Here is a 71651-nt window from a genome sequence, read left to right as displayed (position 1 = left end):
AGTAGAGTCCTGGAACCCACAAGCAAGGGGAGAGAAGGCACCCAAGATGCCCTGGAGATGCAATCCTATCCAGGTGAGTAGCAGTGCAACAGAGAAGAGGACCCTCCCCAAACATCAACTATTCCCATTCTCTTGCCCAGAGAGGGAAGAAGAGTGGTGGGTGTTTCAGCAAATGGTGAGGTTAATATGGGCCTGTGGGAAGCTCCATGAAGTTCTGGTTGGTAGACGGGGCATGGGGCACTCTGCTAGGCATCAGGAGTGTTTTTATCAGTGAACCCAACATGCTCAGCACTTTGAGGGTGCAACAATTCTTTTATGGTTTGGAATCTGCCTGCCTGAGAGGGCCTGTTCCAGCCTGCAGGGCCTCCACCCCAACAGGTTTTGCAAAAACAGCTCTGCTGTGTTGAGGGCGAAATACAATGGGAGGATTTGGCCCAATGTTATAATGGAATGCCAGTTCTAGGTGAGGGAGTAGGGTCTGCCAGATAAAGGATGTTACAGGTGATTGTTTGTGTACTTTATATATTTATGTTGCATATCCTTGTTGCTAGATTCCTCTGTCTTCATCTCCTGAATTCTTATGTGTTGAGAAATTACTGATTCATAGCTGGATCTGCCCTTGGTCCTTCTCCAAAATAAAATAGACGCTACAAACAAAAACTGTGTATAACATTTAAGAAAAGCCATTTAATGGACAATTGCTGAGCAACATTTCTGTGGGGAGGGTGCCTAAACACACTTTTACCACTTGCTGATGACCGGTATCAGGGCCGGCTCCAGGGTTTTTGCCGCCCCAAGCGGCGCAAAAAAAAAAAAAAAAAAGCCGCTATCGCGATCTGCGGCGGCAATTCAGCGAGAGGTCCTTCGCTCCGAGCGGGAGTGAGGGACCGTCCGCCGAATTGCCGCCGAATAGCTGGACGTGCCGCCCCTCTCCGGAGTGGCCGCCCCAAGCACCTGCTTGGCAAGCTGGTGCCTGGAGCCGGCCCTGACTGGTATAGTTACAACAAGACATGAGCCCTTACATTTTCAAAGTCATTGGCATTGTAAGAATCACACAGAGCTAAGTCCTCAGGCACCACTAAAATGTTTTCACTTAATAATAGCTTGTTCTTATACAGCACTTTTCATCAGTAGATCACAAAGGGCTTTACAAATAACTATCTTCATTTTACAGATGGGAAACTGAGGCACGGAGAAGTGAAGTGACTAATGCAAGGTCACCCAGCAGGCCAGTAGCAGAATAGGAAATAGAACCAAGGTCTGCTGAGTCCCTGTCCAGTACTCGCTCCATTAAGCAACATTATCAGGACCAATTCAACATTGAGACTAAGTACAACTTACAACCTGTCTCCTTTGGACTCAGTAGGGCAAATTCAAAAGTGACATGTGAGGCGGTGTAAGTTACATGTCAGTAATCGAGTGTGAGTCTGTTGGTCTAACATGTATGCTGTTTGGGGCAGGAATTAGGTGTAAATTATATCTATCAGCATGGACACCCCATGCCTGCTGACAGCAGGTGGGGGGGAGCACAATGCCAGAACAGCTTCAGTTACCGCTCCCCCCACAATCCCTCCCCTTCCAGAAAGCAATGGTCCCTCCTGCAGCTCCCAGCTGTTCCTCTGCTCCTGCCTCTGCCTCTCCCTACCCCGTGCAGCTTGCTGGCTCAGCTGCTCTGCAGGGAGGGGGCCTGGTCACACCATGTGACCAAGCAATCTGGGGGGGCATGTGACCCCGCATGCCCTCTCCAACACGCTTGAACATTGGCACACAGATGCGTAAAAAATAAAACATTGTGAACTCTAAATGCCACATGCTAGTGTGAACCATTGGAGTAAGACATTTATTAAATGTCACTTATTAAAACAGTATTTGAGCATTGGGATAAACCTCACTTGTCCACTTACTAACAAAAGGCTCCGTTCGATAAATCTCACTCACTTCTGAGAGTCCGGTGAAGTGAAGTAAGTTTTGTCCATTCCTTTATGTTATTTTTTGAACTTTGCTATTTACCTACTTGGAAACAAAATTAAAATCAATAGTTTTCTTTCAGTACAGTTGTCTCCGCATTTTGTTTTCCGAGGAAAAGAGGGTTCTGTGGCCTATCAGTGTTTGTTTTCTCTGCAGAGTGGAGGGTCTTGGAGCTAGATTTTCAAAAGAAGCAGATAGGGACCTATGCCCAGATCCTCAAAGGTTTTAACGTCCATTGATTTCCCCCCACCCCACCCATAGATTGATAGATTTCAAGGCCAGAAGGGACCATTGTGATCATCTAGTCTGACCTACTGTATAATGCAGGCTATAGAACTTCCTCAAAGTAATTCTTAGAGCAGATCCGTTAGAAAAAACATCCAATCTTGATTTAAAAATTGTCAAGAATGGAGAATCCACCATGAGCCTTGGTAAATGGTTCCAATGGTTACTCTCATTGTTAAAAATGTACACCTTATTTCCAGTCTGAATTTGTCTAGCTTCAGCATCCAGCCATTGAATCATGTTATACCTTTCTTTGCTAGATTAATGAGCCAGCCCATTATTAAATGCTTGTTCCCCGTGTAGGTACTTATAGACTGTAATCAGGTCACCCCTTAACCTTCTCTTTTTGAAGCTAAACAAATTGAGATCTTTGAATCCCTTGCTATAAGGCATAATTTCTAATCCTTTAATCATTGCCGTGGCTCTTCTTTGAACCCTCTCCAATCTATCAACATCTTTCTTGAATTGTGGACATGAGAACTGGACACAGTATTCCAGCAGTAGATGCACCAGTGCCAAATGTAAAGAGGTTATTTTACTACTCTTTCCATTCAAGATTCCCCTGTTTATGCATTCAAGGATTCCATTAGCTCTTTTAGCCAGTATTGCCCTGGGAGCTCATGTTCAGTTGATTATCCACCACAACCCCCTAGTCTTTTTAAAAGTCACTGCCTCCCAGGATAGAGTCCCCCATCCTATAAGTTTGGCCAACATTCTTTGTTCATAAATGTATTTTAAACACATTTTGTTTGCTTGTGTCCAGTTTACCAGGTGATCCAGACCACTCTGTATCAGTACCTGTCCTTTTCATTATTTACCACCCCCTCCATTTTTGTCCTCTGCAAACTATCAGTGATGATTTTATGTTTTCTTCCAAGTCATTAATAAATATGTTCAATAGCACAGAGCCAAGAACTGATCTCTGTGGGACCCCACTAGAAACACACCTATTCAATGATAATTCCTTGTTTACTATTACATTTTGAGACTTATCAGTTAGCCAGCTTTTATTCCACTGAGTGTGTCTTGTCAATTTTATGGCATTCTAGTTTTTAAATCAAAATGTTGTGTGGTACCCAGTAAAAAGCATCACAGCAATCCAAGTATATTACATCAACACTATTACCTTTTTCAACCAAACTTGTAATCTCACCAAAAAAAAAAAAAAAAATCCTGTCAAACTAACTTGATATATTTTCTGTAAACCCATGTTGATTGGCATTAATTATATTACCCTTCTTTAATTCTTTATTAATCGAGTCCCATATCAGCCACTCCATTATCTTGCCCAGGATCTATGTCACTTTGGCAGGCCTATAATCAGCCAGGTCATCCCATTTACTGTATTTAAATATTGGCACAACATTAGCTTTCTTCCAGTCTTCTGGAACTTCCCCAATGTTCCAAGACTTACTGAAAACATTAATTCTCCAGCAAGCTCATCTGCCAGGTCTTTTAAAACTCTGCGGTGAAAGATATTTGGACCTGGTGATTGGAAAAATATCTAACTTTACATGCTGCTGTTCAATATCCTTCTGAGATATTAGTATTTTTTTCCAGATGCAGAACAAAAATATGTATTGATTTCAATAGGGGGTAGGTGCCTCAAATTTATCACAGCTGCAAGAAGATGCCACCTAAAATGATGAGATCAAATCTTGCAATACAGCTGCCAAGGGTTGGCTAACTTTGTTACTGAAACAGACTGTAATTAGATATTGAAATTTTCTTGTAGTGTAAGATTTAGTAACAGTATATTTCCTCATCAATCAACTGTAAAAACTATCTATTACAGGATCCACCTATTGTTTTTTGGATATAATTAACTACTATTTCTGAAAAAGTTTCCCAATGGCAGCTGGGTGTAATTTTAGTTGAAGTTGCAGAGTGACAATAGAAAAAGTGTAACTGAACTAACACTATTCTATTTCCTGGTTTTATTAATTTATTTGCAAAATAAATTAAATATAATAAATCACTTTGAGTTCTCTTGCTCGTTTAAGTCATGGCAGCCCCGAAGGCATAGAAAGAAACTTATAGCAGAAAAACAATTAATAATAATTTGGACTTCCTGATCTCTGTTCCTCTTGGTCTAGGTTGTAACTTTAGTCTTTTTGGGTTGAAATTACTTAGCACCCAGCTCCCTATCTCACATGTAAAACACCTCTTTCAAATGAAATCCATAAAGATTCAACCAAAACTAGAAAAGAAAACCCTTAAAACTGCACAACAAAACTGCACATATTGCTGGCAATGCATCCATGAACTACAAAAAAGCATCATTCTCTCTTCTTGAATTCAACTATGACAACTATTCTACTCTTGCTGAATGTCTAATGTTTTTCTTGCACAGGTACATGAGAATTTGTAACCATATCAGTTAAAGTGTTTGAAAGTGAAGGAACCCACATTACCAAAGTGTATAATGAGATGCTGAAGTCCAGGCTGAAAAAACAGGTTTCCTTTTTTAAAAGCTAAAAAAAGTATGAAAAAACTGAATGTTTCTGACTAGGCAGTCATCCTCTCAGAAGTAACTAAAATGAGTTGTCAAACATATAGCCTGTAGGTATAATACAACCTGCAAGATATATCTGTGGTCTGCATGGCGTTTTCAGAATCTAAACTATTTTTTGAATGAAAGTTTCTATTTTTTACCTATTTATGGAACATAATTAAAAATGGAATTTGATCTTCTCCATACGAGTGTGAACTAAGTCCACCAAAGGAACCTACAGAAAATGGAAAAGTTCTGTGTGAATGTCACAGAGTTGGGTGCAGGGTGTAACCCGGACCAGTGAGGGATTGTGTCAACAATTGCCCTGTAACCCTGGGTGCTACACAATGCTTTGCTGCTGTAGCTCCCGACCTGGGCTGCTCACAACCAGCCTACCAGGATGAGTGTCGGAGTGCCAAACTAGGGTTGCCAAATGTCTAACCACACAAACCCAAACTACCTTGCCCTGCCCCCTGCCCTGTCCCTTCCCTTAGGCGCCGCCCCTTCTCCAAGGCCCCGCCCTGCTCACTCCATACCCCCTCCCTCCGTCACTTGCTCTCACCTACCCTCATTCACTTTCACCGGGCTGGGGCAGGGATGCAGGAGGGGGTGGGGGCTCTGGGCTGGGGCCAAGGGATTTGGAGTGTGAGAGGGGGCTCTGGGCTGAGCCTGGGGCAGAGCCTGCCTTAGCCCTACTGTGCTGCTGCCCGGGAGCCACCTGAGGTAAGTGGGGCCAGGAGGCTTTGCGCACTGCCCCGTCCACGCGCCACTCCCGGAAGCAGCCAGCATGTCCCTGCAGCCCCTGGGGTGGGGGGGCGAGGAGGAGCATGGGACTCTGCGTGCTGCCCCTGCCTGCAGGCACCACCCCTGCAGCTCCCACTGGCCGCAGTTCCCAGCCAATGGGAGCTGTGGAGTCGGCACTTGGGGAGTGCGCGGAGACCCGTGGTCCCCTCACAGGGGCATGCCACCCACTTCCGGGAATGGCGCGGGGCCAGGAGGACAGGCAGGCTTTACCTCCGCAGTGCTGCCGGACTTTTAGCAGCCTAAAATCTCCCGGTTTGGCATCAGTAGCCTCCGGGAGATAGAGCCCAATTCCAGGAGCCTCCTGGCAAAACCAGGAGGGTTGGCAACCCTATGCCAGACATTCCTAGTTCAGCAGCTCTGACCCCAGGAGCCTGTATACAGCCCAACTCTGGCTTAAAGGTATATAAATTCAGTAATATTGTATACAATCATTTATCAGTTGAGGTTCAGCCCTCCCCTGTCTTTTTAGACCAGGAAACCTTTGCAATGCATTATTTGAAAAGTAAAACCCACACCAAGCTTCTCTCTCCTGCTGGGTGTAGACGCCATGCTGTCTTTTCCTCCATGTGTTAGTTTGAGGTTTGCCTCGTCCCTTGTTAGCTTGATGGGTCTGTTTACATGATATGTAAATACATTCTCCTTGTCCTTCAAAATACTTTGGAAGCAATTCCTAGCTGGGGAAAACACATGTCTTTGTTTAGTGCAGACCTGTTTACCAGCTCCCCCTGACATACCTGGTTTACACACACTTCAGTCATAATTTCAGCATATTCCATAACTCGAGACCCACCATGTATGTACATCATGCAAAAATATTAATGATCAGTGAGTTGTTAGTTTTCAAATGATACCACACAAGGCACATTTTGTACAAATAGGGTAACCAGATGTCCCGTTTTTAAAGGGACAGTCCCATTTTTTGGGACTTTTTCTTATATAGGCGCCTATTACCCCCTGTCCCATTTTTTCACAGTTGCAGTCTGGTAACCGTATGTACAAAGATTATTACAACAGCACGTTGAGTGTGAATACAGGGGTGCTTAGTGTCACAGTGAGCTTTCACCTCAGTTGTTTTCAGTTCTTGGACTAAAGAAGCAGAAGATTGCATTTGGAAAAAATATTAGTGCAACAGCTAGGTGATATGCAATTTATGTGGGAAGCAGGGCCAGCTCCAGGGTTTTTGCCGCCCCAAGTGGCGCAAAAAAAAAAAAAAAAAAAAAAAAAAAAAAGCCACGATCGCGATCTGCGGCGGCAATTCGGCGGGAGGTCCTTCGCTCCGAGCGGGAGTGAGGGACCGTCCGCCGAATTGCCGCCGAATAGCTGGACGTGCCGCCCCTCTCCGGAGTGGCCGCCCCAAGCACCTGCTTGGCAAGCTGGTGCCTGGAGCCGGCCCTGGTGGGAAGAGTGGTATTACAAATTCTGAATCTTGCATGGATGTTTACCACTGATGCAAAAGTTGGGAGTCATTCTCTCTCTCTCTAGCCCAGGGGTCAGCAACCTTTCAGCAGTGGTGTGCCGAATCTTCATTTATACACTCTAATTTAAGGCTTCGCGTGCCGGTAATACATTTTAACGCTTTTTAGAAGGTCTCTCTATAAGTCTATAATATATAACCAAACTACTATTATATGTAAAGGGTGGCCTGCTGGGACTCCAGGCCCGAAAGCAGGATGAGCAAGGGCTGGAAACCAAGATTGGCAGCTGAGGTGAGTGGAGTAGGTGGCTGGTAGGCCTGAGCAGGGCTGGAAGCCTGGACCCTGTCTGCAAGAGAGTCTCCAACCGGAAGCAAGGTGAGTGGAGCTGCACGGTAGAGACCCCTGCTGGTGAGGGGCTGCAGGCTCCTGCCAGGTGGGATCTCAGCCCGCTGCCAGCCTGGGGGAAAGAACCCCAGGCCAGCAGCGGGTGCTGAGTTGGACCCGCGGGGACCCGGCTGGCAGGAGCCGGCAGCGGGAACTCCAGAGCGGGGTGGCCTGAGCGGCTCAGCCCGACCCCCGCTCTGGGGTTTCGGCTGCCGGCTCCTGCCAGCCGGGGTCTCAGCCCGCTGCCAGCCTGGGGTTCCTTCCCCCCCAGGCCAGCAGCGGGTGCTGAGTTGGACCCGCGGGGACCCCGGCTGGCAGGAGCCGGCAGCGGGAACTCCAGAGCGGGGTGGCCTGAGCGGCTCAGCCTGCCATGGCTGTGGGGTTTTCACCGGTGGCTCCTGCCAGCCGGGGTCTCAGCCCGCTGCCAGCCTGGGGTTCCTTCTCCTCTAGGCCAGCAGCGGGTGCTGAGTTGGACCCGCAGCGCGACCCCAGCTGGCAGGAGCCGGCAGCGGGAACTCCAGAGCGGGGCGGGCTGAGCAGCTCAGCCCGCCGTGGCTCGGGGGCTTTTCACCGGCGGCTTCTGCTAGCCGGGGTCTCAGCCCGCTGCCAGCCTGGGGTTCCTTCCCCCCAGGCCAGCAGCAGGTGCTGAGTTGGACCCGCGGCGGGTCCCGCAGGAGCTGGCAGCTGGCAGCGGGAACTCCAGAGTGGCGGCGGGGCTGAGCGGCTCAGCCCACGCCGCGTGCCAGGAAAAATCGGCTCGCGTGCCAACTTTGGCACGCGTGCCGTAGGTTGCCGACCCCTGCTCTAGTCTAATGATTATTTAAGTATTTATCCACAGTGGATCAGTCATTGGGAGAGAAAGTGACTCTGTAATCCATCAGAGAGTTTGGAGACCCAGAGTCCAGTCTCCCTGTTCCAATCACTCTTTCATTATATATCCAGAGTGCAACAGCTTCAACAGGAGGGACTGGGGGAACTCTGCATCAGAATATCCCATAGCTCAATGGTTAGACAGCACTTTTAAGTAGCACAGCAGGAGACTGCTGGTTCAAATCCTTTCACACCCTCAGGCAGAGAAGGGCGGAACTGAACTTGGGTTTCCCACATTCCCAGTAAATGCTCTAACTGCTGGGCTAAAAGTTATGGTATGTGCACCACCTCTTCCCCTCCACTCTAGTATTATGACTGGGTGCTGATCTGATAGGTGACCTCTAAGCATGTCAAATTGGGCCTTGCACGTGAATTAGGCAGCCAAATGCCTGTCTTCCCCCAGTTTGTGAATTACTTTGGGGCTTAGGCAGGGATGCCTAGAGGGAAGCAGCAGTACGCAGGCCCAGAGGCAAGAACATAAACACTTAGGGAACTTTTACTCTGAAAAACTTAGACTCTGACTATATTTAGACACCTACAGGGTTCGGCAGGAGTTCTGCGGATTGAAATGGGGATTTAGGTGCCTATAAGATTTAGGGCATTTAGGTGCCTAATGACCCTAATGTTAAACTCACAGAAATTATGCTTGGCACCTGTCTCCTCCCCCACCCACTGCTATTCCTCTCGCCTTTGGGAGTCCCTGGTCCATCCCTTCGCTAAGGAAGCCTGTGCCCCATCCATCTCCATGAGAACCTCCATCCATCCCCCTGCCTGCCACCTCCTGACCCTGTCCACCTTTATGTCTTTCCCCTTTTCCCCCATAGCAGCCTCTCTCCACCCAGGGCCCTGCTCTGGCACCCTAGAGCTTCCATAGCTCCCCTAACCCCCCAGGGGCGCGCCTCTCCCCTTAAAGTAACATGAGGCTCTGGTTTCCCTCTGCTGGGCCGAGACTCACTCCCGTTGCTAGGTAACATCCTCCTCTGTGCGCCAGGGACCCGCGCGGCCACACTACCCTCACCCGCAGTCGGCAGCACGCCTCCCATTGGTCAGCTGGGCCCTGCGCGGAGTTCCCACTGGGCGGCCTCTCCCTGAGCCGCGCTCCCATTGGCGAACAGCAATCTGCCCAGGCCGCGTCACGTTCTCACACCATGCGCCAGCACCACCCGCCTCCCCGTCCGCTGACTGGTTGGGAGTGGTGACAAAAGGGGACCCAGCGACGGAGGGACTCTGATTGGGCGGACGAGCTGCCGCTCACGTTTCAAGCGGCCGCTTGGGCGGCGGGGCTGGTTTAAAGGCGCCGCTCCTGCTGCCGTGCCCCATCCACTGGCTGAGGGAGAGAGAACGAAGGGGCTAGCGGGACCGGCGCATCACGCAGGTGAGAGCTGGGCAGAGGTGCATCCTCCGCCACCCCAGCCGCTCGCGGGGGGCGATACTGAGATCTCCGCCTCCGCTCGGGGCTGGGACCCGCGCAGGGGCTTGCTGGGGAGCTGCGACATCCGTGCCCCCGTCCCACTCCGTGCGGCGGGGCTGGCGGCTGCCTGGCGTTCAGTGAGACCAGCCCCCCGGCGGGCTGGGCAGGGGCCGAGGGGAGCGAGCGGCCCCGGAGCTGCGGTGGTGGGCTGGGTGCAGGCGCCTGGGTGCCATCCATCAGCGCCGTGTCACATCTCCTCGGTTGCGCGGAGTGCGCAAGGCTGGCCAGGGGCGCCCAGCTGCATCGCACAGGGGTGGGCGCTGCCCTGCGTTTGGCTGCGGGGTCCGTGGCTGGATTAAACGGGGACTCTCCGTGTCTGGCATGCCAAGGAGCTGGTAGCCCAGAATCGGGAGGCGCTCACCCCGCGGTGCGTGCCCAGCCCAGGTACCCAGATACTTGGACTTGTCAGTAAAAGGCATCCTTCGTAGATTTAGTCTGTGCCTCACTAGCGGAACAAGGCAGCTATAGAGAGATACTATGAAAATAAGGGCTATATGCCAACGAGGCTTTGGTGGTTGTTTTTGTGTATTCTAGTACTATACAAAATGTGCCAGGCTTGTACAGGCGTATAGGACAGCAGTCACTGCCCTAGTATCCGCAATGGCTATCACTTTAAGGTATAGGACAGTCTTTTACTGCATGGTGTTTGTGCAGCCAGAATCTCTGCAGAATGCTTTTCAGCTAATAAAACTCTAGAGACTGCCATACGCTATCTTTGATCCACCTGGGTGTGAATGTCACTGGGAATTTTGCCTGCACGTGTATCGGGCTTTTGGAGGCAGAAAATTGAAGGGATTTTGTATGTCTTAAAGAAGAAAAAGAAATAAATCAAAGGAGTCGGAGGCACTGTCCTACTGAAATTCAATCACACATTAAAACATGTAGCTTAACTATTTTTTCCCCTGAATGTCTTTTCTACACAAACTCTAAAAATGTATCTGGCTTCAGTGATTCAGGAACTGAACTGACCAGGTAACCAAAAGCAGGAATGAGTGCAAGGAACGACTTTAGTGGATAATGTCACTGCCTCTTCCTATCCTATTAGCCTTGTGTGTGCATTAAATACATTTGTTATTGCTCCACTTCATTGTGGTCAGAACTCCAGATCCCAAAACCATTTTTTTTTCATCTCCTTACTTCAGCCCTCTTTACCATTGATCATATAGTAGGCTTACTACTAAGTCTCTCTCCCTTGCTTTTCTTCTAACTCTGGCAAGTGCCCAGTACTTTGCAGGATCAAACCCAATCACAGAATTGAGCCTGTGCGTTACTATGCAAGCGGCTTTTTAATAACCAAAATCCTGTATTTGCTACATTAGCAATGTAAAACCTGATATGAGAAGAGAGAATATTTCTCTGAGATTTTCTTATTTCCTAATTACTTTCTGAGCTTCTTGAAAAGATGTGAAATTGTACATGCACTGCATTTCTTTTTATAAATGCATATTGCTGCCTAAAACCTTAGCTGTAACCAGAAGAGTGCTGCACCTCATGAACACTTCATGGTTTAGCAGCAGCCTTCTTAAAATCTTTGGATATCTGCAGATAACCTTTCTCATATGTTTGGTAGAAATATCAACTGGTGGTCTGTTCAGTGCTTAGTACATGCTGTATTCAATGCACACTGATTAAACATATTTTAAAATAAGTGGAGAAAGGAACTACATTAAGTTAAAGGGCATATTAACTGATTATCAAATTCATCATAGCAGTATTTCTTCAGAAATGAAAATAATAGTTTTTATTGAGTGTTTTATTTATGAAACATTTCAGGAATAAAAGGAAAAAAGTGAATGACCAATTGTGTTGCCTGCAAGAACCAAAGATATGAATTCTTATTCTGTTTTGTAGCTTTCAGCAGACTCTGTCTTGTGAAAGAAAGAAATTTAAAAAAAAAAATCTGAAAAGTCTAGAGAATGATCTCAAGCAAACTAGCAGCGCTCGCTCTAATTTAAAAAACAAAACAGTGTGTGCCACCATATGATGTCTCTCCCATTATGGAAAAACTGAGCTAGTAGCATTTTGCAACCAAGGCAAGGACTGCTGTAATTTGCACATTATGCCTCCGAGAGATTCTTTAAAAAAGGCTTCCCAGTAGTGTGAGGGAACATAACTAATTATCATCAATGCCACAAATTCCTTTTGATACTGATGGCATTAATCTTTCTAAAAACTCGTTTGGCTGCCTGTTTTAGAATTGTTCTAAGGGTTATTACATGCATCAGTTTTGGTGTCAGTTATGTCATCTTGTCTTCCTGGCCTATTAATACAAAAGTTAGTTAATTTAATATTGCTGTCACTGTGAATAAAGCTGGTTTGAAAGATGCTGAACATTCACTCATGAAGGCTGAAGTCTTTCTACCATAGAATAGGAACATTACAAGCAGCACTATAATCTTCCCAACCCTACCCATACTTGCCTGTTAATGGGCCTCATTCCATTCCTGAAGGGAATGCTTGTAGTAGGAGTTAGAGCAGGGACGGGCAAACTACGGCCCTCCAGACGTTTTAATCCGGCCCTCGAGCTCCCGCCGGGGAGCAGAGTCTGGGGCTTGCCCCGCTCTGGCGCTCCAGCCGGGGAGTGGGATAGAGAACTTGCCCCACTCCGTGCAGCCCCAGAAGCAGTGGCACGTCCCCCCTCTGGCTCCTACGTGTAGGGGCAGCCAGGGGGCTCTGCATGTTGCCCCCACCCCAAGAGCCGCTCCTGCAGTTCCCATTGGCCGGGAACTGTGACCAATGGGAGCTGCGGGGCGGCACCTGTGGACAGGGCAGCACGCAGAGTCGCCTGGCCGCGCCTCTGCATAGGAGCCGGAGGGGGGACATGCCGCTGCTTCTGGGGCTGCTTGAGGTAAGCGCTGCCCAGAGCCTGCACCCCTGATGCCCTGCGCCCCAACCCCCTGGCCCAGCCCTGATCCCCCTCCTACCCTCCGAACCCCTTGGTCCCAGCTCGGAGCACCCTCCGGCACCCCAAACCCCTCAGCCCCACCCCAGAGCCCTCACCTCCAGCCCTCCCGCCCCGCATCCAAACTCCCTGCCCCAGCCTGGAGCTCCCCCCTGCACCTTGAACTCATTTCTGGCCCCACCCCACAGCCCCAGCTGGAGCCCTCACCCCCTCCTGCACCTCAACCCCCAATTTTGTGAGGATTCCTGACCCGCCATACAATTTCCATACCCAGATGTGGCCCTTGGGCCAAAAGTTTGCCCACCCCTGAGTTAGAGGGTAGCTCAGTTTCCATAACTCCTACTTTGGCCTTTCTCAAGGGTTGACTGACTGGGTCATTGGCCAGGAAGCTATGCTACAAGTGCAGGTTACACTAGACATGATTTTTCACTGGTACAGATTTCCACTGGTCTCCCTCTATCTTATAAATGATTTTATTTTTCAATTGTGCCCATCCAGAGAAAAACACAGGCCACTTGCCAACCACCCTGGTTAGTCTACCTTATGTGATCTTTGCTGATATTATCAATAAGGGTACCAGTTGTGATGTGGAGATCGGTGCAACAGAAACTGGAAATGGACTGTTTTGCCAGTTCCTTCCACTGCAGACCTGTCAGATGGCAAAGACTTTTTGGTCACTATCAATGTATGTTGGATTTGAACAGAAGTGAAAGCTGGATTTATGACCTTTCAATCCTCTGAGATGTGCAGGCTTCTTGGAATTGTTATAGTGACAACTCTGGTATCAAAATTTTCTTGTCTTTGACATGAAACAGCGTTTTAGCTGAAGATAGTTTTTCTATCTTGATAACTTAAACTACAACAATGGGAGTAATTTGAGCTCCATCTTTTGTGTAATGTTTTGTCTTTAAATGCTCTTTATCCATGACCATACAACTTCAAGGCATGGACTCACTTCAGATGGAAGGACAGCAATACTGTTAATAGTCATTGCATTGCTTCTGATTCAGACAGTTTTGCAACTGAAATTTATTTTACCACTGACATTTCCTATTAAGGGAGTCTTGTTCCTACTCAGTGTTACAACTGAGGAAATGGCATTTTGTTATGTGGTAGGTTTCAATCAAACCAATGTTTATCCATCCTCAGTTGTCCCCATTGGGCTAGGACCAGTTTGCTTGTAAACTCTTGTCTATTCCAAATCTCTTCTGATAGAGGGCCTAATTAACCGTTAATTATTAATTTCAATCTGGGGTTTGTCAGATTAGATATACTACAAAGACAGTGATTTTTATTAGTGTATGCAACCTGCTTTTGCTTTGCATTCTTATAGCATAAACATGCCAATTAATATTTCAGACTAGGGGACACTCTTCTGACAATCTTTCACTGAGATGAAGCCAGTGTCCTATTTCACTTTGCTGGGACACCGAAATATAAATCTGAGTTTACTGCAGTACTAGCAAGCACTTCAAGGATAAGCTAAAGGAACAATATCTGAACTACTGACAAACTAATTTTAAACCTGTTGAATAAAACTTGAGTAATTTAGACTGATTAGAAACTTAAATAAAAGTAATAACTACATTATTTTAGTGCTCCCAAAATGCATGCCAAGCAAACTTAGCAGGTGGAAAACAACACTATTAAACAGTTGGTACTAGTTAGTATCACTTTAAAATAACTTTGCCCTGATGCACTTTCTTTTCCAGGTATCCTTATGCAGTTGCTTCTAATCATAAAGCCAACCAGTTGTTAAGTAACAATCCTCTGGCTTCATGTTTACAAAGTAATAAATGCATCTGAGTATTTATATCTGTCTTTTAGATAGCAACTAAATGGGCAAATTGAACGAGTATAACTTCTCTAAATCCCTCTGGCCACTCCTGTTTTGGTTTGAGTAGTTTTCTTTTGTTCGGTTTTGTGTTGTCATTTAACTCAACCTGGTCCCAGTCTATGTATAACAAAGCCACTCTAAACTAAAACTCTAATGCTGCAAACACATACTTCCAGTAGAACTATTGACTTAAAGGGGACTATTCAAATTAAGTAGTTAAATTAAGAACCTGTATAAATGGTTGCAGGATCATGGCCAAAGGCCATATCTACACTACAAAATTGTGTTGACCTAACTTATGTCGGCATACAGCCACCACAATTTATTAAATTGCTTGTGTGTGTGCATGCTTAGCTCTTTGTGTCCACGGGGCCAATGCATGCCCTCACCAGGAGTGCTTGTATCAATTGTATTGTCAGTGTGGGGATGGCTCCTGGAGGCCAGTAACAGTTGACATAAGCAATGTAGTGTCTACACTGGCATTGTGTAGACCTAATTACCTTGACTGTGATTCTGGGATGCTCAGAGAGGTGGTAAAAATAACAGGAGTACTTGTGGCACCTTAGAGACTAACAAATTTATTAGAGCATAAGCTTTCGTGGGCTACAACCCACTTCTTCGGACGCATCAGAGAGGTGGTGTTTCTAAAGCAGTGTAGAGAGGCACTTCCTTGGGCAGGAGCCAAATTTAAGTGAAGATACTTCCACATCTAGGTTAACATGAAGCAGCTTATGTCAATCTAACCATCTAATGTAAATTAGGCCTAAATGGGGCACTATAGGTTTAAATTAACAAATTGGATTCTATCCATGCAACTTTCTCATAAAGACAAGTCTGTGCCTTCCTTTTATGTAGTAACACCTACCTGTACTGTGTGATTAAATTCACTTCAGCTAAACAAAAAAAATCTTGTTGTAACCTGTTATACCTCAGCCTTTCCCCTCCCTGTTTATTCCTACTTGCCCTCTCTGTCTAATGGAGAGTGTCAGCACCTCACAGCAGGAACTACACCTTTTTTATTTAGGTGGTCAGGGACCTAGCCCATTGTTTCTCAACGTCTGGGCTATGGACCAACGCCAATCAGAGATCTCCCTGATACAGTTTAGGAAGGCAGCAAGCCAGTCCCTGGTATCAAAAAGCTTGAGAAACATAGACCTAGCCTACCTCTAACTTGTACTGTGCCTAATTACCTTGTCACAGCCTAGCCTGTTCAGGTCAGGCTACTATTTCCTTCTTGGAATGAAGGCAGGGGAGGAAGAAAACATGTGCTGATCCTTGCCCCTACTACACAGTGGTGGCTCATCTACACCCCATGTTTCTGTAGGATCCAGGTGTAGCCTGCACTTCACAGCATAGCACTACATCCTGGACATACATAAAAACGGCCATACTGGGGCCAATGCCAGGTGCTCCAGAGGGAATGAACAAAACAGGTAATCATCAAGTGAGCCATCCCCTGTCACCCATTCCCACCTTCTGGCAAACAGAGGCTAAGGACACCATCCCTGCCCATCCTGGATAATAGCCATTGATGAACCTATCCTCCATGAACTTATCTAGTTCTTTTTTGATCCCTGTTGTAGTCTTGGCCTTCACAACAGCCTCTGGCAAGGAGTTCCATAGGTTGATTGTGTGTTGTGTGGAAAAAATACTTCCTTTTGTTTAAACCTGCTGCCTATTAATTTAATTTGGTGGCCCCTAGTTTTTGTTATGAGGAGTAAAATAACACTTCCTTATTTACTTTCTCCACACCAGTCATGATTTTGTAGACCTCTATCATATCCCCGTTAGTCATCTTTTTCCAAGCTGAAAAGTCCCCATTTCATTAATCTCTCCTCAGACGGCAGCCATTCTGTACCCCTAATCATTTTCATTGCCTTTTTCTGAACCTCTTCCAATTCCAATACATCTTTTTTGAGACGGAGGGACCGCATCTGAACACAGTACTCAACATGTGAGTGTACCACAGGCGCTATTGTCTGTTGTTCCTGTGGGTGACTTTTTATTGGAAACTGCAGGCTGCATCCATAGCCTCTATTTCCATGAAAATAAAAAAGCTTCCTCCACTGTGGGTCCTACTACTAGGGAAAGCTTCAGCCTCAGGTATCTGGGGATCCCCTCCCACCTCACAACACGGATCAGGTGTAGTGACCCACAGGCTGCAGCAGAAATACCAGATGTGGTTGGGTAATAGCTACTCAAGCCCCACCCACCCCTGGGGCGGCGGCTACTATTGTCTCTCTCCATTCCCATGACCCCGAACAAAGGGAAGGCTGCTGGGCAGGGCCGGAGCTTGTCTCTTCTCGCCCACGCGGCCCTGCTCTTGCCCGCTCCCAGCGCAGCTCTGCAGCACGGCCCCTCGCCCCCAAGAAAGAGCAGGCGCTGTGCTCTCCTCCACGTGCGGGTTGGGCTGGGCAGAGTCTGCACTGCAGCACTAACCGGCGCTACGTCACAGCACTACGAGGGGTGGAGTAGCCAGCTGGGGGCTGCCGCGTGGGTTGCTGCAACAGCGCGCGTGCGCATTTGGGTGACCCTCAAGGTGACAGCCGAGTGCGCGCTTGCGCACTCGGGTCTGCCCGCCTGACCCGTTCCGCGGGACGGCTATGGGATTCCGTAACGTGTAAGCGAGGGGGGCCGCTGCGGGGGGGCTCGGTAGGCGACGGGGGCCCCCGGGGGTGGCTGAGGAGCCGCTCCCTGTCCTAGGCGGGGACTGCTCCCGGCCCGAGAGCCCGGTGCGCAGGAGCCCCCGGGCCCTGCTGGGGGGCGTCTGAGACCGCAGGCCCCCTCCGGCTGCTCTGGGCCTCGCGCTCGCAGGGAGGGCTGCGGGCATGGGCCGGGACCTGCCCCGTGCTGCGCGGAGCCGAGCGCCGGGCTGATACCGCGCAGCGCTGCGGCTTGTTGTCCCGGCTGGGCTGGGCTTGGCCGCATGGCTCCGGGGCAGGAGCGGGCCGTGACGCTGGGGGTGCGGAGCGGGAGGCGGGGTGTTGTGCAGCTGTTGTTCTTTTCTGCCCTGTGCAGATGGCAGTGCCTGTGGGGAGGGGCCGGCAGAGGAGGGGTGGGGTGTTGCCTCCATTTGGGGGCATCCAGTAACCTTGAGTCAGAAGGACCCCGAGGCTGGATACTGACTAGACTGTCTGAGTGCCATGTTGCCTAGCGGACAGAGTGCTGTGCTTAGACTCAGGAACTCAGATACAGACTAACACGGCTGCCACTCTGAAACCTGTCAGAGTGCTGAATGACCTTGGGCAAGAAAGTCCACCACTCTGCCTCTATTTCTCTGTAAAATAGGGATAATGACACTGATTCCTCTTGTAAAGCGCTGTGAGAACTAGTGATGGAAAGTGCTAGGTATGAATTATTTATTAGTAGTGGGGCTTTTGTAGAGGAGGCAGGGTATGGGTGGTGGTTTGTTTTTGTTTTTTGGTTGAAGTATTTTGTCTTTCTGACATCCTGCCAGCAAAACCAAAGCTTTGACTTAATTTAGCTAGGCAGCATCAAGGCTGTCACTCCGAGTGCAGAAGTGGGGCCTGTAAGGATTTTAATAATTAATACTTACTACTGCAGGCTTGTATTAAACTCCCAAGGTTACAGCTTTTCTCTGACCTTGGCTTGGTAAACGCTGCCACCATCCAAATGCAACAAAACCCCCTTTGAACCCAGGAAGGAGCACTTGGGAATTCCTCCCTGTGGGGTGCCCTCAAACCCCCCCAAGAGCTGAAAAAGGAAACAAAGGAAATTAGCTGTGGCTACCAGCTAATCAAACAACATGCACAAACCTCTTAGGACACCAAAAATCCAATCCTGTTCTTAAAAAAGGTAAATTTTATTAAAAACAAAAAAGAAAATATATCTGGAACTTAAGCTTTTGCTAGATTTTAAAAGAGCAATTCCAAAAATCAAGCACCCAAAATAGCTTTCTTGGGGGTTCAGCTTAAAGGTTACAAGGAAACAAAAGCATCTGGGTTAGCACAGTGGAGTCCACAAGCCAATAAGAAATAAAAGAAATAACCCTAATCACATCTAGCTAAACATTCTGATCTACTTACACATTGGAATTCAGATAAGTAGTTCTAGGCATAATCTGATGACTTATAATCATACCTGGCTTAGTTGCTTATAGCATGGTTGCCCTGTCCCTTCAGCCCAGAGAGACAGACAAAGGGAAAGTTTTTCCCAATTTTAAAAAGTTCTACCTTCCCATTGGCTCTTTTGGTCAGGTGCCCACTTTTTTTTTTCTTTATCTGGGGGACTTTTTAACCCTTTACAGGTAAAGCAAGTAAAGAACAGCTACCAAAAGGGATTTTACAGCTAACTGGCTGGCTGGGTGTCCATTAAAGGGAGCTATCCCCCCACTTTATTTATTACAGGCAGTGTGTAGGCAGGTGGCTGGGATCCAGAGACCTTCATGGAACTGGCTGCTTTGGTCATCTTCCTGATATGAAGGGGTCCCATGTTTATTTCTTTAGACTAGAGGTTCCCAAACTTATTTGGCCTACCGCCCCCTTTTCAGAAAAAAAATTACTCAGTGCCCCCCTGGAAATCTACCTTCTTTAAGCGAACAAACAGAAAGATGCAGTGACGAATTTGCGTTCTTTTATGTATCTATATTTTTACCTACTTCCTACAATATAGTAAAGAAAGATGTGTTATTAGAAAAATATCGCCCACGACATCAGGTATACAGTGGTTTTTGCATAAGACGGCAAAAGACAACCAAACTAAAATACTAATGAAACTAATAAATTGGGTTTTGTTCTTTGCTCAGCATTAGATATATGTATTTGATATTAAATTGTCAAATATCAAACTAAATTTATCAAGAAATAATTAATTTAAAAAATAATCAATATGCAATTAAAAATCAGTTAATAGTTTTAATTTAGTTTGCCCTTATTTAAATAATTGTTCCTTATTAACACACGCCTTATTTACCAATTAACACAGATGATTCGATAGATATAAATAAATGTTAATAGTTAACAGTTTTTTTACGATTTCATTCCCCTGTTTTCGTTAATATTGTAATAAAAATATGACAAATATATTGACTGTACACTTCAAATAGTACTGTACCGACACAAGCCTGCTACGATTTTATTATTAGTAAGCACTAGAGGCACAGAAACGTACGGTAGATATGTAAGAAAATGTATAAAAATACTCACGTGTAAATTGCTGTTTTATTGAAACAACAATAATACAACTTGCTTTGTATGTGATCCGTAATCCGTAAAGATCGAAGGTATCGAATATGAATAAAAAATTTTAAATACGTATTGCACTATTGTTAACTGCTTTTTACACAATTCAGAAACAATCTAAATTAGATTTCATACATGTCGCCTATTTATAGTATCGTATTGTAAACAAGTCATTACACGCACACATTCCTGCTGATGCATGCTGGACTTCCCGACAATGCGCGACACGTTCGCCTGCCAACACTTGCTTGTTAAGAGCTGTTGGCGGACTTGACACCTGATCGGTTATAATTTGTGAATTTATTTGGAAAATAAAGTAATCACTACAACTTTAACTCTGTTACACAACAGATGAAACATGTACGAACGGTTTTTCAAAATTTTCTTATTCTCTTCTTTCTTTATGCTTCCACCGCCCCCTTATTTTTATTCAACGCCCCCCAATTGCACCCGAGGCTACTACTGCCCCCCTGGATCGTTCCAGCGCCCCCCAGGGGGCGGTATCGCCCACTTTGGGAACCTCTGCTTTAGACACTGAGAGCTGATGGGTCCCACCCCACAATGCACATCTTGATCCAAGTGCCTGTAAGGGGTAATAACAGGTCTCCAGGAGGGATGTGCAATTCAAAAGATCAAGATCTCAAATTCAACATTGGTACCTATTGTCACTGCAGTGCACTATTTTATTTTATTAATTTATCAGGGAAACACTTTCCACAATAAAGGTGGCATCAATACTGCAAAGATCCCCTGATTTGCATTCTTCAGGAAGTGACTAACTGAAAGGGTTTTTGCTCCTAAGTAGACAAATTAGAATACCAGCATAGTTACGTTCTGTGTCACATTTACTTAACCTAGATTTCACTTCAAACATTTCTACATGTAGTAGTTGCCCTATGGGTAGATCTCTGAGCCTAGATCTCTATGGCAGACCTCTATTTGGTACCCACCTTCTGTTGGTAGACTTGTCCTCACCTGAATCATCCAATTGACTTCAGTGGGCTTACTAATATGCATAAGTGTTTGCATCCTCAGGACTAAATTTGTATTTTTAATAATTACAAAAATTCTTAGTGGTGTCAAACCAGAAATTCAACTGACAATTACGAAATCAAAGAAACAAGTACAAAGCATCCACTAATAAAATGGGAAGAAAATAAATAACTAGCAATACATAAATAGAAACTTTAATTTTTCCTCTTAAATTTAAAATTAATTACACTTAAAAAAAAAAAAGATAATATCTATCGGGGAGTTAAGCATGTTTGTGAAGTGCACCTCTAAGGAAGATGAGTACTCCATATTGGTATGAGAGGGTAGGACATGTCATAGCAAGCAGCATTAGATAGAATATGTAGGAAATAGTTTTTCAAGGAGTTTGTAGGAAATTAGAAGTCTACTGCACAATTACTTATTAAAGTGAATGTGTCTAAATAAGCTTTAGTGGTGGTGTTTTGTTTTTTTTCTCCTCCTCCAAGCTCTACAACAATGCCTGGGTCTCTTCCTGTGAATGCTGAAGCCTGTTGGCCAAAAGATGTGGGAATTGTTGCCCTGGAGATCTATTTTCCTTCTCAGTATGTTGACCAGACAGAATTGGAAACATTTGATGGTGTGGATGCTGGGAAGTACACCATTGGCTTGGGTCAATCGAAGATGGGATTCTGCTCAGATAGAGAGGATATCAACTCACTCTGCTTGACTGTGGTACAGAAGCTTATGGAGAGGAACAGTCTCTCCTATGATTGCATTGGGAGATTAGAAGTTGGAACAGAGACAATCATTGACAAGTCAAAATCTGTAAAGACTGTCCTGATGCAGCTCTTTGAGGATTCTGGTAATACAGACGTAGAAGGGATTGACACAACAAATGCATGCTATGGAGGCACTGCTGCTATCTTTAATGCTGTTAACTGGGTTGAGTCCAGTTCTTGGGATGGTAAGTTTGTTGTCTTTGTTCAAAAGCTACATCTTAAGTCTTTGTCCAGTAGTCTTCCTAGTAACCACCTTAAATACACAGCACATAACTTTATGCTTGGATAGTAAGCCTTTTAAAAATACTTTATAAGATATAAGATTTCCTTTTCTATAGTTAAAAAATGCTAAGTAAAACAGACACTGGACTTGAGAGAGGTTTCCTGGGAAATACGCTAGACAGAAAATGTATACTTCCAAGATGACTTGCACGTCTAGGTTACACCTTGTGTAAATGTGAAATTAGAATGTATTGTATATGCTTTACAAAGTGATTCTGAGACACCTACTTATCATTGATCTTTTCTTGGAAATCTGGAATGCTCCAAGGAATGAAAATAAAAGGCGGAAATAAATTTGGAGAAGTGTCAGCTGATTAGAGCTCGCACAATCCTGCAACCATATCTTCCTGTAAACTGAAAAACTAAGCATTGCAAGCTAAAAATAAAGTTTCCCAGGGACTTCTTTCCATAGTTATTTCTTATCTTTTCCAGGTCGTTATGCGCTTGTTGTTGCTGGAGACATAGCTGTGTATGCCACTGGAAATGCCAGGCCAACCGGTGGAGCTGGTGCTGTTGCTATGTTAATTGGTCCAAATGCTCCTTTAATTTTTGAGCGAGGTTAGTCTCATGTGGAAAGATTTTAAAATGGATACCATATATGGGGCCTGCAGAACACTCTGAACTCCAGGATGTCCTGTACTGTAGTTACTGTCATTCCAGGCCTCCAGGGAGCCAGATTAACTTTTCTGGTGTTAGAACTTGCACCTTCTATCTCGGTCTAAACTGACTTGTTGCTGCCCCTGGCGGGATTCACCTGTGGGTGGAGTAGGAGGTACTGCCTGCCTTCACCAATGTGAAATACAAGGACTGCACGGTCTTGTCTAGTGCCGATCAGCGCAGTTTTCTCACGGGGGGGCTGTCAAATGATGAAAATCGACTTGTTACAGGCAGGATAGGCTAGATTCATGACGGAACTTAAGCGTAGTGATACTGAGCGTCAGCACACCCAATTTCTAGGAGCCTAGAAAATTACTGGGATTAACAAAACCTGGGTTAGGCACCTCTGGAGAAATGGTCTGAAGTAAATAGGATGAAATTCAATAAGGACAAATGCAAAGTATTCCACTTGGGAAGGAACAATCGGTTGCACAGATACAAAATGGGAAATGACTGGCTAGGAAGGAATACTGCGGAAAGGGATCTGAGGATCATAGTGGACCACAAGCTAAATATGAGTCAACAGTGTAACACTGTTGCAAAAAAAGCAAACATCATTCTGGGATGTATTAGCATGAATGTAAGCAAGTTCTACTCCGTGCTGATTAGGCCTCAACTGGAATAGTGTGTCCAGTTCTGGGCAACACATTTCAGGAAACGTGGACAAATTGAAAGTCCAGAGAAGAGCAACAAAAATGATTAAAGGTCTAGAAAACATGACCCTTGAGGGAAGGGTGAAAAATTAGGTTTGTTTAGTCTGGAAAAGAGAAGACAGAGGGGACATAACAGTTTTCAAGTACATAAAAGGTTGTTACAAGGAGGAGGGAGAAGAATAGTTCTTAACTTCTGAGGATAGGACAAGAAGCAATGGGCTTAAATTGAAGCAGGGGAGGTTTAGGTTGGACATTAGGAAAAACTTCCTAACTGTCAGGGTGGTTAAGCATTGGAATAAATTGCCTAGGGTGGTTGTGGAATCTCCATCATTGGAGATTTTTAAGAGGAGGTTAGACAAACACCTGTCTAGATAATACTAAAGTGGTGGTCTAGATAATACTTAGTCCTGCCATGAGTGCAGGGGACTGGACTAGATGACCTTTCAAGGTCCCTTCCAGTCCTATGATTATTAGCCCAGCGGTCTGGGTACACACCTGGAGTGTGGAGACCCCTTTCCCCTGAGTGGGAAAAGAGATTTGAACAGGGATCTGCCACCTCTCAGATGAGTGCCCTAACCTCCTGTATTTTGGGATATTCTGATGTGGGCCTCCCTCAGTCTCTCCTGTTGAAATTGTTCCAGTTTGGATAAATAATAAGAGTAATTGGGCCAGAGAGAGCAGCTAAGTATAAGAATGACTCTGTAGCCTGGTGGTTAGAGTGCTCACCTGGGAGGTGACAGACCCAGCATCCAGTCCCTCTACAGCAATTATTCTAATTATTTATCCTCAGTGGAATACCTTCAGTAGGAGAGACTAAGGGAGTTGTACATTAGAATAGCCCAGTAGTTAGGGAACTCACCTGAGAGGGGCCAGATCCATGTTCAAATCCCTTTTCTCCCCTTCTGGTGGAGGTGGGACTTTGAACTGAGGTCTCTCACAACCCTGGTGAGTACCCTAACCATAGGGCCAAAAGTAATGAGGGAGGTCATCCCCTATCCCCAATGCCTGATTGGTGTATGCCTGCTTATATGGGCCTGATGTGGTAGGCGAGGTCTGAGGACACCTGCTGAGTTGGACCCCACAGGGGAGTTAGGTGGAGAAATGCCTATTTTCCCCTAGTTCATGAATCGCATTGGGACTTAGGTGTCAAAAGGTCTAGAGTGGGGTGCAGTTCACATGCTCAAACAGAAACATAGGCACCTAGGGAACTTTTACTGCACAAATTCAGGTGCTAAGTGAGTTTAGACATCTAGACGGTTCAGCAGCAGCTGAGGTGAAAGTTTTGTGAATCACTGGGGCCTGATTCTGGGACTAAGGCACCTAAATCCTTTTGTGAATCTAGCCTGGTGTTTTGCCAGCACTTCCACTCTCACCTTAGTAGTGAGTGATCTGGAGCTGTATGTCAAACCGCCATGGATGTGAGAATTCACTACTAAGCTGTCTGGCCAGCACCAAATCTTATCTGTATGCCACTAACCTGGGGTGACATGTATTCAGGTTGACTTATAAAGTGATTCTCTTAAGCAATCTTTCTTTCTTTATTTAAATAGGACTGCGTGGGACCCATATGCAGCATGCCTATGACTTTTATAAGCCAGATATGGTGTCTGAATATCCTGTAGTTGATGGTAAACTATCTATTCAGTGCTACCTCAGTGCATTAGATCGCTGCTATTTTGTCTACCGCAACAAAATCCGTGCTCAGTGGCAAAAAGGTATGTATTACTGTAAAATGTTTACAGGCATCGGTGGCAATCTAAAATTCTATTTGCCAGAGCACATAATGAGAATGCAATATCTGTACAACCGCATATATCTGTATATCCAGCCTAAAGAAATTTTAAATAAATATTAAATAAACCTCAGGGAAGCAACATTGTCACCAGGACTTTGGCTAGTTTATACCTCCAGTGTAACTTGCCCAGTGGGATGTAAGTGTGTATTTGCTTTTTTAATGATCCCTTAATCCTGTGACACTGAGATTTATATTCAATTGTTCAACAATTATACAGAATCAATATAAGCATTTTGTTTCATATTTATTGAGCAGCACTGTTTTGGAGATAAATAACTACCTCCTGCCACTGCTAAATCTTACCAATGTGCCAAAATACCATTCTGCTTTTTTTTTTTTATGTAGCACCACAATCATATGTCAATTTACAATACAGGCACAACTTGCCAATTGTTATCTGAAGAGCTTCTTTGATTGCCAGAAATAACCTTATATTTTGAAATGCAAATAACTGCAGTGCTTCTAGTAACTTGCCAGCAAAGGCTAGGTTTTACAGTAACTTCCTGGATGCTACCATACTATAGTTTGCTTTTTTTTTTTAAAAAAAAGTGGCTAATGTGAGCAATTGTACACGTATTGTTACAACTTACTGTGCCTTTTTTGCCTTTTCCAGAAGGAAGTGACAGAGACTTTACCTTGAATGACTTTGGCTTCATGATCTTCCATTCTCCATACTGTAAACTTGTACAGAAATCTGTGGCTCGACTGTTGTTGAATGACTTTCTTAGTGACCAGAACGCTAAAACAGAAAATAGTATCTATAGTGGCTTGGAAGCTTTCAGGTGAGAACTGCTACTATCACTTAATTAGCCTGAGGAAGAAGGGAATCTAAAATGTGCTACACATCCTATATGCTTCTCCCTTTCAGCTGTTTTAGTGAGTAGCAGCAGTTTCTAAACCTCATTATTTTTTAAATAGGGATGTAAAACTGGAGGATACCTATTTTGATAGAGATGTGGAGAAGGCCTTTATGAAAGCTAGTGCTGAACTCTTTAATCAGAAAACCAAAGCTTCTTTACTTGTATCCAATCAAAATGGAAACATGTACACCCCTTCAGTCTATGGCTGCCTTGCTTCTCTTCTAGCACAGTAAGTATAAAGCCAGAAAAGTAAGAAGTTGTGACTTGACATGTTAACTCTTGAAAAGCTCTAGAAACATAACTTATTCCCAACAGGCTTACTGTAACCAAAACAAACTATCCCCCAAAAATCTTTTCCCTTGGATGAAGTTCAGGTAGCAATCTTTTTTGTTTTGTTTTTTGTTTTGTTTGTTTTTTTAAAACCCAAACATAAGTTTAGCAAAGTGCTCTAGATACATTAATCATGCAAATGAAGTGGGAAAGCAGGCTGTACACATTCCAGGGAAGGGGTTGTCCTGATTGCTGTCTTGTGCAAGACAGCATACTAACAGTTGATGGTGAATAAACATAGTTGCATCAAGTATCTATGCCTTGGATTAGCAAAACAACATTTTAGATAATCCTTGTAAACAAACAACCCCCCACCTGATTGCAGTCTTAACCTGAACAAGCACACACGGTTGCTGGATTAGGGATCAGAAGCCTTTCTTATCCTGCCACAGGTTATGCAGGGTTGATTAGATGATTACTAGAGGCTAGTTGCAGCTCAAATGGTTCTGCATGCATACTTAATAATGTGAAACCAGCCTACGCAATAACTAATTTGTATGTACTCTTGTCTCACATACTTCATCCGTCAATCTTTTATGAGTTGCATCCAGAAATAGCTGCTTCCCTACTATCCAAACTAATTAGCCACTGACTAAACTTCTCATTTACTAGCAGACACCTCTCCCAGCCTCCAAACAAGTTAAGAGGAGAGAAATCAAGACATCTTCTCTTCCCCCACCAAAACAAGCATACCCAAAGAGCAACTTCCTTTGTTTCTTTGCAGACCGTTCCAGCTAGCATCAGCTGTGGTGCAGCCACTGAGACTGTGACAGCACCAAAGGGAACTCTAGCAAGCCCACTCTTTAGCATCGACTTTCTCTCGGCCTTGGCTTTTTAGTTTTCTTAGAGGTGGTGATACGCTTTAGGCATGGAAAAAGCAAATAACCTGAGGATTGTAATGTTCTGGACATTATTTAACCTCATTCCATTTAAATTAGTTTGATGGTAGCTGCACTGCAGAGTCCTAAATCTTGTTTCAAAGATCATTCTATAGTGCTGTAGATGTACGTGGCACTTCTCAGTTAGAAAGTGAGAAGACCCCTTCCCTGAGACGTATACAGTCTAATACAGGCAATGCAATGTGTAGATGCCTCATCATGAGAAGTAAAAAAACAAGGAGTGAGGAGCACTCTTTGTATTACTTGTTTTCTGTATAGGAACTGTGGCTTGTAGTCTGAGATGTGAGCTGCACCGTTCCAATAAACTTTGGTCTTAGCAGGCTTCTCCCTGGAAGCTAAATATCACACTTGGTTATTTAAAATTGGCACTTAAGCGTAGTTCTCTTAATTCTTCTTAACTGTTGTTTGATGTACAGGTACTCCCCACAGCAGCTAGCAGGACAAAGAATTGGTGTGTTCTCCTATGGCTCTGGTTTTGCTGCTACACTCTACTCCATTAGAGTTACACAGGATGCCACACCTGGTAAGTTAATTTGACTATAGCATTTCTCATTTGGATAGCTCACCTGAAAAGTTGGCTACACTAAAACATTGGTATAAGCAGAAATGCAACAGACTGGCTAATAGTGATAGAAGTATTTTTGTACCATTGGGAAAAGACTAAAATTCAAGATGCTGTCTCACCATGTTCTAACTCTCAAAAGGCTAGCTTTATAAGGGAGGAATAGCTCAGTGGTTTGAGCATTGGCCTGCTAAACCCAGGGTTGTGAGTGCAGTCCTTGAGGGGGCCATTTAGGGATCTGGGGCAAAAATCTGTCTGGGGATTGGTCCTGCTTTGAGCAGGGGGTTGGACTAGGTGACCTCCTGAGGTCCCTTCTAACCCTGTTATTCTATGATAATGACTAAAGCTATAATAATGTAATTTTGTGTCCCAGAGATCATGGAAATTGCATATTAAAATACAACTATAGTCTTCCAGTTTGTACGAAAGTCCTTTTGAAATATTAGTGCATTGACATTTACTTATGATGTTAGCATTGACTTAGTGGAGGTCTTGTGTGTTCCAGGTTCTTCTCTGGATAAAATAACTGCTAGCCTTTCTGATCTGAAAACAAGACTTGACTCAAGAAAGTGTATTGCACCAGATGTCTTTGCTGAAAACATGAAGATTAGACAGGAAACGCATCACTTGGGTAAAAGCATTTTCATATAAAGTAAATTACAATGTGCTTAACAAAGTAAATTCCTGATATTGTTATCAAATCCGTGAATTCAGTTAAGGATTGAAGTCCAGGGCTTTCTAGTTTTTACATAATTTCAATCAAGCACTGCAGCAGTTAAGTATTCATGGCACAATTTGAGCTAAAGTGAAGGCCATACTTTGGTATTAGTACACATGCTCTTCTGCTATTGCAATTTGGAAAGAGGCAGTGAATATTACAATAAACATTAACCATCAAGTTTCAGAGGGGTAGCCGTGTTAGTCTGTTTCAGCAAAAACAACAAGGAATCTTGTGGCACATTAAAGACTAACAAATTTATTAGAGCTTAGCTTTCATGGGCTATGACCCACTTCTTCAGATGTATGGAGAGAAAATTACAGTAGGCAGGCATAAATATATAGCACAAGAAAAGTTGCCTTACCATCTTTAAGGTGCCACAAGACTCCTCATTATTAACCATCAACAATCAGTTAATAATATTTTACTGGTTTCCTCATAGCCAACTACATTCCACAGTGTTCAGTGGATGATCTCTTTGAGGGAACGTGGTACCTAGTGCGAGTGGATGAAAAACACAGAAGAACTTATGCTCGACGTCCAGTGCTGGGTGACGGGCTTTTGGAAGCAGGAGCTGAGGTTGTCCATCCAAGCATAGTTCATGAGGTGAAAATTCTGTATTTTTGTTAATAATTGATGTAAATAGCAAAACTATTTCTATATAGTGGTGCTATGCAAATCCCCTGTAAAAGGAGGACAAGGGGCTGATAACTTATTTCCATCTAATTTGTTAAAATAGGTAAAATAGGAGCCAAAAAATCAAAGATAGACATTTAAAAAAAAATCCCACCTGCAGAATGTAAGTTTTGGTGCAAGAGAGACTGAGTCAGTTTGTATATAAACCAAGACTGCAGAAACATCCAATCAAACTTGAATACCTAAAACCAAACTTTCTAACTAGTGTAGCGTGAATTTTGTCTGGTAGATAATGCTGGGAGTCTAGGAAGAAGCAATGAAATCTAAGAGCAGGAACTGGAAACTTCTGTTTTTTAAAACTTTTTTTTTTTTTTCCTCCTCAGCTTATCCCGAGCCCTGCTAAGAAAGTGCCAAGAATCCCTGCAACCACAGAATCTGAAGCTGTTGCTGTCTCTGTTTCCAATGGAGAGCATTAATACACCTCTGTGAGGTGTGAAATTAATCAAAATGGGCGTGTGGTGGGAAAGGAAAAGGGATTAAATATTATCTAAATTTCACTGTACAGAAATATTCTAATTGGAGCATGGAAAACTGTTTAAACTCCTTGAGAGGCTTTGTTTAATGTGGTTTCATAACACTAAAGCATGAATGTATTGGAAAAGAAAAAGGCAAAGGTTCGGAGGGCTTTCATAACTCTGGATGTTGGTGTGGTTTTAAAAAAAGGTTCAGGAATGGGTGTACCAATTATAAGATCTTGGTAACTGGACACAGAAAAACAGGAATTTTGCTTGACTTCCCAATTTTTTTAGTGAAACCTAAAATAGGTTTAAATGTGCATGCACAAACTCCCACCCTGGGAGTAAAATTTTCTAAATGGAGGAGGGAGGAACGAACGGGTTCCCTCCTCTCCCCAAAAACTGACCAAAAGCCATTCTCTCGCTCTTTTTCAGAAGTCACTTTGGTTTTTAATGTTGGGGTCCTCAGTGCCTTGACAATAAGCAGTCAGTTTTCTAAATACAATATACCCATTACTTCCCCTGCTAAAAAAATTAAGATAGGAATAGGTATTAAGTGATCAAAAATCTGTGACCACCTTATAGATTTGGTCTCCATCTAACTCCCAGTGTCCATATCACATCACTTTTATCCACATCCTTAAAGCCCACCACTATACTGTTTTGGCAACATTAGCAGAGGCCAAGGACTGAATGAAGTTGGAGTCTTTTGTTGTCCTTCCACTGAGCAGTTCTTGGCAGGGCAGTGGGAAGAAAGCGATATTTGTCAAATAAAGGGTTTAATTCCCTAATTCTTTCAATCTGGCACCTTTTAAAAAGCAGTTAGGTTTAATACTTTTTTTTTTTTTTTTGGTCAGAATGATCAAAGAGCAGACCTCTAGTCCTCAATTTCCAAATACTATGGGGAGTTTATTCAAACTGACAAACCACAAAGGGAAAAGATGTGACAGTTCGTTCTTGACTCTTGCTTCTACTATATTTTTCTTAATGACAATTTTTAACTCTGAACTCATGATTGGCTTCATATTTCACACTCCCTTGTACTTCTATAACAAGACCGTTGCAGGAAAACACAAAAACCTTTTTCCATCCTTCCATTCTGAAAGCTGTTCATCATGCAAGGAGTAAATGTCCGAAACTAGTGGGGAGATCATTCTGAGTTATGAATAGCCTTGCTAGCTTGTAAAATATATTTAAATTGTTCTAATGTACAGGACTGAGTCTCTTGTTTAATTTTATTTCACTGTCCACTTCAAAACTTCATTGTCTAATATAAACTTGCAGAAATGACATGTTGCGAAATGCAGGTTTTTGTGTAATGTAGTGTTTGTATAATACACCGTATGTCACTCACTAGGATTTGATAACTTTTTTGTTGGACTTGTACAGTCAGCTTTCTAAAATTTCATTTAATATGAACTGATGTGGACTAATGGTCTAAGTGCTTTTATGGAAAGTGATGGAGAAATGATGCATGAAGATACTTTTGCAAGTGTTTGGGTTTTTAGTTTCATAAGAGCAACTCTATTTGCTGCCAGAAGACAAATTTATCACAGAATAAAGTCCATTGCTGGCAATGGACAGGCCAAGAACTACTGGCACAAAGAAATTTACTTGCCATCCTCACTAACACTGAAGCAGCTGCTTTTGTAAATAAAGTTTTAGAGATATTTGAAACCGGTGTTGGTGTAGTGCTGAACTGCTGTGGAATACATCTCTTAAATGGATTAGGAAGAATCTAATGACCCAGCAAATACTGGAGAGTTTACAGGTTACTGATCAGGGAACCCAACCTATGCAGGTGTTCTAGTATAAATGCTTCCCTTTTCTGTTCTATAGTGGAATATTAAGAGGAAAATTAATCAGACTGTCTAATTGGCACTCTAACCCAAAAATATTTAGAATCATGTTTTAGGAATGTATCTTTCAATATTATGTACTGCTTGTTCTTTAAACCCAAACCATTTCTAACGCATCTGTAGTCTGCAACGGTTCTATTCCCATCCCCTTTCCTTCAATATTTTGAAAAAGATTTGATAGCTTAATTTTTCTTGACTGCCCTCTTGCTCTGCACTCATCTAGGACTACGATGCAGTCAGTTTCCTGTTACTTTTTAAAAAATCCAAGCTCCTCTTTACTACATAAAAGCAAATGAAGGAATATTGAACCACCCCTCTTCATTTTTAATGTATAAAAAGAGCTATTTAAAAACCTACCAGGCCAGTGTAAACATGGAAAAGCTGCATCTGAGCTTAAGTTCTGGTTGTCTGTTAGTAACACAAACTGAAGCTGTGCAACTTCAGTTTTTACGTAGCCTAACGGACTTACCTCTAGCTGTCAAAGTAGCTATTTTAACTGTGCCAGCTCATAGTGGTATACGTATTAGGAAAACTTTCTTACAGTTTGTATTTAAGTTGACGTAGGGGGAGCAGAGCCCAAAACTTCTGATGTAAGCAGAAGTAGGGGTAACTTTGTCTCCTATCTTACACACAAGGATTGCATAGGGCATCTGTCTCTTAAAAGGGTACATAGCAATGTAAATAAAGCAAGGAGACCACTACTACAAAAGACTAGGCTATCAGAAACCCCCCAAAACGAACAAACAAACAACCCTATCCCACTCTTGTGTATGGGTTGTGGTATTTGGTGATTGATTTTGATACTAGTGACCATTAGAAGTAAAACAAAAACAAACTGTTTTGGCTTCTGGTGCTAATCTTTACTGCTGAAGTAACATGAGCCAGAAGCACTGCATTGTGGTATGTTTCCTTAATGCCCTATGCAAGGACATTGGTGTTGAATCTATGAGTGAAGCTAAAGCCAGATAAACTTGGAGTCTGGTCCTGTTAGCAATAGCCCGTGGCCTTCATTTGGAGCAGGACTGGGTACGCCGTAGTTCTGCATTCTTGATGCCTGATCTCCTTACTCATAGCCTTATAAGTATGTCATGGAGTAGCAGAAATCACGGATTCCGTGACTTTCTCCAACCTTCATGACATTGGGGCCTTGTAGCAGCCCAGCCACTGCTGCCAGCAGTGGGACTCTCTCCCTCAGCAGTCCAGCTGCAGGAGAGGACCCCCTTCAGTTCCCAGCCACCCGCCCAAGCTCCCAGCCACTGGACAGGGGTGAGGAGCCGCAGCTCCCTGCCGCTGCATGCAGCGGGGCAGGGTGGCGGAACCTCCTGCCTCCCCATTTTGTCAGGGATGTTTTTAGTAAGTCAAGGACAGATCATGGCTTCTGTGAATTTTTGTTCATTGCCCGTGATCTGCCCATGACTTTTACTAAAAATATCCATGACAAAATCGTAGCCTTACTTATTAATTCACTCAAGGATCAAACCATACTAGGTCCAGTAGATGGCAGCATAGCTGACTGTACCCAGGAGTAGCAGCATTTCTCACAGTGGTACTAAAACAAAGGTGAAAAATGTTTGATTTGAGTTAGTGGAGCATCATGTTAGGGTTTGACTTTAAATATAGGATAACTTGTGATACATTACAGCAATTTTCAGGATTTTTCAAAAGCTGATCCTGGACTAATGATGAGAAAGGAAAAAAAGGTTAGAGCCTCTTTATCTGTCAAGGTGTAATAGCTAAAAATGAAGCGCTAACATTTAATACCTAATAGTCTTGTCTTAAGTAATAGTTTATAGATTCCTTGTAAATAAATATTCACAGCTGTTCAGGAATCAGTCTCTTTAAATAACCAGATTTTGTCCATTGCAAATTGGCAGTCATTTAGATTCCTGTACTGTTGTGACTTAACATCAGGCTAATAATGTAATATTTCTGCAAGTGGCAACATATTATAAATAGCTGTCCTAAAAGATCAGCCCAAGTATATTGAGTAATTCTACTCAATTATTAAAAGACAACATCCATTAAACAACTTGTATTTGTTAATCAATTAGTATATCTTCCATTTTACATGTGAGGTCTGTGGGCCAAAGTGCAAACACAAACAAGTCTGTTTGAGCACATCAGTCCTCTGGATGAACTAATACATTTTGAGATTTAAGGCAGTTTTGGTTTATTTAAAAATTACAAAAATGTAACATCAAAGCTTACTGTGAAATGAATAAAACCCCTTGTAAAAGTTACTGAATGTAAAGTCTGCTATATGCAATTCATAAAATTGAACACAACTTGGATGTATGTCTGATACCACGGTATGAACTGTGACCTTTCTTTAAATCCTGCTCTTTGGGTTCTGGTTGCGTGACTATAGGAACAGTCTCCAGGGCTCTTTTCTTTTGCACTCTGTGCAAAACAATTCGGTAGATACCAGTTATTGAGCTTCGAGAATCTCTTCCACGGTTATTTTGAATGTGTTCTTCTGTGATTCCCAAATCTTCCAAGGTATTTTTCACTTCAATTTCCTCCTCTTTGAGGGTACTAGTCTCTGCTAAATACTTTGGATCCAATTTAAATGGATCCAAGGCTTTTGGATACTGTATCCCTTGCATCCATTCGTTCTTCATAATACATTCAATAGAGTATCGTGCAGTTGGGACTGGCTGAAGAACTCCTCTGATCAGTTTCTGGCAAGTGTCTGAAAGGTATGGAGGCAGGCTATATGTCCCATCAAGAATGCACTTCTTCAGTTTGGCCACTGTGTCTGCACGAAATGGCATTGTACCAGTTGTCATAAAATATAAAAGGATGCCTAGTGCCCATATGTCCACATAAACACCAACATAGTTTTCATCTCGGAAGAGCTCAGGGGCAGCATAAGGAGGAGACCCACAGAAAGTGTTTAAAGTTTCCTCTTTTTTACTTATTGTGCTGAATCCAAAGTCTCCCACCTTCACACAGGTGTTACTGGTATAGAATACATTTTCTGCTTTCAGGTCCCGGTGAATGATATTGTTATCATGCTATAGAGCAAAAGGAAAGCAAACTAAGTATTAGTATATATGCGAAGACTTTTCCAGCTCATTTTTTTTCCTGTCTTTGCTATACAGAAGTTGCCATTTAAAAAGTCAACATTTGCCAAGTTACCACACAGTGGGTCTGAGGTCCTCCACTGTTTCCCTATAGTTGGAATAGGAAAGTCTAGATGTAAAGTATGGAAATGCACAGTTAAGGTGCCCAAACAAACTTAATTTTGCCCTGTGCTAACACCAAAGGGGTGGGGGGAAAAAAGATGTAAGGTGTCTTTAGTGTAATCTGATACCATAACAACACATGCATTAATCATAGTTGTATGGTTAAAGGCACCTGAACAACCTACCTGCATTTCCTAACCCTAATATTTAGATTTCTTTTAAGGAGTTTATAACACTGTTTTTGCAATAATTACAACATCTTTCATGTTTTTTACCTTATGTTACTGATAAGTACTTTTAACCATACCTCCATCTTACTACTGTGTTTGTGTGGGGCTAGAATTTAATGCCAAAAGGCATGCGATAGTGCATAAAGGCCTATCCTGTATCCAAACAGAAGCTCCTTTGATCTCTTTTTGAATGTTTCTGTGGATAATACCGCAGCAGCCTCTAGTCTTTAGTCTTTATAAAAAGCAGACCAAACTCCCATTGACTTCTATTGAAGTTTAGGCCAGGGTTGAATTCGATCCATAAAGATCTTCTAAGTGGGACTATGATCACTTTTTAGACCTTGACTTACTCTAAAACTACGGCAATGCTAACAGGTGCCATTATGCTATTCCCTCTCATCTGCTGTGTTCTCTCTCCCCATTATTAGCACTTCCATTACCTACAAAAACAGAAACCTGCTCTAACATGCTGATTCTTGGTTCCAATAGTTGGCATGATATAGACTATCTCTTTCAGTGTGCTTACAGATGTAACACCCGGGTCATGACTTTACATGTGGATGAGAGCGCTGCACAAGAGCAAGGAAAGTTGTCATATTGGTGTGTTGCTGTATGTGAAATGAGTTTTGTGCTCCCAGTCCACTACCCAAAGAAGCGGTGACAATATCAGAAAAAAAACCACCACAAAGGCAGCATAGTTAGGCATTAAACAGAGAGGCCAAGAGTTGAATAGGCATGGAGACAGCAGTAGTGTCTCTCCCTAAAAGTGGTATCCCTAGACAAAGGCTGAAGAACAGTGATGTGGGGAAGTCTACGGGGTATCTGTTCTATGGGGACTTTAGTGTCCAGAGCTGCCTTTCAGGAACCTTTCATTAGCACTACTCCTACTTGGTGCAAAACAAAACAAAAATACCTACATGAAGTCTGCTAAAGTAACGAAGGGTAACTTAGGCCTACAGAAAAACAACTTACCATGTGCTTCACAGCAGATGCAATCTGGGAGAAAATTAATTTACTTTCCATTTCTGCTAACTTTCCCTCTGTGCTGATTTTAACAAAGAGTTCCCCACCTCCTGCATACTCCATCACGAGGTGCAGTTTCGACAGTGTTTCCACCACTTCGTAAAGTCTGATAATGTTTGGGTGGTGCAGTTTTTCCATGCTGGAAATTTCACGGGACAGTAAACGTTGAGTCTTCTGGTCTAACTTTGTCTTGTCCAAAATCTTAATTGCTACTTTTTCTGGAGAGAAAAATGTATTTGAATGTATTAGGCAAACAAATATTTATAGCAACACTCTTACTTTAAAACAATCCTCATTTAACTGAAAACTTTTAAAAATCTCAATTCTTCTTCGAGTGATTGCTCATATCGGGTCCAATTAGCTGTGTGCACAGTCGTCGGAAAGTTTTCCCTTGGCAGCTCCCCTCAGGTAGGCTGTGGAGCCCCCTGGAGTGGCGCCTTCATGGCGCTGAATATGTACCCCTGCCAACTCGGTCCCTCCTCAGTCCTTCTTACCGCCGGTGACAGTCATTGGAACTACAGTTGCTTGCCTAGCAAGTGCTTCCCTTAGCATACTTTCTGATAGTTGTAGTTTAGTTCTTAGTTAGTAGTAATAGTGTATATAGTGATAGATAAGGTTGGGGAGTGGGTTTTTTCCCCCAATCCCTAACCCTTACCTCCTTGGGCTCCGGGGCATGCCACGAGCTCAAGGGTTCAAACCCTGCAGAGCCTGCAGCAAACCAATACCAATGAGCGACCCCCACGACTCTTGTCTGAAGTGTCTGGAGGTCGCAGGACGAGCTCTCTCTCCATAACAATATCAAGGAGTTAAGGGCCATACAACTAGCACGCAAAACCTTTCAGGCCCGGCTACAAGGCCAGTGTGTGGCAGTTATGATGGGGGAACATCAACTAGCAGGGTGAAGCCCGTTCCTCTCCCCTAGGCCGGGAACCCCTCTGGCTGTGGGAGTTCTGCATAGCTCACTCCATTCACCTGGAAGCATCCTATCTACCAGGAGTTCAGAACACACTGGCGGACCACCTCAGCAGATCCTTCTGCAATCATGAGTGGTCCATCCAACCGCATGTCATACACTCCATCTTCCAAAGGTGGGGTTTTTCCCAGGTTGATCTGTTCGCCACCCAGAGCAACAGAAAGTGCCCAATGTTCTGCTCCTTACAGAAACACAGCCCTGGCTCAATCAAGGATGCATTCCTGCTACCCTGGGGGGGACGACCGTCTATTGTACACCTTTTCCCCGATCCCTCTCGTGCACAAGGTCCTACTCAAGGGCCCCGGGACGGGGCAGAGATAATTCTGCTGGCACCAGCATGGCCTCGCCAACTTTGGTACACCACGCTCCTGGAGCTGTCAGTAGATGCCCTGATCACGTTGCCACTCCTCCCCAACCTGATCACTCAGGACCATGGTCGTCTTCATCACCCCAACCTCCAGTCCCTCCAACTCACCGCCTGGAAGCTTCCTGGCTGAACCCCATAGAGATTCTGTGCTTGGAACAGGTAAGGGAGGTCTTACTCGGCAGCAGGAAACGCTCCACTAGGGTCACAAAGTGGAAAAGGTTTACTTGCTGGTGTGACCAGCATTGTACATCCCCACTTCAGGCGCCTATATCTCTCATCTTAGAGCAGGGGTTCTCGCAACAAGTGTTTTGGTGGCCACAACTCTTGCTGGTGGCCGCCCTGACACCTTTTCCTAAAATACTTGATTAACTTTAGGAAAAACAAATAAATAGCACATATACACATCCACATAATTCTAATTTATTCATGTAGGGTTTTTTTGGCAGACTCAATAATAAAAATATTACTGTGAAAAGTGATATTTGTGTTCGTTACTATCAATCACTTTTCACAGGACACTTAGTAGCTATTTGGAAGGCTGTGAACGGTGATACTTGCATGTTTGTTAAGATCACTTTTCTCAGCAAGGCCCAGGACAATTTAAGCCCTGGGTTGGGGGGGGGGGGGGGCGGGGAAGAGAGAGAGAGAGAGAGAGAGAGTGTGTGTGTGTCAGATGTAGACGCGGTGGGATGGATGTGTGATGGGTAGGGGGATATGGATATGCGGGGCCAAGAGAGAGGAGGGTGGGTGGTAAGGCCCACAGCTGGAGTCGGGGGTTGGCACCTGGTGCTGGGTAGCCAGGGGTCAGTACCCGCGGCCACAGCCCGGAGCTGGGGGCAGGAGCTGCACCTCCAGGACAGAGAGTTGGAGCCCAGGGCCAGTGCCCACTGCCACGCAGCCAGACCCTGGAGCTGGGTGCTGGAGCCTGGGTCCGCGTGGCCGGATCCAGGGGTCAGTGCCCACCCCCCATGAGGCTGAAACCAGCACCCACTGCCGCGTGCCCGGGGTCAGGGATCAGTGCACACCTGGGGCCAGGGATCAGTGCCTGCTGCCGCACGCCTGGGGCCAGCAATTGGCGCCGGGGGACAGCCCTGCCTGCCGCTGTGCACCCGGGGCTGGGGATTGGCACCCGGAGCCGGCGCCTGTTGCCGCATGGCTGGGACTACAAGTCGGCGCCCGGGGTCAGCAGCTAGGACTGGGGGTCGGAGCACGCGACTGGGGTTTGGTGCCCAGGGCCAGCGGCTGCTGCTGGGGTCAGGGGTTGGTGCCCAGGGCCAGCAGCAGCTGATGGGATCGGGGGGTGGGGTCCTGGGGCCATCACCGCATGGCCAGAGATGGGGAATGGAGCCTGCTGCCACGTGGCCAGGGGTTGGAGCCTGAATTGAAGCCCCATGGCCACAGGCCAGGGCCGCGTGGCCAGAGCTAGGGGTCAGCACCTGAAATCCTGCAGCCGGAGCTGGGTGTTGGCACCTGAAGCCTCACGGCTGGAACCCTGGTCTGCGCAGCCAGGCTCCCTAAGTCCCGCCGCTGGAGCCCGCCTCCCAATCGCCCCAGGGCTGCCTCCATGCCCCGCCCCAGGTAGAGAACTCACTGTGCTCCTGCAGTGTTGTGCCCCACCTGTCTCCAGGGGCCATGCAGGGCTGTGCATCCAGGAGGAACAGGGAGGAAGAGGGGCGGGGCAGATGCTTTGCTTCTCCCTCCCCCCCATCACCACTCAGGAAGCTGTCATGATCGCAGGGAAACCCCCTGGTGACTGCATTCGGCCACGGTGGCCTCATTTGAGAAATGCTGTCCTAGAGTACCTTCTGCACCTGAAACAGCAAGGCCTGGCAACAGCATCCATAAAGGTACACCTCGCTGCTATCTCGGCCTTCCACCTGGGAGCATCTGGATGCTCCATCTTCGCCAACCCCATGGTTGGCCGATTCCTCAAGGGTCTGGAACGGCTACATCCGCACGTTAGACAGCCTGTTCCTGCGCTGGACCTTAACTTGATCCTCTCCAAACTAATGGGGCCTCCGTTTGAACCACTGGCAACTTGCTCCCTTCTCTACCTGTCGTGGGAGGTAGACTTCCTGGTCGCCATTACATCAGCCAGGAGGGTGTCTGAGTTGAAAGCCCTCACCTCTGACCCACCTTATACGGTTTTCCACAAGGATAAGGTGTAACTCAGGCCTCACCCAGCCTTTCTTCCTAAGGTTGTGTCACATATTCCTGCCTGTTTTTTATCCTAAGCCTCATGCCAGTAGTCAAGAGCAGAGGCTGCACTCTCTGGATGTTCAGCAGGCGCTAGCCTGCTACATCGAATGCACTAAGCCGTTCAGGAAATCGAACCAGTTGTTTGTAGCGATGGCAGACCGGATGAAAGGTCTCCTGGTCTCTTCTCAAAGAATATCTTCCTGGATCACGTCCTGCATCCGCACGTGCTAAGAGCTGGCCAAGATACCGGCCTCGGCACTTACGGCACACTCCACAAGGGCACAGGCCTTGTCGTCGGCATTCCTGGCTCAGGTCCTAATACAAGAAATCTGCAGGGCAGCAACTTGGTCCTTGGTGCATACGTTCACCTCTCATTATGCCATGATCCAGCACGCCAGAGATGATGCAGCTTTCGGCAGAGCAGTGCTCCAGTCAGCAACTCCATAACTCCGACCCCACCGCTTAGGTAAGGCTTGGGAGTCACCTAATTGGAATCGACATGAGCACTCACTCGAAGAAGAAAAAACAATTACTCACCTTCTCGTAACTGTTCTTCGAGATGTGTTGCTCATATCCATTCCAATACCTACCCACCTACCCCTCTGTCGGAGTAGCCGGCAAGAAGGAAGTGAGGAGGGCCCAGGTCGGCAGGGGCATATATTCAGTGCCAGGAAGGCACCACTCCACGGGGCTCCACAGCTGACCCGACGTGAGCTGCTAAGGGAAAACTTTCAGATGACTGTGCACGTGGCGCGCACACACCTAATTGTTCTCCTTAGCCACTGAGGACAGGACACATAGCAATGGGCTTAAATTGCAACAAGGGCGATTTTAGGTTAGACATTAGGAAAAACTTCCTAACTGTCAGGGTAGTTAAGCTGTGGAAGCTCCATCAAAGGAGGTTAGGGTGACCAGACAGCAAGTGTGAAAAATCAGGATGGGGGTAGGGGGTAATAGGAGCCTATATAAGAAAAAGACCCCAAAATTGGGACTGTCCCTATAAAATCGGGACATCTGGTCACCCTAAAGGAGGTTTTAAAGAACAGGTTGGACAAACTTGTCAGGGATGATCTAGCTAATACTTGGTCCTATCTCAGTGCGGGGGACTGGACTAGATGACCTGTCGAGGTCCCTTCCAGTCCTACCTTTCTATGATTGTGCTTGCTACAATGCTGAACATAGAGGAAGGTCTGGTCTCTGTCCCAAAGAGCCTGTACGTTGAGACACAGGCAACGGATTCCTCTGGGCCCCAGGAGTGTTCAACCCCCCAGCTCCGCTCTGCCCCAGGCCCCGCTGACCCCTTCCCCCCAGTCCCAACCCCCGCCCCACCTCTTCCCCCCCAGTTCCGCCCGCTCCCCTGAGTGCGCCCCGTCCCCGCTCCTCCCTCCCCCCTTGTCCTTTTGCTCAGCAAGGATACTTCTGTTACCTTAGGATCCAAAGTGCTGAGTTCCTAGGTACAGGATTTGGAGCTATAATGAAGATTCAAGGTTTTAACTTTTGACCTAACTCAAAATGTAAGATGATTAACTATTAGAAAATTAATTGACTGGGGCTAAAGTTGCACTTAAAGTACATCCTGGCTTCTTTGTTGCTTTGCAAAGCAATTCCTTCATGCCTATTCTAAGCTTTGTTTCAGACGTTTACATCGGCAGCAAAGATTAGACTCTGTCTGATACCATGGACAAGCTTAAAGTAACCTTATCTTACAAAAATAGCAGATTTAATTTCCAGAATGATCCATTGATCCAATGATCCTGATTCAAAGGAGGGTCTGAGAAGAAGAGTGACTGGGGGAATAAGTGGTGAATAAGATTCCTTAAATAGTAATTGGGCCAACAAGAAAGTTAAATGATGCTATAGCTCAGTGCTTAGGCCACTGAGCAACAACGGGGGGCAAACCAAGTTCAAGCCCCTGCTCTAATGACACTATTTAGGCATTGATACAAAGTGGAACAGCTGCAGTAGGAAAGAATAAGAGAGCCACACCCCACTACCCTGGTTGTTTGAGCATTTAACTTAGAGGTAGGAGAGCTGGGTTCAAGTTGCTACTCCTCAGCAGGGGGTCTGAACCTGGGTCTCCCATGTCCTGAGTGAGTGCTCGGAGTAGTGGGCTATATCCTTGTCCTTGCTGAGCAAAAGAACCTTTTAGCATTTTTTAACAGAGGGTGAAGAGTAACATTATTTCCAATTTTAATAATGAGTAGAATTTCAAGAGGCAGAATATAATTAGAATTTGACCAGGACATCAGGATAACACCAGAACTCTTGCAAAAAGATCATGAGAATTTTTATAAGCCATAAATAATTTGGACGTCTGATTTATGTCTTAGTCAAAAGACAACTCTTCCAATAGGCCAGTGCCACCTAACACCATGATGGCACATTGGTTCAGCAAGGTGGAATTACTAACACCCCTTCCTGAAGCATGTAAGTGTTTTTGTGTTGGTCTCTCATCCAAATACTAACCTGACCTGACTCTGCTTAATTTATGAGAACACATGAGCTAATAAGTAGAGTTAGTTGAAAAATGCTCCTCCCCCCTGGAGAATGTTGACTTTTCATCCAAATTTGTAACCCCCTTTAGAGTTGAAAATTAAAGAAAGAAAATTGTCAGCCAAAGAGAGCCCAAAAAATTCAGCTTTGTGGTGAAAAAAAAAAAAACCAAATGGTTCAAGGAAAGCAGATTTCCCACAAAAAATTTTGTTTACTTGAACCCCAATTTTCCATAAATACAAAGCTTCAGTGGAAAATTTTCAGCAAGCCCTATTTGTAGGCCAAAGTGATATCTCTCCAGGATTCAGTAACATACATGCAGGCCCAGACCAACCTCTGACCCTGATGTCCTCCCTGCTCCTTCCTTTCCTAGGTATTCCCTTTATTGCTGTGTGATTGAGCAACATCTTTAATATCAATGACAAGATACTGCTTCTCCTGGAAAGCAAACTCACTGATGAACCAACAGAGCAAGCAACATATTGTGGGTCACATGCAGCAGATACACTGTTCACTGGTACCAGGAGAGCTAAGAAAATAGAACAAAAGCCTCATGCATGGGGAAATATGGAGGGTTTGCAAACCTTTAGAATATGTATGTATTCTGTATATGTATAGAGACGAGAAGAATAAAAAAAAGGGAAGGGCTTGGGGCTTTAAAACATTTCTTGGAGTGGATGGAGAGTGAATGCAAGAAGGAAAGGGATGGGCCATGAGAAAGAGATGGAAATGAAGATCAAAAAGAGGAGAAAGGGATAAAAGGGCACAGGGAAAAATGGGAAGTCAGGGAGGGAAAGTGGTGTCTCTTCCCATTGTTTTCAGGCAATGGTAGGGTGAACTCTTTTTTATGAACATTGATTGAATCCTAATTGAAATTTACATACATGTGTCATAGGTTTTATACTAAAGTTGTGACATTCAGGAATCATGGTGAGAGATTTGTCTTTGTTTCCCTGCACCAGTCACCTGACACAGATCAGTGTTTCAAAAGGTTCTTACCTTTGTCACACGGCAGAAATCAGTATCCACTGATTGTGGTATCTACTCTTTATTTACCAGAAATTAGAAAGACTAGAAAACTACAATGAACATTGTTAAAGCCTGTTCTTTGTATATATTTCTATAAACTTGAATTTAAAAGCTGATGCAGTTTAGCATTTTTTGTATCTCGGCCAATAAATGACTCCTGAGAGTGACTGAGTAATAGCCCCTATTCCAAGTTTTCATGCAGCTGTTGATTTGGAAGTCAAAGCATGGGGGGCACGGTTCCACCAGGAGTGAATTCTGCAGTATAAATGCTAATGATCCCCACCTACATTGCAGTGTGGGGGTAAGGTGAGGTTTGATTTTGCAATGCACAGCAGAGGATATTGGTCTAAGAAAACATATTAAAACCTGGGGCATAACTGATACTTGGGTGACATTCACCTAAGAACGTAAGGACTGTAGTAGGCCTCCGCTGTAGTGGACTATGGTAGTTCTGCTATACTGGATGTTGGCAGCTAGAGAGTGGACACACAAAGGGCCTCAGCACCCCTGAGTGTAGCAAAGGTGGGCCCAGGGCCTGTTCTGAATTCACCATTGTGGACAGAACATTAAGGGGCAGGGTTACATAGATCCAGTGGACACAAACCCCTATGTTGGGATTGTGCAGAAGTCACAGCCCCTAGTCCAGTCTAGGAATTGGAGTCACAGTTGTGGAGAGGCTGCAGAGGGGCACTGTTGCCTTTCTGCCCCCCAACCCTACACAGCATGACACTGATGATCTCTTGTCTACTAAATACCACCTTTCTCAGGCCTGCCAGAACTGGGAGGGGGGAAGGTGGAAGTAGAGCGGTGCAGACACAGCCTGGCAAACTGAATCCTCTTTTCCAAATCAGTGCACTCCGCATGTATCCAAAGCTTGTGTGCACCCAGACCTTGGATACATTCTCAACAGGGTTCATTTACAACTTGCTTGAATGTGCCTATAACAGTTTGTGGCTCATAACAGTTGCGTCTCCTGAGGGCTGTAATTCCTTGGTCTAATTTCAGTTGTTGGGTTTAGTGTGTGGGTGCCGGGTAGTGTTGGTGGCCTGTGATATACAGGAGGTCAGTTTAGACGACCTTGTGGTCCCTTCTGGCCTTACATTCTATGACTCTCTCCCTAAAGGAGAAAATAGGCATCATCCTGTGCACACAGAAAAGTGACCATCCGCAAGTTCTGCTGCACAACACGCAACTGCCGCTGAGGGTACGTCTACACTGCAACTGAACATCCGTAGCTGGCCCGAGTCAGCTGACTCGGGCTCATGGGGCTCAGGCTATGAGGCTGTTTAATTGTGGTGTAGATGTTTGGGCTTGGACTGAAGCCGAGGCTCTGGGACCCTCCCTGCTCACTGGCTCCCAGAGCCTGGACTCCATCCAGCCTGAGTCCGAACATCTATACTGCAATTAAACAGCCCTGTAGCCTGAGCTCCGCGAGCCCAAGTCAGCTGACACAGGCCAGTCACGGGTGTTCAATTGCAGTGTAGACATAGTTATAGAGCTAGATGCTCTAAGGGTATTACCCAGCTACTCATGTGGACTGGTGCAGGAAGCAAGAACAGTAAGATGGTGCCCAAGAGAAAAAATTGAGACCTTTGGCTTTGACCAAAACACAATTGAAAGGACTGTTTTTCCCCAAATGGGATATTTTTCACTGCTGTAGCATTGGTCGCATTGCCCTGCGGCAAAGACAGCAACCTGTGGCTTCCCAATGCAGACATACAGCCCTAGTGCTGGGGGCTAACTTCACAATAAAAAGGGACTAAAATGGACACATTCACTCAAAACAAAAAAGAAGGAAAGCTGAGGTTAGCATTGACATTTGGGGCTTAATTCTCACATGGCTGCAGATGCCACTGGCTTCAGTGGGGTTTGGGCCGGTGGTTTTCCCACCTTGCTCCCTACACAGCCCACACAAGCTGCAGCAGGTCAAAAAACTTACCCCTTCTGAGAGTTTGGTTTTATTCATAAAATTAATTCAAAATGAAGTAACACAGGAATTACTGGGTGAGATTCTTTGGTCTGAGTTATGCAGGAGGTTAGAGTAGGTCTCATTACAGTCCCTTCTGGCCTTAAAATCTATGAATTATGAAAACCTAGCTGAAGTCTCTGCCCCAGGCCTGGATGCTCCTAGCATTCCTCTCTGAGAACGGCTAGGCCTGCACGTTAGGTTGTCTCTTCCTAGAAGGCCACTCCCATCTCCCTCACTTGTGGCTGGGGGAATGAGCAACTTGCAGTACTGAGTTAGCAAAACACACATAACATTTCCCAGCAGGATCATCGTTACCTGCATGCAACAGCCTCGCCTTCACTAAGGAAATTTTCTTTAAAACATTCCTGCTGTTGCTAACACTAGCTCCGCTGGTTTGGAGCAAGGGTTGCAGAGCAATACTGATCAGGAGGACGCTGGGGAGAGGCACAATCCCTCCAAGTGCTCCAAGGAATTCAGGGTTATGTGCACACAGAACCACCCTTTAATGAGCTGTATTGTGTGATGTTGGGGCAGGCCCAAGGCTCCATTTTATTTGGGGTGGTTGGAAGCCAAGGGATACAACCTGTGCAAGCCCTGGAACACAGAGACTGCAATTTTCCTTGAATCTGGCACAGGAGGTGCTAGATAGAGGAAAGATCCTTCCCCCTTTCAAGGGCAAGGGATAATCTAGTCCTAAGCATTTACCTGTGTCCCTGCCTATAAATACATGTTGCCACAACTGTATAGGTATGTAGGATTCACACAGTGCCTTTCATTCCAAAGAACCCTGCACCATATATATACACACAGCACCACCACAATCATAACATGTGTTGCAAATGGCATTGCCTACCTTTGGTTAGAGAATGAATTCCAAGCTTCACTTGTGAGAAATTCCCACTCCCTATTTCCCCTCTCACTCGATAGAATCCAATCCTCTTCCCCAGAGTTAATTCCTTCACCACCTTTTCATCCTGGGACATATCCTGGGTTAGCTTCTCAAATGGGGTCAGCCTGCGCTTCCTGCCCTCCTCATCTTCTCCATAGCACTCATCCCGCCCGTAGTCCTCTCCGCTGTCCTCACGATTCCACCTGGCATATCGGTGGTTTCCAAGACCTCCGCCATTCATATAGCTTGTTGTCATAGTCCACAGAGCAATCACATTTCCATTTGGTTTAACAAGCTGTTCCAGTGGAATACAATCCTGGACATAACAGAATTGTGATAACCTGAACAAAAATTGCCAGAGGTCCAAAGATCAATGTGGAAATGACTTAAAAAACAAATTTGCCATCATATATATATTGCTGGTTCTATCCAAAATCAGAAGTAAAATTACAAGCCAATTGGCTTTTACTCTCCAGTGAGCAATTTTAAATCCTTATCTGTAAGATAAAAAAAGGCTTGATAATTAAAGCTGTAAACTGTACACATACAAAAGCAAAGAGTCCATTTTCAATGGAGTGCAAACAAATGCAATACATTTGACACTTCTTTAACTTTCAGGTTCTAGTTTGCTGCCCTGAAAACACTGACAGGCACACCTCAGACTGGTAGCTCAATAACTACTTTGAATAAGTCCAAAAGCTTTCAGATCACTTTGAACAGCTAACCTTCGGTAGGATTTGATGTAGTCGTTCTTGGTTCAATGCTCAGTCCAAAAGCTGAAAGTTGGATTTTCCTTTGATTCATTTTTCAGCCAGCAAGCTTTTCACTGTGATTTGGAAATGCCTGACCTTTACCTTGCAGCCCTGCTGTAAAATGCTTGCCACTGCTTTGTTTAATTTCCATTGCTACTTTGATGTGCAGAATTGCTGCTGGAGGATGCTAGGAGCAGTATAAGCTCTGCACCGGGAAAAAGAAAAGCTGCACCTCAGTCTTGTTCGAGTCACATGGAAGGAAAGCACAGGATTAAGTAACTGCAATGTCACTTTAACCCTCCTTTATTTAGACGAGCCTTCTTTAAAGCCTTGAGCCTTCTCAAAATTTTGCAAGACGCGTTGTCTTCCTAAGAAGAGAGATGAAGAAAGTCATTAAACCCTTTATATAAATAGCCTCATGTTTCACTGAGTTACATTATAGCATAGATCATTTACCAGTTTTATTTCCACAGTCCACACTGTTTGGTTTTGGCACACATACAAATTACAGCTTGAACTAAAACATACTTACAAGTAATCACTTAACATGATAATAGTAAGATGTTCTTTCCTCTCTACCTGCTGATAACTGGGCAGGAAGAGGAATTTTATCAGACACTGTTAATCATTTGTATATCCAGCAGTACCAGTTTGTGCACAGAAGGCGTGGAAATGTTAAAGAAGCTGCTGCCTCTAGCCTCCCTCGCCCATGCACAGACACAGGAGCAATATCCTTACATAACTGATTAAATAGAATTAGACCAACAAAATGATTATCACTTTAAGTATGTGGAGTCTGTGAGGTACGTAAAGATGGTGAAGACACCTCAATGACTCAAGGCCTTGAGTTTTGGCAGATAGTTATCTACGGTATCACATTTAAAGGGGTGTTACCACTCATGTCCTGCATATATTGCAGGATGAAGCTGGCTGGCTCGAAGACAAGTTCCCTGTGCCACTGGGGATAGGTGGAGAAATGGAAGGTATTGTGAATAAGGCATTAGACTGGGAGTCAGGAGACCTGGTTTCTCTTCCTGCTTTGCTGTTAGACCTTAGACAAAGTCACATCATCTCTCTGTGCCCCAGAAACGATACTCACCTTCCTTTGTAAAGAGCTGAAATGCGCAATAAGAGCTAAGTATTATTATTTAATTAAACTCCTGACAGTAACCCAACCAAAGTCTTTACTATACCACAGCACTATAGGTGCTATTCATCACTAGGTTCTGGCTCTCCAGCATGGGTGCACAAGAGTGGTGAGAGGGCACAGATAACCCACCCTTCCTTCCCTTGTGCAAGTGCTATGGGAGCAGCCAGGGTGTCGGGGCTTGCACTTCAGGAGCACAAGCTAACACAGGGTATGCCGAATAGGGAGTGACTAGAGGTATCTCTATATTGCAATAAAACACCCATGGCTGGCTTCTACCAGCTGACTTGGGTTTGTGGGGCTCAGGCTAAGGGGCTATTTAATTGCAGTGTAGACATTTGGGCTTGGGCTGCAGGCCAAGCTTTGGGAGCATCCCACCTCACAGGCTCCAGCGTGAGCCCAAGCATCTACACCACAATTAAACAGCCCCTTAGCCCAAGTCAGCTGGCACAGGCCAGCTGCGGGTTTTTAATTGCAGCGTAGACATACCCTAGATGGGGCATAGCTAGGGCCCAGCCCACCCTGAATCAGCTGTAGGTCTGATGCATATGCTGCACCAGTAGGACTTGCTCCCTTTTAAAAAGCACTTACTGAGCCCTTAAACAGAGGTGCAAAACCATTTTAAGTATGCTTCCCTCAGCACCCAGGCTCTACCCTGGATATTTCTGCTATCTGAGGCTGCCAACATGAAGTTCTGCTTTGCTGTCAAAGTTACGTTTGTTGGAGTCAGAGAGCAGAAACCAGAAATTAAAAAAAAAGATTCACTAAGGTAGTGCTAATGGCAAAGAAAATTAACCACAGAAATCTAGCTCGTCATTATGCCTGTCAGCTCATTCGGTAGCCTGTGTGAAAGAATCAGCCTACTTATACTGATGGGGCACACAGAGGATACTCAACAGTAAAGGCCATTTTCTGCAAGAATTACCTATGCCTTTGCACCAATCAGCTGTACAAAGGGCTGAAGAAAATCCTTCTTGTGGCCTGTCAGATAGACCTATGTGAACAGTTCTTGTGTAATATTCATTATGGGCAAGGAGAGGCCAGCTAGAGGGGTGTATATGGAAGCTCAATATCATGGCTATGAGAATGCCTTAACCCAGATCTCTCTGTCTGTCCAGACAAAGAGGAAACTGGGTCAAGGCATTCTCAGCACCAGGTCCTTCTGGAATTTATGCTTACCAAATATTTGCTTGAGCCCAAAGATGGCCACTTTTAGAACACAGCCTAAGATTAATTTCTTTTTCCAGCCCTCCTGCTAATTGCAGGCCCTGCAATCTCCTGGCACTTAGCCCACTGGCTAGGTTTCCTCAGTCCTTTAAGATGAGCTATTTCAGTGCTGCAGGAGCTAATGGAGTATATGCTCTCCATCTGTGGGCAATGTTGTCTTACTCTTTAATCTAAATCATGTAGAACAGTGGTTTTCAACCTTTTTTCATTTGCAGAGCTCTAAAAATTGTTGAATGGAGGTGCAAACTCTTTTGGAAATCTTAGATATAGTCTGCAGACCTCCAAGGGTCTGCCATAAAACAGTGGTTTTCAACCTGTGGTCTGCAATGGCAACCTTTCATGGACCCCTTAGGCATAGTCTGTGGACCCCCCGGGGTCTGCAGACCACAGGTTGAAAACCACTGATGTAGAATGCACCCAAATACTGTGGTGAAGGGTACTTCACAGATGCCTGTAATAATAAATAATACTAATTCCAGGAGAGAGACAGACAGACTGGAGAGATTGACATTACCACAGCCAGGAGCCACATGTACTGAAGGGCAACTTATGCCCCAAAGTACTTCAGTTTTGTAACCCACCTGGCTTATTAGTGACCCACAACAGTTGGCCTGCCTGCTGTCTGTCTGATTTAGCTCATTGCTAAGAAACAATACTAGTGATATTAGAGCCACCAGCAAGACAAAAGGAATGAAGGCATCAAACTTTAGGAAAGCTTCAAAGCCAGCATTGCTGTTGTGTTAGTGTTTGACCCCATTATTCAAACATCTACACCCTCAATCAGTGACGCCACTGGCATTTGAGGGCTCAGCTCAAGCCTTACATCACAGACTTGGGAAACGCATTAGAATGAACGGAAGAAGGAGAAAGCCAAGAATGAGAATATTTTTAACTTGCAAATACTATGTAGGTCAATATTTTTCAGACTTGGATGCATAAACGTAAGTTTCTAAATCCATATATTGGCATCTGTAATTCCTTCTGCTAGGTGGAGTTGGCAGCAACAAGGGATGGATTCAATATCCAGGGGTTCCTCTGAACAATACAACACAGAACCGGCTCGAGCCCCCACCCAGTAATCTGGGGAAATTAAACACCATTCCATGGTGCCTCTAAGAGGCAATACTTCCCCACTTGCAAGCACTGAGTCTGTGTATAGCAGAGAAAACTTTTAATAAAATAAATAATTTTTTTTTAAATTAATGGAGATATCCTCTCTCCTAGAACTGGAAGGGACCTTGAAAGGTCATTGAGTCCAGCCCCCCACCTTCACTAGCAGGACCAAATACTGATTTTGCCCCAGATCCGTAAGTGGCCCCCTCAAGTATTGAACTCACAACCCTGGGTTTAGTAGGCCAATGCTCAAACCACTGAGCTATCCCTCCCCACCTAAAAAGGGGAAAGGAACCTGCCATTAATTTGGGAAAACACCATAACCATGATTTTAACATAACTGACCTTGAGCAAAAGTCCCCCATCCCCTCCGCCCATAGTACATTAGGCAGTGTCCTTTGCCTCCATTTCTCATTTTGCGGTGTGATAGTTCAACAAACAAATGTTCCTTTCGCACGCCACTTCCCTCTCCCTTCACCGCACCCCATTCACAGCTGCTGTCCTTGTTCAGCGAAGACCCAGAGTTCAGAGGTGAGTTCATGTGAGTTCACCTCCCGCCCGGGATGCAGGGGGAAGAAACGTCGAGCAATGCCTCAGCTGCTGCTGCCACTGCAACTGACTCACAGTTGCCGCCGTTTGCTCTGCGTCGCTGCCTGCTGCTGCTGCTTCTGTACCATCATTCATGCTGCTGAACCATCATTCATGCCGCTGCTGTCATCTGTCGGGCCATTGTTCACTCTACCGCGCCATCATCTGCTCTGGTGCCGATGGCCCTGCACCATCCCCTTCTGCTGCCACCTGCTTCTCTACTGTGACCTTGGTGAGTCGTTTCTTGAGGTTCCACCCAGCTGTCAGTGATTTCAGCAGCTAGTGGGGGTACCTCACTGCTAGTGCAGACTGGGCAGTCACTTCCGCAGAATTGTTGTCCCACAGCAGGTCTAAGGCTGAGCCCTTAGACCTAATTATCGGTGATTTCAGCTCCAGTGATCACTTAACAAAACAAACAACTCTCAATGGAGCCTAATCAGCTCTCTTTTAAACAGTAGAGAGGGGCAGGTCAGATAGTGCCTATGACTCTTAGGTAGAGCCCACACGACCAGGCAGACGCACCTGTCTCCACCCTCTCTCTCTCTCCATTGGGCTCTGGCATCCAAACCCCCTGCTTAGTGAGTTCAGTTGAGGGTGACCCCCTCAATCAGGACAGGTTAAGTACAGTTCTTCTGCCCTTTACTCAGACAATAAGGAAACAACATTTCATTACAACCGGTTGAGAACAGCTGGCCTTTGCTTGATCATAGCAAAAGTGAATGCAGGAAGTGATCCAAGAAGAAATTCTTTGAGTGGATACCGGGCGACTCTTCATTCTGTCGGCCACAGCGATGAATAATTGTGTCGACTTATGGAATGGCTTGGTCCTGTCAATGTAGAAGGCCAGAGCCCTCCTGACATCTACGGCATGCAGCCTGCGCTCTTCCTCCAACTTATGTGGCTTCAGAAAGAAGACCGATAAGTAAATGTCCTACCTCGAATGAAACTGAGACAACCTTGGGAAGAAAAGCCCTGCGCGGCCTTAGCTGGAGCTTGTTCTTGTAGAAGACTCGGTGGCTCCGAGGTGAGTGCCCGACGTCACCATGATCAGGAATGCGACCTTCCAAGAGAGGAAAAGGAGAGAGCAGGAAGCCAGAGGCTCTAAGGGAGGACCTGTGATTTGCGACAGCACCAGATTCAAGTCCCACAGAGGGACGGTGTCCCTGACATGCGGATAGAGGTGCTCCAGGCCCTTAAGAAATCTGGCCATGATATCCTGAGCGAAAACCAACCTGCTCTCAAATGGCGGGTGGAAGGCTGAGATGGCCGCTAGATGGACCTTGATCGATGAGAGAGACAAGCTCTGGAGCTTGAGATCCAGGAGGTAGTCCAGAATAAGCTGCATCAAAGCCCGCTCAAAACGAACACCTTTGTCCGCAATCCAGCAAGTGAACCATTTCACTTGGCCAGGTAGGTCACTCTGTTGGAGGGCTTCCTACTCCCCAACAGGACTCACTGAACCTCAGCTGAGTACTGCTGTTCCTGCGCGTTTAGCCAAGCAGCAGCCAGGCCGTCAGATGCAGCACCATCAGGTTGGGGTGCAGAAGACTGCCATGGCTCTGGGACAACAGGTCCAACCTGAGCAGTAGCTTGAACACGGTTGTCACTGAGAGGTCCAGCAGCGTGCTGGACCAGTGTTGGCATGCCTGGAGCCTGGAGTCAGCTCGTAAAAGAGCCCCGAACCGTCAAATGGGAGGTACTGGATAGTGGCCTGCTTTCTCCTGGGACAGCCCAGAAGCCTGCAACCAGGAGCTGCATCTCATGGCCACCACCGATGCGACCATCTGGAGAACTCCCCGGGCCGCCACCGTGCCTTCGCTCACCAACGCGGCGAACTCTTGGGCATGATCCTGTGGGAGGGCATCCGTGAACTTATTAAGGGAGTCCCACAGGTTAGAGTTATAATGTACCAGCAGGGCCTGGTAATTAGAGACCCTAAACTGTAAGCTGGCCATTGAATAAACTTTCCTGCCAAACAAGTCTAGTCTTTTGGCATCTTTACTTTTTGATGTTCTGGTGGCATGGCCCTGTCTGTCCCTGTCACTCACCGCAGACGTGACCAGCGATGCTGCAGGGGGATGAGTATATAGATACTCAAAGCCCTTTGCATGGATACAGTACTTCTTTTCTGCTTTCTTTGACATCGGCGAAATAGAAGAAGGGGTTTGCCACAAAGCCACAAAGATTTGGCTATCTTGAGCACTCCTGGCAATGCAATGCAATTCTTGCCTGTGTGGTGGCTGAGATGACACTGAAGAGGTTGTCTCCTCAGAGACCTCCTCGATCTGCAGGCCAAGGTTTTCAGCCACCCATTTAAGGAGGGCCTGGTGCTCCTTAAAATCATCCGGGGGACTGCTGGTGTGGGAGGGTCCAGCCACCTGAGGGAGAGTGTTCTCCCCTTCCTTATCGGGGGAGGGCTCCCTCGATGCGGGGTCTGGTGCGCGGGCTCGGCCTCCGCCTCGGTGCCGTGTTCTGACTGCAGTACTGGCGGTGACCTGGCCGGTTTGTCAGATGCAGCCAGGGAGGGCTGGGAGTACTGGACAGGCATCACTGGCACCCCCACGGGTATCAGTACGGCTACTGGGTGGGAGGCACTGTCTCTGCTGCATTGGCACCATGGCCGGTGCCGCCCCAGTCTCCCACGTTGCTGGGGAGGGGCTGAAATTGCAGTCAGACCCTGACTACTGTCCCTCTAGTGACTACAGCGGGGCCGTTGAGGCCTAGGTTTCCCTACTGACCCTGGTAGGCAATCGTCAGGGGGATGGGAAGTAGCACCGCCTGCTGGAGGAACGGTATTGGGGTGAGCACGAACGAGGCTGAGATCCTGAATGACCCCCTCCAAGACGTTGATTAATGATGAGGGTACAGGGAGCAGCACCACGAGTCCAGAGTCCCTCGCCTAATAGGAGGGGATCTCAATGGAGACCTAGGCCTTAGAACATAAGAACATAAGAATGGCTATACTGGGTCAGATCAAAGGTCCATCCAGCCCAGTATCCTGTCTACCGACAGTGCCAACGCCAGGTGCCCCAGAGGGAGTGAACCTAACAGGTAATGATCAAGTGATCTCTTTCCTGCCATCCATCTCCACCCTCTGACAAACAGAGGCTAGGGACACCATTCCTTACCCATCCTGGCTAATAGCTATTAATGGACTTAACCTCCATGAATTTATCTAGTTCTCTTTTAAACCCTGTTATAGTCCTAGCCTTCACAACCTCCTCAGGCAAGCAGTTCCACAGGTTGACTGTGCACTGTGTGAAGAAGAACTTCCTTTTATTTGTTTTAAACCTGCTGCCTATTACTTTCATTTGGTGGCCCCTAGTTCTTATATTATGGGAACAAGTAAAGAACTTTTCCTTATTCACTTTCTCCACACCACTCATAATTTTATATACCTCTATCATATCCCCCCTTAGTCTCCTCTTTTCCAAGCTGAAAAGTCCTAGCTTCTTTAATCTCTCCTCAAATGGGACCCGTTCCAAACCCCTAATCATTTTAGCTGCCCTTTTCTGAACCTTTTCTACTGCCAGATGTGTGAGACCACATCTGTACACAGTATTCAAGATTTGGGCGTACCATGTGACCGGGGAACTAGGTTGCGGTGCTGGGGTCCGAGGTCGCAGTGATGGGGACTTGCACCTGCGGTCCAGCAACCTGGGTTGTTCCACCAGTCTATGTTTCTGCAGCACCCCGATGGTTTTCCCCTTTGGTGCCGCGAGCTGAGCTGTTTCGGTCACCTGGCATGGCACCTGCAGTGCCAGTTGGCCTTGCTCTTTAGCTGCCAGAACCACTTCAGGCACTGAAGGCCCCATAACTGGCTGGGAGCCCTTGCCACTGCCCGGGGTGGGTGTGGGTCCCTGGCTGGGCTGGGGGGGTCTGACCTTAGCGGTACCCCCGTGAATGCGGATGCATGGCCTGACATAGGTCCTTTGCCTGAAGCCCCTCTGTCCTTCAGTGCCGAGGGGCTTTGCTTCTTCTGCCTCTTCTTTGGCGTAGGCGAGATGGAACGGTGGTGGGCTGAGTCCGGTGCTGGTGGTGCACTGCGCGCCGAGGCCGAAATGCTGAGCGTGGGTGCTGCGGTGGAGGGTTCCGACGCCGGACAAAGAGCGGCCGCCATCAATGACGCCCTCAAGCAGATATCTCGCTCCTTCTGAGTCTGCGGGCAAAAGTTTTTATAGATGCAGCACCTGTCTTTTCTATGGCTTTCTCCGAGACACTGAAGACAGCTTTCGTGAGGCTCATTGATCGGCATGAGCCTCCTGCATGACGCACACGGCTTAAAGCAAAAGTCCCAACTGGGACTCCACTGACTAACTAACACTATCAACTAACTACAATGAAACTATGTACAACAACAACGAAACAAAGTCAATGGAAAAACGGCTACTACTCTTGCAAAGCAAGGCAAGGCGCTCCAACTAACCGTCACGGGCGGTAAGAAGGAACTGAGAGGGCGCAGGGCCAGCGGTGCCTGATATACCGCCACATGGGAGTGCCACTCCAGAGCGCGCCACAGCCGGCCCTACGGATATTGCTAAGAGAGAAATCTCCGACAACTGTGCACATGGGCGCACACACACCTAAAATGGAATCGACGTGAGCAAGCACTAGAAGAAGAAATTGCCATATCTGTCACACCCAGTCTGAAAACTTTGGTCACAGTTTTTTAATTTCATGGCATGTAAAGTGCTTGTTGTATAATGAAAATGGTGCGGTTTTTGCACAGATATATTTTTAAACTGTAAATAAGGAAGAACACACGAGATGGCCTAATACAGCACAGACTTTTGGTGCCACAGAGATCTTTGGGAGGTCACCGGTGATTGGCTCCCCTCCTTCAGAGATCACAGGTTTGAAGGCTAACTTCACAAGTGTCCCTCACCACAGTCTCTAAAGATAGCAGGATCCTGGAGGTATTTCCCAGAGAGCAAGAGATTAAGATTTAGCTATCTGATCCCTGCCAAATGGACTTCTTTCTGCTGCTGCAGTTGTTGTCCCTCTATTTACTGTGAACCAAGTTAGGAATGGAACTGAACTCCAAATAGCAGTTTTTGATGGGATTAATAAGAAAACACTGGTTCCATTTTCCAAATTCAGCATTCCAGATTTGCGTAATTCGAGAAAATACTGATTAGTTTGTTTATATTTTTTAAGGCCTAGCTTTTACAGAAGATGAAAGCACACTAGCAGAGGTACCAGACCTGCTGAGAGCATCACAAAAACTCTCTTGTGTTACCACACAGCATGTTCTTCTAAGCGGAGGGAAAGTATTTTAAGCAGCCCAATTTTGCTCTTTTTCTTGTGTTATATTGATTCAGTTCATGGCTGAAGTAGCCAGAACAAGTCACATAGACCTCCTGTTGCTGAATGTTTGTCCTCAAACTTTGCTAAGCACCTTATTTAAATCCAAAAAATCCAAGCAACAGGAAACACCTCAGAGCCAGTTGGGATGCTCCAAGGTAACATCCCAAATGCAAGATATGAAACTAGGGAGTAGGGAGACAGTTTGGTGGGTAATTTTAAAAAGATAGTGTCACGGAGTAAGGGGGGACTCAGGGCCCTGCACCCCCGGCTTCCTGCGATTCACCATGACTCTCAGCCAGCCAGTAAAGCAGAAGGTTTATTTAGACGACGGGAATACAGTCCGAGACAGGTCTTGCAGGCACAGACAACAGGATACCCCTCAGTTAGGTCCATCTTGGGGTCCTCGGGCACCCCAGCCCCCCTCCAGAGGTCAGAGCCCTCCCTGCCTGCCAGCCACCTCACCAGCCAGCTTCCCAGACTCTGCCTTCAGCGACCCCTCCCACAGCCTTTGTTCAGTTTCCCGGGCAAAGGTGTCACCTCGCCCCAGCCCCCTCCTGGGTTCTCATGTTACAGGCTCAGGTATTTCCCTTCAGTCATTCTCCCATCCCCCAATGCAGACCATCCTAGCCACACTCCCCTGTCAGCATTCACAGACCACTTTAAGAACTGTCTCAGTTCGTCACATCTCTCCCCCCTCCGAGACTGAACTGAGCGGGGTCACTTTAGCCAGTGACCCGGGGAAGTTCGAACCTACCCCCGTTCCCATGGATGCCCCAGCATCCCTCCCATTCCTTGGTGAGAATTACACCAGGCCCCTCCAGTTTCACGCCCCCCCTTAGGTTGGGGGTGCTCGAGGGCATTTGCAGTTCGCATGTGGGAAGGGTTATGCGGCCTGTGCCCTTTTTCCACCCCAATACCCCTGGGGTTCCAACTGGGCTGGGGTCTTCTCCCAGCGCTCCAGTCTGGAGGTCTGTGCTTCGGGCTCTCTTGGTTCAGAGCCCCCCTTTTAACCTTGGCCACCCTCTGGAAAGGCTCCTCTATGCTGGGCAAGGGTCCTAAAGCCGTTTTCCCCTTGTCCCGGGCCTTCCTCCCCCTCTGACAGGGGTCACAGGATCGGCAGTACTGCCGGACAGTAACAAAGACCCCAGGCAAGTAAAAGCTCCGTAGCAGCCTCTGCTGGGTACGCCAGGTTCCCTGGTGCCCTGAGAGGGGGGTGTCACGGGCCCGGTACAGCAGCTGGCGGCGATACTTCTGGGGTACCACCAGCTGCCTCCTGATCCCCCCTGACTCGGTACAGGAACCCCTTCTCCCACAGGAACCTTTTCCGGCCACCTCTCCCCATGGTCTGTACCGCACCGAGGTCGGCCAGGTCCCTTATCTTCCGTAAGGAGGGATCTTTTTGCACCTCGGCCTGGAACTCAGCAGCTGGGACAGGGATGGCCACCTGTTCACTCTCGCCGGCTGGGTCTGAAGCCGCAGCCTCCCTGAGCCGTGTCCCTGGGCGTTCCCTCCCCACCAGGTTAGGGTCCTGCGCCTCGGGCAAGGCACCCTCCCCAAGGCCAGGGCGCAGTGCCCCTCGCCGGCTCTGACTGCGGGTCACAACCAGTGCACTTGGTGGGTTGCTTGACCAGTCCTCCAGGTCTCCCCCCATCAACACCTCAGTGGGCAAATACGGGTGTACCCCCACATCCTTGGGGCCCTCCTTGGCCCCCCACTTCAGGTGTACCCTCACCACGGGCACTTTGACTGGTGTCCCGCCCACCCCCGTCAGGGTCAGGTAGGTGTTGGGCACCACCTGATCTGGGGCCACCACCTCGGGCCGGGCCAGCGTCACCTCTGCGCCCGTATCCCAGTATCCATCGACCTTTCTCCCATCCACCTCCAGGGGAACGAGGTACTCTTTCCGGAGGGACCGCCCCGCGCCCACCGTATAAACCAAAAACCCTGAGTCTGGAGCATTCCGCCCCGCAGAGGAGCAGGCCTGGAGCTCTCCTCCCTCCTTAGCAGGTGGTACTCTGCCAGCCCCCCTTCCCTGGGAGTGCTGCCTCTCGCCCGGCTGGGTCTCTACCCAGTCAACCCTCTGTGGGTTTGGTCTGCTCAGTCTGTCCCTGAGCCTGGGGCACTGGGCCCGTATGTGACCTCTTTGGTCACAGTGATAGCAGACCATGTCCCAGGGGTCCCCTCGAGTGGGTTGGATGGACCTGACGCTGGATCTTCCCCTTTGGTGGGGTTTCTCCGTATTTTCCCGCTGGGATGGCCCATGGTGACTCTCGCTCTGCGTTGTGGTGGGACTGTTCCTTTGGGACTCCTCCCTGTTATCCCCTGACCGGCTCTTTACAAACTCATCGGCCAGCCGGCCTGCATGTCGCGGGTTCTCTGGCTTTTTGTCCACCAACCACAGCCTCAGGTCGGATGGGCACCGCTCATACAGTTGCTCCAGTACCAGCAGTTTAACCAGGTCCTTCTTCGTCTGGGCCCCATCTGCCCACTTGCTGGCGTATCCCTCCATGCGGACGGCTAGTTGCAGGTATGAGATCTCAGGGGTTTTATCCTGACTCCGGAACCTTTCCCTGTACATCTCAGAAGTCAGCCCAAACTCACGTAACAGGGCCTTTTTGAATAGTTCGTAGTCCCCTTTCTCCGCTTCTTCCAGTTGGCGGTACAATGCCACGGCTTTGGGGTCCAGTAAGGGGGTGAGAACCCGGAGTCTGTCCGCAGGATCAACCTGGTGCAGCTCGCAGGCCGTCTCAAAGGCATCCAGGAAGTCATCCATGTCCTCCCCCTCCTTACGTGGGGCCAGGATGCACTTATCAAAGCTCCGTGCAGTCTTGGGTCCCCCCTCACTCACCGCAGCCGGGGTCTCGCGGCCCTTCAGCCTCGCTAGCTCCAGTTCATGATGCCTCTGTCTCTCATTCTCCTCCCGTTCATGCTGTCTCTGGTGTTCACGATCCTCCAGCTCTCTCAGTTTTAGCTCTATCTCCCATTCCAGCCCATTCCGCTCCACGGATGCTGCGCGTGGCCGGGAGGATCCCCTGCTGGCCGGCGAGAGTCGCCGGGAGGATCCCCTGCTGGCCGGGGGGGTCACTGCGCCCTCGGTATTTGCTGGGCTCCTCCCCACCCTTCCCCTAGGCATAGGAAGGAGGGGTCTCGGGAAGCCCTCAGCAGCCGGCTGACCACTCCCAGATGGGACAGACACTGGTGCCTTCGCTGCATTTGCCAGGCTGCTTCCCTCAGAGACAGGGATCAGTTCATTCGCGCGATCTCCCTTCTCCAGCTGGGCAATGAGCTGTTCTTTGGTAAGCCTCCCAATGCGCACCCCCCTCTGCTTGCACAGCTCCACCAGGTCGCTCTTAAGCCGCTTGGCATACATCTTCCTGCTGGCCACTCACAGGCCTGGGTGCTCACCGCTCCCCGCAGTTTCCAGGGAGACCCCTAGTGTGCCAGCCCTTCTCGAGGTCACCACCTCTCTGCCAGGGTCGAGCTGCAGACTCCTCTGCCCCTGGGACCACTCGCTGCGATCCCCCGGGGGACCCTGTTACTGCAAAAGTCCTTCTCGCTGGTCACACACTCCCAGGGGTGATAACCGTCTCTCTCTGACTCCTCAGCACGCCTGGTCCCCGTCAATCCCCCTTCGTTTTACTTCTCCCCAGTCACTTACTGCAGGAAGCGCCGTCCACGGGGTGCAGTAGATCCCACCGCTGCCACCAGTTGTCACGGAGTAAGGGGGGACTCAGGGCCCTGCACCCCCGGCTTCCTGCGATTCACCATGACTCTCAGCCAGCCAGTAAAGCAGAAGGTTTATTTAGACGACGGGAATACAGTCCGAGACAGGTCTTGCAGTCTTTGAACTCAGATTGCTTTACATTGCCAACCTAAGTAGGAGAAAATATTTACAATGTTCTGAGTGCAGTTGGAAGAGCCTACAGCAATAACTAAACTAGCTCTTTTGCGCAGGTCCACATGCTGCCAACTTAACTACACCCCAGAATAAGTACTGCTTTTACATTTAGCACAGAGCTATCTCTCTGTAACTCAATGTTTGCTGAGACACAGATGAGGCCCTGTGATTTAAAAAATCCAAAAACAAACCCATCACTGTATATTGGCTTTCCCCGTATATAAGGTTAATATACATAGCAGACATGCCTATTGGGTAATGCAATTTAAGACAATAGCATAGAGCTTTTAAAAACACGAAGCTTTATCCATACTATAGGTATGTTATGCCAGGTGAATATAAGAATTAATTAGACTGTTGTGGCCAGGGAGATAGGCCCTTTATAGCAGACTGATCACATGCTCTATTCTCATTTCTTGTTCACTAATTCATGTAAATCTACTCAGTCAACACTATGTGTGTGCCATACTAATTTATAATAATGTACATCATGTGCACTGCATTATAGCATTCACTCTCCTGTTATATAACTGAACATATGTTTGCAATTCTGACAAAGACTCAGGTATCAGGTTTATAACAGCAACATGTATGCAACTATGGGCCAGAATGTACCATTAATTTTTAAGCAGAACTTCCTATGGTCTCACAGCGCCTGGCACAATGGTGGCCTTGATCCCTGGCTGGGGCCCTCTGGGTGCTACCACACTATAAATATTAGATAGCAACACTGTCAGCCTGGGGAGTTTTGCTAAACACGTAATAGCATGACTATGCCCCTAACTTGGAATCAAAGAATAACAAAAAAATGGAGCTGGAAACATCCTCTACCCTGTCCATGCAGGAGTGATCTTTACAGCCGATTAACTAATGCTTTGCCCAGTCAAGCTGTAAACAGGGCCGGCTCTAGGCACCAGCAAAACAAGCTGGTGCTTGGGGCGGCACATTTTTAGGGGCGGCATGGCCGGCGCCAGAATGCCGCCCCTGCCGCCCCTAAAAATGTGCCCCGGCCGCCCTAGCTCACCTCCGCTGCTGCTGCTCCCCCTCCCTCCCAGGTTTGAGAGCCTGGGAGAGAGGGGGAGATCCCGAGCAGCCATGGCGCGCGAAACAGCTGATTCACGCACCGCTGCTCCCCCTCCCTCCCAGGCTCTCAAGCCTGGGAGGGAGGGGGAGACTCCGAGTGGCCGCGGCACGCGCACCGCTTCTCCCCCTCCCTCCTAGGCTTGAGAGCCTGGGGGGAGGAGGCAGGGCTGGGGATTTGGGGAAGGGGCGGAGTTGAGGCGGGGCCGGGGAGTGGGGTAAGAAAAAAACGGGGGGGGCGGCCAAAATTGATTTTGCTTGGGGCGGCAAAAATCCTAGAGCCGGCCCTGGCTGTAAACCTCCTAGAACGACTATGCTTAGTCTACAGTATACACAGACCCTAACATCAAACAACAGTTCTCTGATTCATACCCAAACCCTGAGTCAAATCAAAGCAGTCTGCTGGCCCCTTAGGGTATGTCTACACTGCAATTAAAAACCCACAGCTGGTTGGTGCCAGCTGACTTGGGCTTGGGCTAAGGGGCTGTTTAATTGCGGTGTAGATGTTTTGGCTTGGGCTGGAACCCAGACTCTAGGACCCTGCAAAGTCGGTGGGTCCCAGAGCTCAGGCTGTAACCTAAGCCTGAATGTCTACACCACAATTAAACAACCCCTTAGCCCGAGTTCCCTGAGCCCAAGGTAGCTATTATGCTAATTGCAGTATAGACACACCCTCAATGTGCACATGTACCTCACATTAACAAGTACCACAAGCACACATCAGGGCACAGGAAAACCTTACATTGGGAGGAGTGGATGGGAAGACTTTTTTTTTTTTAAATAAGTCTATAGACATGATTTTGTGACTATCATATTAATTGACTCTAGGCCAAATTCTGCTCTTAGATGTAAACAAATGGCTTTCAATGACTTCTGGCTTTGTCTGTGTGTAACCCTTCTGCCCATCTAAGTTGGCAGCAACAAGGGCCGGGTTCTGTATCTAGGGGTTCCGTTTCAATAACACAATGCAAAACCGGCTCGAGCCCCCACCCAGTGACCTGGGACAATTACATACCACCCCCCTGGGTACCTCTAAGAGGCAATACTTCCCCTCTCGCAAGCACGGAGTCTGAGTGTAGCAGAAAATGTTTAATAACATGAGGTAAACGACATCAGCATAAAATTGGAAAAACACCACAAACAGGATTCATAACACAAACCATAAGCAAAACCCACCCCAGCAAATTGGGCTGTGTCCTTTCCCTTTGGCTCTTGAATCCAACAACCCAAAAATCACCCAGAGTCCCCAAAGTCCAACACCCCCAAAGTCTCTTGGGTCCAGCAACCACCCAAAGTCCCAAAAGTCCAACAACCCCCAAAGTCTCTGTCCCTGGTCAGTGCAGCCCCAGAGCAAAAAGGGGGGGGGGCACACAGGGTGTTAAGGGGCACCTTACGTGATCCGAGGCTGGCCAGCCGTCTGTTTCTCCGTGGGGGTTCCGCCACAGCCTTCACCACGAGCCAGTCCACTTTCCTGCCATCCCACGAACTGCTCCGCTCTACAAGCTGCTCCGCTCCGCTCACCGACCTGTGAGCCGTTCCAGCCGTCCCCGCAAACAGCTCCGCTCGCCGTTCCTTGGGCCACTCCAACCCGGCCCCGCAAGGCTCCACGCCACTCGCTGCTCCTCCAGTCGTCCCCACAAATTGCTCCGCCAGCTGCTGAGCAATATAGCTTCAGGCTCCCCCACTTGTTAACACTTCACTCAGTGATCTCAGCTCTTAATAACTTTAGCTCTTTTGTGATTTCAGCTCTTAGCGATTTCAGCTCATAGTATAGTAGGGGAGCCCCAGTGCTGGTGCACCATTGGCCCAAAGTGAATTCAGCTCAGCAGCCTGTAACTAGACTCCTAATGGAATCAAAGTTAGCTCTGACATTCAACAGTGGAGAGAGGAGGTGGTGCAATTGGTGTTTCAAACCCTCAGAGGGGGCCCATACCATCAGGTACAAATACCTGTCCCCATCCTCTCTCAATTCACTGGGTTTTGTAACCCATGCCCCTTGTCAAGCAAGTGCTACTTAGGTAATGGTGAAGGACTCACTCAGTCCTTCTGTCATACAACAGTTCCACTGGCCTTGATTCACAGAATCAGGGTAACAAAACTTTATTCTTCCTGCCCCAATAATAGAGAAACTGGGGATCCCACACCAGCCAAAGTAACCACTTTCAGTTGCTGTTGTTCCATGTCAGGCGAGTGGGTGTGCCTATGCAAACAAGATCAGCCCCTGGAGTTCTTTTCCACACTCGCCATAATTCACCACCAGATGTCAGGGTAGAGCTCATCCTGACTCTGCTTACATGTGCATAGCACCATTCACAAGTACTGAATTAGACACTGTACTGAGCAACATCAAACCCAGAATGGCAGCAAGATATGACAACGTTGTACCAGAATTTCTGAAACACCTTGGAACCAATGCCCATCAATGGTTATCCAAATTCCTGATTTAGGTTGTCAATGAGGGTGACCTGCCAAGGATCTGGAAAATGTAAAGAAAAGTGATTGCCCTTTTAAAACTTGGAAAGGACCCATACAATGCGGCAAGCTACTGACCAATCTCTCTGCTATGTGTCATCTTCAAAGTCCTGGAACAGCTTATCCACAAGCTGTGACTAAGACAGTTTTGAGCATCTTCCACCTCCACAACGCAAGTGCTAAACATGAGTTAGACACCTTCCTCAAAGGAAAATGACTGAAACATGAGGCAAAACTGGTCTACATATGGTGTACCACTAGATTGCTCTTTGACTTACCTTACCACAACTGTCTAAAAAAGACCTCTGCCAAAAGTCAGGACCAGGAATAATCTAATCAGCTGGTTCGACATGGGGCACAGGCTGGAATCATTATTTGTTGTTGTTGTTGTTGCAGAGAACTTTTTTATCCCTGCACAGTACGTTCCTCAGCACTTGTTCCATGTATGTGGCTTCCATTGGTGTCAATGGCACTTCTGCCCACAGATAGGGATATTCACACTGTACAGAGAACCAAACAGCACAAGGACTATGCATCACACATAAGACCCATTTAAGGGCTAAAATAGTGTATTGGTCTTGTTCTGGCTCTCTACAGACATGATGAATTTAATTCAGATTGAATGCAGATTATGTAAAAGATGGAAAGTGTAATTTTGCCTTTACTGATTTGTTTGCTCTTTCACTCCAATTTTCAAGAAACAAGTATGTAGCCAGAAAACTAATCAAAATCAAAGAAAACTGAGCTTTCTTGTGTGACTTGTTTTTATCCACTTGTACCCAGCTGCGAAAATATTAAGAAAAATAGCCATTAGTTTGTCTTGACTTCATATAGCAATTATTAAACCTCAAGTGATATCTCTTTGACAATCTTTTAATCTCTGGATGTTGTTGGCAAGATCTGCTTTAAAGCAGCCTGTAACATTAATCTTGGCTTTCACTGATGTAACTCAAAGAAATTCAACATTGTGATTTAAGAGAAAGTGAAACTTTTAGTAGTGTATTGAATATTCTGATGCAGAGCGCACGGGATAAACAAAATTGCCCTTTACAAATGCAGTGTATGGAGTGGAGAGTGGCCACATGGCCCCAGAGGTCTGTTAGCCAGTCTCTTCCATATAAGGGGCATGCAGACAGACTGCTGTCCTGAAGATGCAGTAGTGATCATGGGGTGGCTTTCCTGCTGCTTCATGGCTTGCTAAAAGATGATTCCTTTCTCCACTGGTCCCACAGAGACCACTATGCATAGTCTGGCTATGTGTATTGTGCACTGGGCTCCAGAATTGGCTCTGGCCTGCTGTAATTGGAGAGGACCCACCCCATCTTCCACTATCCAATACAACCCAGTTCACTAAAAATATAAAATGAAGGTTTTCCTAATTCAGGAAGCTGCAAATCCTAAACATTTGGCATGCATGTAAGAAAGAAATGTCTCAATAAGCAGATTCATTAGTCCACTTACCTATGATTTGTTTAGCAAAGAATTTATTCAAGAATAAGACGGACGACGCTAAGGAAGGATTAGCAGAGTACCTGGATTTGGCTAATCTCTGTGTCCTTGAATTGGAGCCGCTCAGTAGGAATTTTCTGGTTTTATCTCCTGGTAGTTACTCTGATCTTGTGTATTTTTCACAGCATATGTCATATGTACAGTACATGACTGTCTTGTTTATTAGTACATAGCATGCTCAATGGGAGTCACTCCTTCCTGAGAAAAGTGGGAAAGTAGCACGGTCCATCTCTGTGCCCCACCAATCCATGGCTGACAAGAAAACCCACTGGGCTGTAGATAGCTTGCATAAATTAGAGCAGCCTTCAGACTGTCCTAACTCATGCTGGTACCCACTCTGGCACCCGGACAACCTAGAATTAGGGGAACAATAAGAACATCTTTGTGCCATCCCTTCTGAGCTGTGCCAAGTGGTATGAAGATGAATTAATCACTGGACTGGAAGTTGGTGGTTGCCTAGGGACCAGTAATATTACATCCAGTATGGGCAAACAGAAGACAGTTCCAATCAGAGATGTGTGTGTGTGTGTGGGGGGGGGTGCAATGGGCAAAAGAGCTAATTTCTTGTTGTGAAAATGAGTGAAGTTGATTGGGAGGAATAGTTTAGAGAGAAAAATGTGAATGAAAATTGGGAGTTCCTTAAGAAGAGTTTATTAGATGGCCAAAAAGCCATGATTCCACACTCAAGAAAGAGGACATCTTTGGCTAAAATCCCATCCTGGTTCAGTGGTGAAGTGAAGACAGCAATTTGAAATCAAAAAGCAATATATGTCAAATGGAATAAAGGAGAAATAGACAGAAATCAATATAAATTAAAAGTTAGGAAGTGTAGAAAATTGATAAGAGATGCTAAAGACATCAAGGGGAAAATCCATGGTTGGCAGGGTTATGGACAATAAAAAGGATTTTTTTAAGTATATTGGGGGGCGGGGAAATCCAAGCATGGTATAGATCCATTACTAGATGGAGATACTAAAATTGATAATAATGATGCAGAAAAGACAGAAGTGTTCAGTAAATATTTCTGTTCTGTATTTGGAAAGAAACAGGATGGTGTACTCTTATCACATGAGGATGAAATACTTTCCAATCCATTAATAACCAAGGAGGATGTTAAACAACATCTACTAGGATTAACATTTTTCAAATCAGGATGCCTCGATAACTTGCACCCAAGTGTCTTAAAACAGTTGGCTGATAAATTCTCTAGTGCACTGATATTAATTGTTTATAGATCTTGGAATACCAGGGAAATTCCAGAAGACTAGAAGAGTGCTAATGTTGTGTCAGTATTCTAAAAGGACAAGTGGAATGACCAGGCCAGTTAGCCTAACATCATTCCCAGGCAAAATAACGGAAAGCTGATATAAAATTCAATTAATGAAAAATTAAAGGATAGAAATATAATAAATCCAGTCAACATAATTTTATGGAAAATGGGTCTTGTCAAAAAAACCTGATTTCATTCTCTGAAGAAATTACAAGTTTGGTTCATGAAGGTAGTTGCGCAGATGTAATGGAAACTGCAGCCAGACAAATTCAAATTAGAAATAGGGCACACATTTTTATTTGAACAAGCTAGCAAAGGAAATGATGGATTCCCCATCTCTAGATGTCTTCAGAACAAGAAGGGATGCCTTTCTGGAAAATATGTGCTAGCCAAATATGAGTTATACTTTAGTCGAAGACAAATTATTGGGTCCAGTAGAGGAGGATCTGTATGAGATTTAACAGTCTGTGATATACAGGTATTCAGACTAGATGATCCAGTGGTCTCTTCTGGCCTTATACTCTATGAATCTACAAAACAACAACCCACAATGCTCTCTGGCTGCAGCCAGGACCAGGCCCTTCATTTTTAGAACGAAGTGTTCCCTAGACAAATTTGAAGCCCCTTCAGTAAACCAAGTATCATCACCACTGGGCAAAGGGCCCTTCCTGATCTCACTGAAGACAGTGGGAAATTTGTTTAAGCAATTTGCTGGATCAGGGCCAGACTGCTCAGCACCTTGCAGGATTGAATCCTCAATAAGATTCATTTTTAGATCTTGTGTTAGGAGCCTGTGTGTTAGCAGAAAGACAGAAGTTCTATCCCTGCTCACTTCTGTGGATTTTGGGTGGCTAAGGTGCTAATTGAAGTCCTATCTGTCCACAGATCCGTTAAAATCTTACCAACCTAGTCCAGTGCAATTTGGCTCACTGATTCCACTGTGGGCTAACACACTCTTCCCACTGGCCTTCCATCTAAAGATGAACTTTAGGGCTGTGTGACAGTCTGTACCCTTACGTTCACCCTTTTTATAAGACTATGATGCATTTTTTACAAAGTATGCCTTGTGAGGTATGATCTGAAAACTCATAATTTGCTGGTCATTATTGTCCTGGTAAAATGTGTGTGGCAACATTGTATGTAAAGTTATAAGATTCTACTATAGGACTTTACTGAGACATGTTCCAAGTTTAGAAAAGCAGGCACAGACCAGTTCCTCAGAGACAAAAGGTAAACTGATGCCTCAACCAGGTGTCAACAAAATCAAATGGACTATCACCTGATTAAGCGACCATTCTTTGACAGGAAGAACATTCTTTGGCAATGGAACAGCTAGAAATTCCTGTACAAATAGACTCTCCGTCTCTTGAACCTCAGCTGGAGATGATTTTCAAAGAAGAAAATAACTATAAAAATTGAGAACAGAGGACACAATAATCTCTCCCTTCATCTCTACTCATGGCATCAATGACACTTGAAAGACAAAGGAAGCATCATTGGACTGGAGGTTAATCCTGGCTGAAAGACTTTTAGCTGTTTGTCCCACGTCCCGACCGATCTCTGGTCGGGATGCAATTTGTCCCGATATTTTGCTCGGCTGGCAGCACTCGGCTTTTTTTTTTTTTGCCCCCCACCCCGGTGTCCCACTATTTTCTTCATCTCATCTGGTCACCCTAAGCTGGGGGTAATTTACATGCTGGGGGCTGTGTAGGAGCAGGCCAGGAGTGGTTGCTCTCACAGCGAAGCAGAGTAAAAGGCACCCCAGGTTGGAGAACAGTCCAGATTGTACTCTGGGTAAGGTCACAGGCTGCCATCCCCAGTGAGATTTGCTTAGGTCTTCCTCATCATATTTGCTCCCAACTGAATTTTTGGATCAACTTTATATAACAGAGGCATACATTTTTAAACCACCACCCTCCTTGCTCCAAACATATTCAAGCATGGCAAAAGGCCTGTCTGAAACAACTGATAGGCAGGTGAAGTGTATAAATAATTGGTCATAAATAGTTTATGAGCCTTCTAGTGGCCCTCACTATGTTTCAGAAGCCACACAAACCCTGCCAGAGAAGCAGTGTGTATACATAGGTTGTCCTTGTAAGGTATATATACTTAGTAATCTGTTCATATAACATATGTTGTGTAAAGAGCAGAAGACACAACGGTGGGCATAAAAGACTAATCTTCTTAAATGATCTGCCCATCCTTCCAAAAAAAACCCATACTTCCTCCTTAATCAATGTGAATTAGTGAGAGGATATATTAAAACTATTCTGCTTCTCAAAATCCTTTTGATTTTTAAATGGTAGAAGAGTGCTGAAATCAGTCAGCTGCTGATATGATAAAGGGCAGCAGTGGCATAAAGTTCTCCATATAGTAAGTTGCACAGTGATGTTGGCCTCTGACATCACATAAAGGACAAACCCTTCTTCAAAACTTCTTTCTAACGTCTGGAAACAGGGAAGACATTTGTCTTATTTAGTAAAACTCTGACTGCAGTGGAGGCCACTCAAGGGAGAGTCAGATATTGTATGATCTTTACTGATTGCTGACAAAGCGGCTCTGAGCTTCAATGGAAGATTGAAAGTAGACTGGGCCATCAGGGAAAATAAATGGACATCTCTGAGGTGGGTGTTAGACCAACTCATTGCTGGTGAGGAAGCATTACACATGCGTTTAAACAAGCCATTGGAGCCCTAACAGTGTTACAAACCGACGAAATTCCATCAGTAGGAAATGACTGGCAGCTCTTTAAGACCACTTAAAACACAGGATAAACACTGGTTTTAATTGCTTTGCCTGCCTAACTACAGATATCACTAGTCATTAGTGTCAGACCTTTCTCACCCATTTTGATGGGGGTGGGGTTCGGGAGGCAGATTAAATGGCACCATTCTTGGTTTCCACAGATTATCCACTTCAGACTCAAACTTTTGACTAGGGTTCTATTCTCTAAGTGAAACGTGTAGAGCAAACTAGTCACATTCTTTACATGAGTGTTCAGTTTGAGGATACTTGATATAAAAAAATTATCAGCCAACCCAACGTTATGTCAGCTCCGTGAGCTGAGCAGGCTGCAGAAGATTGCAGACACCAACGCTAGAGCAGTACAATATGCTGTTAAAGATCAAGTAAAGTGTTCTTAAACAATTCCCAATTATCATTCACCTTTTTCTGATTAAACGCTTCCTCCCAGCTGATTTGGCTTGTAATTGTTTTCAGCTTTGTGAAATTGGCCCTTTTAAATCTCTAAATGTATATATTACATGTTTAGGCTTTATTCTGTTTGCATATTATAAATATGATTAAGTCATTATTGCTTATACCTAAGCTACCATTAATTTTTAGTTCATTTCTTCTTTATCTGTCAGAGTGAGGTCTAATGTAGATTTCCCCCATGTTGGATGCAACACTTTTTGAGTTAGCAAACTGTCATCTATAATATTTTGAAAATTCCAAGGATGTTTTAGTTCTGGCACCATGAGACCTCCAGCATATGTCACTCAAACTGAAGTCCCCATGATCACACAGCTTTTTTTTCCTACACGTCATAAATGTAGGCCACACTTATGGGATGGAGGACTCTCTCCTAGGAAGCAGAGACTCTGAAAAAGCTTTGGGGGTCATGGTGGATAATCAGCTGAACATGATCTGCCAGTCCGACACTATGGTCAAAAGGACTAATGCGATCCTTGGATGCACAAACAGGGGAATCTCGATTCAGAGTAGAGAGGTTATTTTGCCTCTGTATTTGGCACTGGCGTGACCGCTGTTGGAACACTGTGTCCAGTCTGCTGTCCACAATTCAAGAAAGATGTTGATAAACTGGAGAAAGTTCAGCGAAAAGCCATGAGAATCATTAAAGAATTAGAAAAACATGTCTTATATTGAGGGACTCAAGGACCCCAAATTATTTAGCTTAACAAAGAGAAGGGTAAGGGGTGACTTGATCACCGTTTATGAGTACCTAGATGAGGAACAAATATTTCATTATGGGCTCTTCATTCTAGCAGAGAAAGGTATAAAACAATCCAGTAGCTGGAAGTTGAAGCTAGACAAATTCTGACTGGAAATAAGGTGTACATTTTTGAACAGTCATTAAACATTGAAACACTTTACCAAGGGTCATGGTGGATTCTCCATCACTGACAAATTTTAAATCAAGATTGGACGTTTTTCTAAAAATATTTGTTCTAGGAATTATTTTGGGGGAAATTCTATGACCTTTGTTATACAGGAGGTCAAACCAGATGATCACAATGGTCCCTTCTGGGCTTGGAATGTATGGGCTTGTATACATGAACAATTAGTTCGTGGCAAACTAGGGTGTGAATCTACCCTGCCTGCGTTAGCCTGCCGTGGACTAACTGTCCATGTGGACCCCGCTGACATGCATTAACAGTTTGTTAATGTGCTTTGATCTAGTCCTCTTTGAAACAGGACTAGATCAAAGTGCATTAACAAACTGTTAATGTTACTCCTGGGGGAATTCTGTGCCAAAAAATTAAAAATTCTGCACACAATATTTTAAAATTCTGCAAAATTCTGCAAATTTAATTTGTCTAAATAACACTATATAATCATACCAGTTTCAATTATTTTGGAAATTTATTTCAAAATACCTGTCAGCAAGTATGTCTGTAACAATACAGACACACACAAATTTCCCCCCAGGAGAAGAGAGTTAAAGAAACCCCTATTACAACCCATTTCCTGTTTCTCTGCCCCCTCACCCCCACAGCCCACCCGGGGAGGCCAGACACTCACCCTTCCTCCCCCACTGTGGGGCCCTCCCCGGCCCAGACACTCACATCCCCTACCCCACAGAGGCCATGCTCCCCCTGGCCCAGACAGGTTGCTGAATCTGCATTTTTTGCCAAAAAAGTTTCAGTCAAAAAATTTCATTGAGATCTAGTTATGAACAAATTAAATCCCACTTAACCCCTATTTTGGGGACTTAAATGGTACATAGACCCTTGTGTGGGTCTTCTACCCAAGGATGAATTTCATACATTGTTCACAACAGTATACCCACCTTGCAAAACTATGGGTATACTCTGATGAGTGCCTGAAGACAATGGATCAGCCAGGGTGTACTTACACATTTGAATCTGCTGGCTATCCTGCAGCCATTCGTACTTTGGCTGTATCACTGCATTGCAATTTAATTTCCCTGTCTAGCATAAATTCTCAGTGGTACTTTTCATGACTTGATTTTCAAAACATTTTATCCTTTTCGCTTGGATAAAAATGTTTTGTCTGAAAACAATACAACGGATTATTCCACAGGAATTACAAGAAAGTCACACTATGCCTACAACCAAGATGGGACATTAAATTCAAGCCCGATTTTCAATTTCATCAGTTTCTTCACAAATTACCTTTCGGACTGAGATTTTTTTAGGCTCAGAATTGTTTTGTAAACTTTGAAGAAAATCTATTTATCTATTTCTGAGCTATTGAAGCATGAAAGATAGTGTTTCAAAAACCATTTAAAAACAGTCAGATAAGGAGGGTGGTGGTAAGAGGCATGGAGATTAATCTGAAATTATTTGGATTTAGAACACCAGACAGCATAGTTTTACGCAGAGCCAATCGTTTTCATAGAAATGGCTCTTTATACAAAGCATGCTTACGGACTCACATATTATCATCAACAACAATCCAAACAGGAAGACATAAGAGACATAAAATATTAAAAACCTTTAGACTAAATATTCTTACAAACAAATGTTTTCCCCTCTGAATCAATATTCATCACACATGGAACTTGAGCAATGAAG

At 45.8% G+C, this 71651-nt stretch overlaps 2 protein-coding genes across 2 annotated transcripts; one reads left to right on the top strand and one right to left on the bottom strand.

The window, feature by feature from the left end:
- The first annotated feature begins 17033 nt into the window (after positions 1-17033).
- Positions 17034-29250, top strand: HMGCS1 (3-hydroxy-3-methylglutaryl-CoA synthase 1). Its single transcript, XM_065406598.1, has 10 exons — positions 17034-17050; positions 21110-21567; positions 22097-22222; positions 24525-24689; positions 25383-25551; positions 25688-25858; positions 27275-27381; positions 27926-28051; positions 28581-28744; positions 29158-29250. Exons 1-10 carry the CDS (start codon positions 17034-17036, stop codon positions 29248-29250), a joined length of 1596 nt encoding a protein of 531 aa, XP_065262670.1.
- A 4165-nt stretch (positions 29251-33415) lies between these two features.
- NIM1K (NIM1 serine/threonine protein kinase) lies at positions 33416-45764 on the bottom strand. The gene is made up of 3 exons (XM_065407062.1): positions 45473-45764; positions 35539-35807; positions 33416-34165 (listed from the first exon to the last, which is right to left on the bottom strand). Exons 1-3 carry the CDS (start codon positions 45762-45764, stop codon positions 33416-33418), a joined length of 1311 nt encoding a protein of 436 aa, XP_065263134.1.
- Positions 45765-71651: the final 25887 nt, after the last annotated feature.

The sequence above is a fragment of the Emys orbicularis genome, chromosome 6, assembly GCF_028017835.1.
Source record: "Emys orbicularis isolate rEmyOrb1 chromosome 6, rEmyOrb1.hap1, whole genome shotgun sequence".
Lineage (NCBI taxonomy): Eukaryota > Metazoa > Chordata > Testudines > Emydidae > Emys > Emys orbicularis.
Note: the sequence above shows the minus strand (reverse complement) of the source record. Positions and strands in the feature narration are given on the sequence as shown.

Excerpts from the sequence above, each read along its gene's own strand:
- HMGCS1 (XM_065406598.1), top strand. Across the intron at positions 24,690-25,382 it reads CCGTGCTCAGTGGCAAAAAG|AAGGAAGTGACAGAGACTTT; the intron begins GTATGTATTACT and ends TGCCTTTTCCAG. Across the intron at positions 28,052-28,580 it reads ACAGGAAACGCATCACTTGG|CCAACTACATTCCACAGTGT; the intron begins GTAAAAGCATTT and ends GTTTCCTCATAG.
- NIM1K (XM_065407062.1), bottom strand. The coding sequence starts at position 45,764 with ATGACAACAAGCTATATGAATGGCGGAGGTCTTGGAAACCACCGATAT. Across the intron at positions 35,808-45,472 it reads AATTCATTCTCTAACCAAAG|AAAAAGTAGCAATTAAGATT; the intron begins GTAGGCAATGCC and ends TTTTCTCTCCAG. Across the intron at positions 34,166-35,538 it reads CATCTGCTGTGAAGCACATG|CATGATAACAATATCATTCA; the intron begins GTAAGTTGTTTT and ends TTTGCTCTATAG.